This window comes from Anolis sagrei, chromosome 3 (genome assembly GCF_037176765.1).
Source record: "Anolis sagrei isolate rAnoSag1 chromosome 3, rAnoSag1.mat, whole genome shotgun sequence".
In the NCBI taxonomy this organism is placed as follows: Eukaryota; Metazoa; Chordata; class Lepidosauria; order Squamata; family Dactyloidae; genus Anolis; species Anolis sagrei.
In genome coordinates this window covers 139,734,380-139,806,468 of record NC_090023.1, presented here as the reverse complement: position 1 = coordinate 139,806,468, position 72,089 = coordinate 139,734,380, and positions in this window count along the sequence as shown.

Below are 72,089 nucleotides of genomic sequence, written 5' to 3'. Positions count from 1 at the left end.
TTGGCTATTAGTCTGGTATGTTTCATCAATAGTTGTCTGACATCCTGAATGAACAGTGGCTATTTCTTACATCCTTTCCTCCTCTCCAGCCATGCCTGTGCCTAGCTATTTTTACTGCTGCCACGTGTTATACCTGCACCAGTTTTCATAGAAACACAAAAGTTAAAATAAGAAATTTAGAATTATCTAACATATATTGCAAATTGTTGATGTTTTTAAGTAATTTTAGAGTTAGTGTTTGACTTAAGATAAACCACTGAGCAAAATGGTTGACAGTTTAAATCAAGTACAATCTTCATTGTATCTTCTTCTCTTTTCTGCACATTGCCAAAATGAAGTCCCACAGAGCCCATCACATGATGCAGGGCAACTTATGGAGGGACTCTGTGGGGGTCTGTTTCGACAAAGTGCAGAAATGAAGACCAGAATGACTTTGGAGGAGTTGGGTGTTACCCAACTTCTCATTGAAGAAAGTAAAGAGGAAGCGGGGAAAGGATGGGGAAAGGATGGGAAACAACGTGGGATGGGACGTTATCCCAGAAGACAGGGAAAGATTGCAGAGAACAAAGGATGATGGTTCCCTTCACTTTCCTCCTGCCCATCTGACGAGGTCCTAGGTCAACAATTACTTGTATATCAATTATATAACAACTCTATGTCCCTTGTTATAATATGCCCCCCTTTTAAAAGTTTTTTGTTTCTGTTCTGATATGCACCATCATTTTGATTATCCAGTTGTCCATCAAAACTAGACCTTGTAAAATCGGAACCTCTGCTGATTCCTGATTTACTTGGCAGGTATTTATTTACTAAATCACACAACTTTCTCTTAAAAACCAGAAGCAAGGTCCACTTTAATTAAGATTTTAAAGGCAGTCATCCAAGGATTGCAAATTCTGCTGAATATTTTAGGAGGGAATTAATTTGGATCTTTTGAAACATTAGACAAAATAACTCTCGGTAACAATGACAGTGGGACATTTTGAGGCTCTCTTTTTAAAGCAAGTTTTATATTACCACGGGTGCCTGAGGCTGCAAGGAAGTTCATGAATTCTTGAGAATAGGCAGAAATATAGTAGTGGCAGGTGATAAGCTGTGTTCTTCTTTTGCTCTAAAAATATTCCTTGGACTCAAGAGACCAAAGTTCAGTTCCCAGAAGAATTGAGAACATTGTAAAACTGGATTTTGTGTTTCTGTGAAACATCTGCATTAAGGAAGCCTTCGGGTATGTCTATACTAGAAACAGAAAAGTTTCAACTTTCTGGCACATCTTACTGACATTTTTTTTTAAAAAAATAGTTGCTGCATTAACTATTTGAATAAAAAATATGAAGGCCTATGGCACTTTGGAGACAGACTTTGTATTATGATGGGGGTGTTAAGCACAACTATGTTGCTGCCCGTTACTTGATAGATAAATACAGGAATCAAGATCCCAGATTTAATCTCATCCCTTATCCTCATACACAAATGTTTAAAGTGAAAAATATGCAAAAAAGGACTCCTCTCATGAAGTCATTATGCTGCAGCATTTCTGCAATCACAGATCCTGGTAACTTACTGGGATGGTCATCCTTGCAATTATAATGCTGCATCACTCTGTGGTCCTGCAGCTGTACTTCCTGTTGGGGAAGACACTCCACCCTTCTACAGTTCCAGAGATCATTTTTAAAAGAACATCATAGTTTCTGTGACATTTAGTTAAAAAACGTTTAACCTGTAATTATTGAAAGGGGGAGTGGAGCAGAGGAGGAGAACCAAGCAATGCTTCTACCTGACATTCCCTCTGACATGTTGGCACAGAAGATTGGAAATGTTGCACAGGTAAGTCCCAGGACCATGGCATGATCAATGGTTATGGATGTGTTTTGCTAGTCAATAACAGGGGGTGGGTTGTCTGGGGAGGTTTAAACCAGTAATGGGTTGTGCACAGCATACTGTTTCTATGTCAATTTGCCAGCTCTGTGCAATAAAATCCGCAAAGTTAACCCAAGTGACTACATACCACTGGGATACAACAGAAGAAGAGACAATATAGGATTTTCTAAAATATTGTTCCTTCTATGGTTTGATTTGCTGCCTTCTCTATTATTACATCATGCTTAATTGGACCAAATAAAGTGGGCTAACCTTTCCTTTTCTCCAAGAATTCTCAAAGATTAGTGCCAGTGGTTCTGAAATGACTTCTGCTAGTTCCTTCAATATTTTTGGATGTAGTTCATCTGGCCCTAGAGACTTGAATTCATTCAGAATACTCAGGGATTCATTGACTACTACTATTTTGGATTACACTTGCCCTATTGCCTCATCTATCCATATTACTCAGGTTGAACACTGATTTTCTTTTTTGGGAGAAGACTGGGGCAAATAAAGTGATGAGTAATTCTGCCTTTTCTCTATCCCCTGTTAGCATTTTTGTTGCTCTATGGACCTTTGGAAGCTGCTAAAATGGCTAGAATGCTTCTGTATTGTTAATAGTTATGCAAACCGAGACTGAAAATACTTTAAGAATAAGAGAATCTATTAAATTCCAATATTCCTACACATTATGTTGAACTTTCAAATAATTCTGAAAGGAGTCTGATTAACAAATATCTGCAATCATTGCAGTTCTTATCAAGAGCATCTAGAGGTTTCATACTTTTTCTTCTATGCACAATTCAGATTATTCTTAAGTTATTTATATAATATATTATTTAAATATAATATTACTTTTGTTTGAACCATTTATAATTTAAAGTATTAAAACAAATTATTTCCAATTAACCACTAAACAACAATTATTACTTTCTTTAATTAACAGCTCAGCAGTTACTCTAGACAGCAGTTAAACTATAGTAGGTACAAATTAGTGAGGCATTTAAAATGTGTTGAGAGAGGGTAGCTAAAGCAATATTTTGGAACAGATATTGGAAGTTAACTTCTGTGTGTCAAAAATGCTGCTTCTTCATTTAGCATTTAAGACCACAGTGAACAAGTCTACTTATGAAAGGTTCGTGTGAAAAACACTCACTGAAGAAATTTTTTGTACATCTATTGATTTAATTATTGTAACATACAACACTGATAACACACTAGTATATAAAAAGGAAAAACACAAAGCTGGCTCTGCTAGCTAGTATTACACTGAGGGTGGTTATATGCCAATGATATAATCCAGTTTAGTAGTGGATTAAAATTAACCAGTTTTGCTGTGCACCACTTACATAAATACCACGGAACCAGTACAAGGCTGCAATGTTAGCCACAATATTTGCTGATTGCGTATTGGAACTGAATCCAGGAATTGCATCTGCACTGGAAAAGAAATGCAACTGGGACCCATTATTATTATTATTATTATTATTATTATTATTATTACTATTATGCCATGTCTCTATGCTGTGCAGTCATCAGAGTCATAGTTTTCCAACTTCCATATCTTTCTCTTGGTGAATTTGGAATGAATGCCTTTGCACCCCACTTTAAATGAAAAGAAAATGGATTCCCACCTTAAATGCCATGGCTCCATGAAATTGAGTCCTCCTGGGAGTTATAGTTTCTCAAGGTCCATACCCTTCTCTGAGTGCATCTACACTGTGGAATGAATGCAGTTGGACCTTACTTTAAATACTATAGCAGTCATGGAAGCTATAGTTTTCCAAGATCCACACTTTTCTCTGTGAGGCAGGAAAGAGAGAGAGAGAGAGAGAGAGAGAGAGAGCATGTCGTTGCTTTCCCTCCCTCCCTGGCTTCCAGAATTGAAGACATGTAACAGCTGACATTTCAAAGAGAGGAGGTTTTTTCCCCACAAAGAACATGGGAGAAGGATGATGGGTGGTGCCTAGTGATTACAGTGTGATGGCAAATCTACTGAAAGAATGATGAGTACAACTGAGTAACACAGATACATTTAACAGTGTTATGAAGGTAGGGAAATCATCCATTTCATTTCAAAACTGAGTCAGACTGAGCTCTACTCTACCAAACACTTCCCTGCTTAAATGTGAAGTCCCTAGTCTGTTTATGAAAAATATACAGTACCAATAAATCTCATAAGTATACATGTGTTTTTAGATTTGTGTCCATGTGTGGATGTCTGTGTATATAAATATAAAATCCCTAGTTGATTATTTGTAAGTAAATATACACTTTTAAATCTTAGAAAGGTTTGGGTATTTTGATCTATCTCTAAACATAGCTGCTATTGAAAGGGTAACAGCATGTGAAAAAGAGTTAATGTGATTGGATGGTAGAGGTTTTTTTAATAAATAAAAAAAATAGTCTGAAAGCCTCAATTCAAGTTAAGTGTTGTATCCTCAAGAGGGAAGTGTTTTTTAAAAGCATGGAGAATGGGGAAGGGATCCATTCATCATGCAGAGAGGTGGTGTGCAACAGTTTGATAATAACAAGGTCATTTATGTACAGCATACCCACCCACTCATGCAGTCTCTACAGGTTGTCATTCGTATTAACTTGCCTTTCAAAGAATCCATTACTGAACTGAGGTTTAGACTGGGGCCTCCCTAGTTCAATGATAACAATTTCTAGCCTTTGTCATGTACTTTGTCTCTATAATTTTACCTGATTTCCCTCTGACATTCAGTTCTCAGTCCAGAATGTATGTACTGCCCCATCTCCTTTTTGTTAGTACTTTTTCCTTCCCCCACAATTGTGACACACGCTGAACAACTATTAATGGATTTCTTAAGTGGGAAAGCACTCGTCAACTGCAATGTTTGGTGATCTTTCCTGATAACTCACACCTTCTGTGCTGTTAGCATGTCAGATTGCTTGCAGGAAAATAATAACAATTTTCAAAAGTTTGAAAAGCTTAGATGGTGTGGCTCCCACCTTTATTCTTGAATATGAGGATTATGACTTTTTACCTTGCCTCTAACTAGGAAAATGGAGAGATGTTTTCTTTTCCATTTTCTCTCTCTCTTTCCATCTTTCAGATATATGAATTGCTTTTGGGTCAAAACAGAGCCTTGTGAGGTAGCTTATATTTACAACATGAAAAGGAATATCACAATTATCACAATGTGGCGGGGGGGGGGGAATAAAGCAGATTTGGGGAGGTAAAGTGTACATTTATGAGATTATTTTCTGGTTAGTTTTGTTAAGGGCTCAATTGAAACACTATATTTATCACTTCATCACACTAGAGAAAAATACACTTAAAATCCGATTTTTTGCCTCCTGCAGAATTCTGGGTTTGTAGTTTAGTGAGGCTGTTAAAGGCTCCTGTCTAATCTACAAACTCCAGAATTCTGCAGGAGACAGAAACCAGATTTTAAGTGGATTTTTCTCTCTAGTGTGATGAGGCAGACAAACAGAGAGAAATTTGCATATAGTAAGAACTGTGTGCAAAATATTTTTTTATTTCTGTGAAGTATGAGAGTGTCAATACAAACATATCCTGTAACATGTCGGTCTTGTGCCATAGATAAGTCCTCTCAGGATAATTAATGCATGATCACAAGATCTCATGGCAAAATAACAATATTCAAGAAAAATCTCGGGAAGTGTAAAATTCCCACACCACTAGATGTGGAGCTCCTGGTGGCACAGAGTGGGTTAAAGCCCTGTGCCGACAGGACTGAAGACCAACAGGTCGCAGGTTCGAACCCGAGCAGAGGTGGATGAGCTCCCTCTATCAGCTCCAGCTCCTCATGTGGGGACATGAGAGAAGCCTCCCATAAGGATGATAAAAAACATCAAAATCATCTGGACGTCCCCTGGGCAACGTTCTTGCAGACGGCCAATTCTCTCACAACAGGACACTCCTGACACACACACACACACACACACAAACCCAGTAGATGTAGCGGGTGGAGTAAATCCAAAATAGCTTTGAAATTGAATATTTCTCAAATATTATAGATGGAAACTGCTCAGGTAACTCCTGAGTCAAACTAATTTTATACACATTGTTGATATTCTTTGGTTTAATAATATTTAGCACTTCTCTGAGAACTACTTATCTCTGCAAGACTTTTGGATGTGAGGAATTTGTCTCACATTTTCTCAGATGCTTCATTTGAAAAGGAATATCAACACTGACTTAAAACTGAAATCTCAGTTCCATTCTAACTTCAGAGTTGGTTTAAAAAATTAAGCCACATACTTGGGATTTCAACTAATAGGCTTGATAACGCATTATTTTCGAAGCAGTATTTTCTGGAGTAGCTGCAGTACTTTCTGTGCAAAAATTACATGTCTAAATTTCATGCAGAATAGCTCTAGAACTGTTAAGATGTTCATAAACCAAGGATTCTACTTGTCAAGATTTCTCAACGATTGAGAACCTTTCATTTTAAAAACATAATTTTCCCAATATTTTTGAACTGTCCTTATGTCCCTAGTTCACAACAAGGTTTTCTTACATGCGAGCCATCTGTTGAAAATTTAAAATTCTTCAATGTTCAAGGCTCTAAATAAAAAAAACAGACATTACATCAAAATTCTGAAACTGAAAAAAATGAACACAAATAAATTTAATTATTCCCTTTGTCTGCAGCTATGAATGCAAAATTGTGTGTTTGTTTATTTATTTACTAATTCATATATTTATTAATTTTCCTATCTTTTTTGCAATGGGAAATCCCATGCAGCTTGCTTTATTTAGAATCAAGGAAGGATGAGCAGAAAAACTTGTGAACATAGCACAAGATGATAATATCAGAGATATAAGTACCCACAGATTCAAGTGAGTGACTTCCAGATGTGGTAAGATGGTGTGCATTGGGATTTAGCAAGCCTATATAAAGATGAGATATTCTGGAATTAAAAACCACAGCTTTTCCAAATCATCTAGTCAGTTTAGGTAGCAGAAGTCAATTTAATTTGTATAAAACAGACTTTTACTATTGGGATTCTCTGCCGCAAGACTTAATTTCCCAACAGAGTGTTAAGCTACTGATAATTTTTCTTTTATAATTAAGAATTATGTACCTAAAACCTGAAGATTTACCAGACAGATAGAGCTGCTGGTAATGCAACTACCTAGGAAGTGCCCTCCTTGGGTCACTATAACAGTGTGATTCATAAGCTTCAATAAAGTACAGTGCTGTTATAAGAATACATATTGGATTGTGTCTCTCATTATCTGTTGAAATGTTCTCACAAATAACCGTATGCCAGAAGTGACTTCCTTAATATTATCCAGAAGCAAAAGCAAATAAATTCTGGTTAGGTGCTAAATGTTAATACAACATTATCTAAACTAATATATAAGTGCCATGTGGACATATATGTCAAGAAGGGAAAGCATGGCCAGTCACTGACCCTGAACTTTGTGATTGTTTTCAGGTGATGATCACAGAGTCCATTTTGTGATTTTACATTAAGCATCTCTTTCTAATTACCCCCTCCATTTGGTTCATTACCAAGCTTTTCCATAGCAAACGTACTCAGAATAATAGACACCCAATGTTGGAACGGATTATAAGGCTATCCAGTCCAGCCCTCTGTCATCCAGGAACATCCAATCCAAGCCTGCTCCATCCTCAATATGGATTGATGTCTTCTATTCATGTACAAGTGTGCAGGCTTCTGTGAAAGAGCACTATGAAAATATGTATAGAAATAAGCAAGACTAATTATTCTGTACTTCCCATACACACATTCTCTTCTGTATGAAATCACATTTGTGACAAAGAGCTAGTTTCTAGTAAGATTTGCTCAACATGATTACCTTAGGACAGGGATTAACAACTGCCAATGGCGGAGACCCCGCTCTGTCCCATCATTCCATGACATCTCACATTCTCCATTATCATGCTCCTCTTTTATATTTTATTTAAATTCAGAAAGACTACATGTATCTTCTCTCAGCCAGGAAACATTTTCAGAAGGAGAAGCTTCTTACTGGAAGGTGTGGCAAATCTGCCTCTTGGAAATGTTTTCAGTTACAGTCATGTTACATTAAAATACAATTTAAAAAATCTTTATGGTACTACTGCATTCCTCTCTCCATTTTTTTCCTTTTACAAAAATCTAATTAGAAGTACTCACTACTCCCCACCCCTGGGGGGGGGGGGGGCAGGGGAAAACATAACAAAGAGTACCTCCATGTGGTATTGCATTTTTGGAAAACAAAATGAAATAAATGTTGATGGGTGTGACAATATATTTATTTCATAGCCTAAACTGGTGTTATGAAATCTATCCAACTGTTCTCTATTCTTTGTTGGAAGTAAGAAAGTTGAATAGGTGTGTGTTTATAAAACGTATAAACCCAAGGAGACTTAAAATGGCTTATGTTTAAAAAATAAATATGATAGAACACAATACTTTTTGCACACAGTGTACTTTTTCTGGGTTCTTCCCATTCACTAGAATCCTCAACCAGGTTTTCAGCTCTTCCTGAAACAGTACCTCAGTGTTCATTGTGTTGACAGTTGCTGGTATCTATCTGAAGTGAGCATATGAATCACATCCCCAATTCCACAATTGCACAAATTTTGCTGGAGAATGAAAAAAAATTACTATCCCATACATTTTTACGAGCTGGTCCCATTTGAAGTTATTTATAAAACAATTTATATTTAAGTATTTGGAGTATGCTATAGTTGGCAAAGCAGCGAAGTGCCTTCAAAATAAATATGCTTCTTTCTTCTTTATGCACAACCCAGTAAAAAATGATCAGATGTTCCACCTAAATCATGTTTTGAACCATAACACAATTTCTAATAAACAATATAAGGCTAGATGTACTGGAGAAAGAAATTCTACACCATTCCAGAGATAGCTTGTTAATCCTGTTCTCTTAGACTCTAGGGGCTCTTCCACACAGCCCTATATCCCAGAATATCAAGGCAGAAAACTGCACATTATCTGAGTGTGGACTTAGATAACCCAGTTCAAAGCAGATATTGTGGGATTTTTTGCCTTGATACTCTGGGATATAGGGTTGTGTGGAAGGGCTCGAGGTAAGTTGATGAGTTACTGTTGTATTTTTACATGTAATTTGAAGAATGTGGGACCACCATAATTTACTGACTAGCATGACCTGTGCTGGTCTATGACTGAAATAAATGATTTGATTTGATTACTGCCTAGCATGAAGCTTGCTGTGAAACCAATACAACTTGTCTTATTCCAAATAGTGATACAGATTTTAAGTTATTGTTGTTCAACTTTTGTAAACTATTGTAAACTGTGGGTAATTTTTCTGTTAGTTTTGGAGATAGATCATATTGTATCAGTTCATTTATATGAGACCATTGTTTTATCAGGGCACCCAATGCACCAAATATAATTTTGCCAAATGAAAGTAATTTCCTGGTGGGCATTTCCAGGAAATTTGAAACTCCAAAATATCAGAAATGCATTTTTTCTATTGCTCAATATTTTCAAATGACAACTGATAAAGCATCTTCTAAAAGTTTCCTTCACAAAGTAATCAACAAATGAGTTTCATCTCCAGCCTGAGTCACTTTCCTATGAGAACAGCCATAACAATTTTAGTTCTGTTTCTCTATTAATTTGCAGCAATCCATGTAAAATTCATATTTATCCTATTTTGAATGTGATTTTCTAAACAATTTCCCTTAAATATAAATGTCAAAATTGTTGTCTCTCAAAATATAAAGCTTCTTTGCTTTTTGTTTTAACCTGGAAGCATCCAGGAAGTATGAAGTTTCATTGTAGTTAGTCTCATGAGTTACAGATAGGAAAAAAAATAATTTTACCGATTATCCCTAGCTCTTAATATCCTAGGGCTGGCCTTCCCATATCTTTGGCCACAAACACACATATAAACATTTTAATAGAAAATCCGACGTAACACTATTTTAGCAGAAATTTCCAGAGAGTGCTGATTGGTTTCTGTTGTCTGCTACCCCTTACTGCACATACTTGTGTATAAAACCATTTAAATTGTAGTTGGTAGTCCTTTCCATTTATTTGAAGTAAATATCATACCGCACACATTTCTGCTTTTTAAAATCTCACATTAATTATCAATACTATAAAAACAAGGATCCTCTTCACAACAAGAGCAATGATGCAGTTATTCCTATGCACAGAAATATGTAATATTTACACACATCCCTGCAGTATAGATTGTATTGGTGCATTAAGAAATATGCTTATAATGTTGTCTATTGTGTTGATATTTTTTAAGGAAGTACATTTGCAAAAATGTGGGGGGAAATAAATGAAACACTGTAATCCAGAATTATCAGTGCAACCAAGATAAATCAATGGGTCCAGAGAAGATTAAAATTTACAGAATAGAATTATATGGCCAAAAACCAGAAATCAATGGTCTTATGGGAAAATAAGCACTTTTTTCCTTTTATATTTATTTATTTTATGATGAAAAACATTTTACATGATACAATTACACTATTACATTGATTATTCCCTGCTCTATGTTCCCTCACTCTCCCCCCATCATGTTGTTGTTGTTCATTTGTTCAGTCGTTCCCAACTCTTCGTGACCTCATGGATCAGCCCACGCCAGAGTTTCCCTGTCAGCCGTCACCACCCCCAGCTCCTTCAAGGTCAATCCAGTCACTTCAAGGATCCCATCCATCCATCTTGCCTTTGGACAGCCCCTCTTCCTTTTTCCTTCCTTTTCCTTTCCCCAGCTTTCCTTTCTTCTCATGATGTGGCCAAAGTACTTCACCTTTCCTCTACTATCCTTCCCTCCAATGAGCAGTCAGGCTTTATTTCCTGAAGTATGGACTGGTTGGATTTTCTGGCGGTCCAAGGCACTCTCAGAACTTTCCTCCAACACCACAATTCAAAAGCATCTATCTTCCTTCGCTCAGCCTTCCTTATGGCCCAGCTCTCACATCCGTAGGTGAATATGAGGAATACCATTGCTTTAACTATGAGGATCTTCGTTGCCAGTGTGATGTCTCTACTCTTCACTATTTTATCAAGATTGGACATTGCTCTCCTCCCAAGAAGTAAGCGTCTCCTGATTTTCTGGCTGCAGTCTGCGTTTGCAGTAATCTTTGCACCTAGAAATACAAAGTCTGTCACCGCCTCCATGTTTTTTCCTTTTATTTCTCAGTTGTCAATCATTCTTACTGTATACCGAATTTTACACAAATACACCTTTTGTCAATTCTCTTGCTTTTAGTTATTCTGATTTTTTTCAATTACATATAGTTCTTGTGATATGATTTTCTAATTGTTCATCCATATTTTTTCTTGCTTGTTTGGTGGTTTAAATTCACTACTACTTTTGCACATATATCTAGTTAATGACTTCCATGAATTTTCAAATAGTTCTTCTTTTATTTCTCCTTTTGTTAATCCTGAATTAGAGGTTACCTTTTCCGATAGCCTTATAGCCTATATCCTAAACAATTGTTTATAGGGAAAAAGTCTAGTTTTCCCCCCATTTCCTGACTATTTTGAGTCTTGCAGCACATAGCATGAGTGATATAAGATTTTTATTTACCAGATCCTTATTCTCATTTTTGAAAAGTAAAGTTCCCCTGAAGTGTATTGTTTCTCCACTATTTGTTTTATCAATGAAATATATTTATCCCAGAATCTTTATACATTTGGTCTTCTTCTTCTTCTTCTTCTTCTTCTTATTCTTATTATTATTATTATTATTATTATTATTATTACACAAAAACACAGTATGTCACAGCAAACGAGATCTATATGTTGGATTTTATATTACAAAATCACAAGTTGAACACTTCCCAAGCATCTAGGACTGTGTGATGTATTTTCGAATGATGCACACAGATATAAGCAAAGTGACCTTTTGCAGTTGACAGATCGTGATTTTGTCAATGTTTTTTTTTGTTTTTTTTGTTTTTTGCAAATGCCGGCTGAGATCTTTTGGCATGGCACCCAGAGTGCCAAGGACCAATGGGACCACCTGTCCTAGTTTATGCCAGGGCCTTTGCAGTTCGATTTTGAGGTCCTGATAATGGCTGAGTTTTTCCTGTTACTTTTCCTCAATGGGACTGTTACCTGGTATGGTGGCACCAATAATCCAAACTTTTTTCTTTCCCACAATTGTGATGTCTGGTGTATTGTTTTCAAAAACTTTGTCAATCTGGATTTGAAAGTTCCACAGTATTTTTGCATGTTCATTTTCCACTACCTTTGCAGGTTTATGATCCCACCAGTTCTTTACTACTGGCAGGTGGTACTTGTGACATAAGTTCCAATGAATCATTTAGGCCACAGAGTTGTGCCTCTGTTTGTAGTCCATTTGTGCAATTTTCTTGCAGCAGCTAAAGATATGATCAATGGTTTCATCAGCTTCCTTGCACAGTCTGCATTTTGGGTCATCTGCTGATTTTTCAATCCTGGCCTTAATTGCATTTCTTCTGATGGCTTGCTCCTGGGCTGCAAGAATCAGGCCTTCTGTCTCCTTCTTCAGTATCCCATTCATGAGCCATGAGAAGTTTCCGATTACTGACTTCAATTAAAGCAGGTTCCTGACTTTCCTTTATACTATTTTTAATTCCATGTAGTTTAAGTGGATAGTTTCATCTATGTATATTTTTCTAAGTATTTTCTCTCAGTTGTGCTGAAATTGATGTATACGTCTGAATTTTCCAGATTGAGTCCCATTATGCCTCCCCATTATAAATTCTAAATCTGATTCCCATATTAATCTTAATCTATTCAATTTTCCATTTTTTCTTCCTGAATTATCCAATACAATTTTGTCCTTCAGCTTGATTTATCATTACAGATTGATTCAAATAATTTTATTTCTCTCATATAACCTTATTTCTTGATTATATTTGTTTAAAATGCATTTATTACACAAATTGCCACCAAGATAGATTAATTGGCTTTATTTAGTTTTTAATTGTTCCATTTGAATAGTTTTTTCTAATAAAAACAATCATTAGTTATATAGATCCCTTTCCCTTCCCGCTCCTTAAATTGGATATCTTTGTGTTTAAAAAAGTTGTGTTTTAAAAATGGACAGAGGGGTGATGGATGTGGAGCAAATCAACCTATATTTGGACCATAAGCTATAATCAAGTCCTCAGAAAAAGGGTGTGCAACTTTGCTTTGTGTTGTTTTTTCTACAAACATACTTGCCATAATATAAAGAAGCACTTTTCATATTGTGGTACACACACACACAAATCAGAATTAAGTAGCATCTGCAATATGGACAGAAATATAGATAAGCACAGGTATTGTTATAAAATAAGTGTTGACCTACAAACTAGGTCAGGGTCTGAAATACATTAAATTTGTGAAAAAGAATATAAGGAAAGAACACTTGGATACTTTGTTAAAACCAAAAGCAAAGGGCTGATGTGGCAATCCAAGCAACCTTATAATCAACTTTATGTGGTCTTGGAAATAAATTGACTGCCCATTTTGTGACCTAATCTTCTTGTTTATCTTAGATGACAAAAAATTATCTTATGACCCTATCATAAATGCTCCTGTAAGTCATACAGTGTCATAAAGCTTGAGTCTTTTCTATTTTCCTTAATGAATTTTTTGCTTCCACTTAGAGGTAAAGAGAAAAAAAAATGATTGATTTGGCTCACAAGAACAATGTGCAGTCTAATGACTGGTGACATGATCATTATGAAGATTATGTATATTGAATCCTGTAACCATATAGAGATTTGAAAGACGAAGCATGTAGGCCACAATTTTATCTGATTGTGAGATAAAAACCATATACCTATCTGGGTGGATGGATGGAAATTGTAGCAGATTAGACTGAGCTAGAATGAGCCCCAATAACCCATGAACTACCTCCCCCTGGCTCTTTCCTTGACAAGACAGTATCATGAATGTTTGTAAGTAGAATCATAAGTATGAATTTTGCCAATCTCAATACAACTTCCTAATCACATCCAAAATTTGCACACCTTTGGTAGGGGGTGATCAGTTCCCAGGTTTACATTTAGACAGTGTACTGTGTAGAGGACTGGATGGGATTTGGTAGTTCTGACCCAGAGATCGCATTGAACAATGAAATTCACTGGATGACCTGGGGCAACTTTCACATGTTCAACCTGAATTACCACACATGGATGTTCCAATAATAAAGCAGGAAAGAGGAGAGGAGAGCCTTGAGCTTATAAGGACCTTTTCGTCAGCACCACAACTATGGAATGACATGCCAGAAGAGCTCCAACAGTTAAACGAGCTGTCAGAATTTAAAACAGAATTAAAGACATCCTTTCTGGCAGGCCTACCCAGTCAACTCTAAATCACAAGTTTTCAATTTGCATTCTATTATTACTATATGTTGATTTTGTACCTTGTATTTTGTGTATGTAACAATTATTATTATTATTATTATTATTATTATTATTATTATTATTATTATTATTTTACTGACACAAAAGCACAGTATGTCACAGCAAACAAGATCTATATGCTGGATTTCGTATCACAAAATCACAAGTCGAACACTTCACAAGCGTCTAGGACTGTATGGTGTATTTTCAAATAATGTGTGCAGATCCAAGTAAAGTGGCCTTTTGCAGTTGACAGATTGTGATTTTTATCAATGTTTATTGTTTCCAAATGTCGGCTGAGATCTTTAGGCACGGCACCCAGTGCGCCAATGACCACTGGGACCACCTGTACTGGTTTATGCCAGAGCCTTTGCAGTTCAATTTTGGGGTCTTAATAACGGCTGAGTTTTTCCTGTTGTTTTTCCTCAATGCAGCTGTCACCTGGAATGGTGACATCAATAATCCAAACTTTTTTCTTTTCCACAATTGTGATGTCTGATGTATTGTGTTCCAAAATTTTGTCAGTCTGGATTCGAAAGTCCCACAGTATTTTTGCATGTTCATTTTCCACTACCTTTGCGGGTTTATGATCCCACCAATTCTTTACTGCTGGCAGGTGGTACTTGTAACATAAGTTCCAGTGAATCATTTGGGCCACAGAGTTGTGTCTTTGTTTGTAGTCCGTCTGTAATTTTCTTGCAAAAACTGAGGATATGGTCCATGGTTTCATCAGCTTCCTTGCACAGTCTGCATTTTGGGTTATCCAATGATTTTTCAATCCTGGCCTTAATTGCACATGTTCTGATGGCTTGCTCCTGGGCTGCAAGAACCAGGCCTTTTGTCTCCTTCTTCAGTTTCCCATTCGTGAGCCATAACCAGGTATTCTCCCTGTCAATGTTTCTTTCAATTTTGTCAAGGAACTGCCCATGCAATGTTTTTTTGTGCCAGCTGTGAGCTCTGGTTTGTAGTGCAGTTTTCTTGTACTGAGAACTGTGCTGGTGGTAGTGTAACTACCAGTAGGTCCAACCAAGCCAGAGAGATCTCAGCTGAGGAGTGGAACCAAGAGCACTTAACCCATTAGCATTATGGAGAAACAAACCAAAACAAAGTGTATACTGGCTCGGTCGACACCCAGGATAAAAAGGACCGTGGTGGATGCTGCTGATTCTGGACATCCATTGACAAATGGGCTACAGAATCAAAATACAAATGAACAATCACAGAAGTAGCAGAAATATACAATGCCTGAAAACTGCATCATCATCATCATCATCATCATCATCATCATTATTATTATTATTATTATTGAACAATAGATTATAAATATAACATAAAAGAGGGAATGTTTCTGAAAGTTACGTATCCTATTTTTTTTAAAGCTGTCCTATTTTAAATATCACATACTTGGTGGATTTTTAAATTCCAGTTATTGCAGGTTGTTACAATAATTATAAGTAGAAATTCACCTACACATTTCTCCCATAAGATCGGTATACATTTTGCCTACCTTATTAATCCATCTCTTTTATTGACATTTCACTCTAGAGGTTTCTAATCTTACAAGGTTTTTATCATGTGCCTGTTATTGTACATATTTCATTCTATACCATATCCTGAACTTAATCTCTAAAGGAAGTTTGCTAGTTGGGGAGTTTCCAGATCGTTGTCTCAATAGTAATTTCATATTTTAGCATAATTTTGTGTTTTCTCCCACTGAGAAATGTTCCCTATGGAATGGCACAACACTTGGTTTAATTGTGCATTGTTGTCACTTTGAAAGTGAGTAGGTAATCATATCTGGCTTTTAAAATTAAACATTAGTCATTTCCTATGTATATATCCTATCTCTTCTTTATTTAACCTTTATTTAAAAACATGTGTCCACTATATCTTAAGCATTGCCCTGTGTATTTTAATATATGTATATTTTAGAAATACGTTTTAATATGTGTATTTTATATAATGATTATGTGTTTAGCTATGTTGTAATCCACCTTGAGCCACAGGGAGAGGCAGATGATGACGATGATGATGATAGAAAAGTTGATGACAGATTCCAAGTATAGACTCTGCAGGGAAGCAGATGAAATGATCCACCTTGAGCCACAGGGAGAGGCAGATGATGACGATGATGATGATAGAAAAGTTGATGACAGATTCCAAGTATAGACTCTGCAAGGAAGCAGATGAAATGATGGATCACATACTCAACTCCTGAAAGAAGATCATGCAGACAGACTATAAGAAGAGACATAATACTGTTGCTCAGATGATCCACTGTAACTTGTGCCAGAAATACCATCTGCCTGAGAAAGAAAATGATAAGATCGCAAGCCTGAAAAATGTTACACAAAATGAACACTTCAAACTACTTTGGGACTTATAATACAACCCTGTATAATGTAACAATGATTTTAGGTCAGGTTGTTGTGGTTACTTCTGTGTTTTCTCTTATTTTAAGTTACCGCTCCCAACTATAATTATGCTGATTCTATATTGCACATGTGTCGGTGAAAGTAAACTCTCATTCTTCAAAGTTGTAAATTAATGTTTCATTGGATCTAAATTTCATTTCAGCATCTTCAGTGAAAATCTGATTTCAATGTATTCAAATGCCATTTTATCTGGCTTGAAAGATAGGGTTTTTAAACTGTGCGAGAGTGATAATTTTTCCCAGTGAAGTTAAATACTATTTGTACTATGCCCCAAAAGTGATATTTGTGTACAAGTTAAAATAGTACTAATATATTAATTAATCAATCTGCCACTACAGGTGCAACCAATGGACATAAATTTTCAATATTTACCAAAAAAAACCACTTTTATTTAGACTTATGGTTAAAGTTCTTGGCTTCTACTGAATTTAAACTTAATGCAGTAGAAAAAAGCACACATTATCAATAATCATAAATTGTTACTGTAGTCCCATGCTTTGTATAACAACAATTCTTTCCTACACATGTCTATTCAGAAGTAAGTCCACTTCAGTTCAATTTGGCCTACAACAATATAAGCAATAATTACTTTTAACATTTGGGGCTAAATCACTTAGCACTGAATGGTAATCACTTCTGAGTATTCAAGGATGAAATTTTGCAATAAACCAATTGCACAGGATGTGAAACCATCATATTATATGAGCTTTTTGAGCCATAGTCCAGCATTTCATGAGTTAGTAATAGCCAAGAATCATTCATTTCTGCAGTATGACTGTGAATGATGCCTGCTAAGGTCTTATACTGACATAATAAGTCAGAGTACTTTACCCTTTGTGCAAATTGCAGATATTGATTTTATGGTTGTCTCAGATATGTGGTATTGCTGTCAATTAAAACATAAATAGCCATAATAATAATAATAATAATAATAATAATAATAATAATAATAATTGTATCCCTATGAGTATACCTTCCTGGAGAACAAGATTATTCCTATGAGGAGTGGCTTAAAGAGCTGGGCATGTTTAGCCTGAAGAAGAGAAGGCTGAGAGGAGACATAATGGCCATGTATAAATATGTGAGGGGAAGTCATAGGGAGGAGGGAGCAAGCTTGTTTCCTGCTGCCCTGCAGACATATTGTATATATAATTTGATGTTTTATACTTTATTGTTATGTTGTTGATTTTACTGCAATTTGTATTTTTGTACTGTAATTTGTTGTTCGGGCTTGGCCCCAATGTAAGCTGCTCCGAGTCCCCGTTGGGGGAGATGGTGGCGGGGTATAAATAAAGATGATGATGATGGTGATGATGATGATGATGATGATGATGATTATAGGACACGGAGCAATGGTTTCAAACTACAGGAAAGGAGATTCCATCTGAACATTAGGAAGAACTTCCTAACTGTGAGATCTGTTCAGCAGTGGTACTCTCTGCCCTAGAGTGTGGTGGAGACTCCTTCTTGGAGGTTTTTAAACAGGGGCTAGATGGCTATCTGTTGGTGATGCTTTGAATTTCGATTTTCCTGCTTCTTGGCAAGGGGTTGGACTGGATGGCCCACGAGGTCTCATCCAACTCTATGATTCTATGATTCTATGACTACCTGTTTGGCTGTACTGTTTTTGGATCAAGAGGGTTTAAAAAATCTCTAAAGAATTAGCTGTTCCTTATATCAATACAAATAAAAGTACCAGAAACAATGTGTATCTAAACATAAAATCATTGCAGGCAGGGATAGGAGCAAAAGTCCTTTCACTTTTAGGATTGCTAAGAGAAGCAGGAAATAAATAAATTATTAGTATTAGTATTCATATTATTTTGGAATTGCACCAAATAGTTTTCTAGTGTGGTGAAAGTTGGCTGTTTTCACTATATTTGGGTAGACACACAGTGTGTTTTTGTTTTGTTGGGAACAACAGTATTTTCAAGCATTTCATCTTTTATTTCTGAGTTTCTAAACCATTATAAACAAAGCTAATCTGATGCTTAAAATCTCTGAATCCATCTTGAGTCTATCTCACTGTTACAACTGCATTTCCAGGGCAATGCCAATTAAATTAGTTGTTCTAGCCCAACAACATCTGCTAGTTTACAGAAAGGATTACACTAGAAGGGTCATAGAGATCCTGTTCTCTAGATCTTGCAACTTATGTTAAACAATACTTAAGTATATTCTCTTTGTTCATGTAAAGCTGAAAGTTTTACTTATTGTTGATATTGCTAAATAAAGTTTGTCAGTATGAATTGATCTTGCTCACTGAGTATGGGTTGAGAAGGGTGGTCCTTTTGACCAATGCACTTATGTGTATTCGTCTCTTTTTATAATTTGATTCAGGAGTGGAATCCAGCTCTGTATCTTGGAAAGTTTGGTAGGGCTGTTATCTAAGGACTGTTCTACACTGACCATTGAAATGCGACAGATCCAGGGTCCCAGACCCAAATTGTGCCACTTGACACCCCACTTCATAGTCCCTGAGCTGCCTCAGAAGTGGCAGGGAGTTCCAATTCACAGAAGCTGTCTCAATTGCCATCCCTTGTCCCTTAGGTGTTCTGGTGACGTGATATGACAGTCCCTCTTGACATCCTGCTTTGGACTCCTTGAGCTCCTGCTTTGGATGTCAGAGGTGGAACAAAATCCCAACAGCCCAGCTGTGCTGAATACAGTTCAATGCCACTGGAGAGGCATCCTTGTGGACCCTTCCCCCCCCCCCCTTTGCCAAGGCTCTTGCCAGTAGTGACCCCACCTACCCTCACACCACTTCTGGTGTGAGAGAATTGGCCATCTGCAAGGACGTTGCCCAGGGGATACCTGGATGTTTTTTTAAATGTTTTTACCATCCTTGTGGGAGGCTTCTCTCATGTCCCTGCATGGAGCTGGAGCTGATAGAGGGAGCTCATGCGCACTCTCCTTGGGTTGGATTCGAATCGGCAACCTTCAGGTCAGCAACCCAACCTTCAAGTCATCAGTCCTGCTGGCACAAGGTTTTATCCCCCTGCACCACCAGGGGCTCCTTGTGAGTGCTCTGACATAAATTGAAGGAAAGCTCCACTCTTTCCTCTCCCATCTCACACAGTGAGTGTGTAGTCTGACTGATGTCAGCTCAACCATCGACAGAGAAGGTAGATTGAGGTGCCATGGCTAGTGACAGCTGTAACAAAAGCATGAGAAGATGACAGGGGAGTGTCATCTTACATCGCCAGGCCACCCGAGCCTAGGGAGCAAGGAATGGCAATCGAGATTGCTGCTGTAGGGCTGATCTGTCTGCATACCAACCTAACTAAGTGGTCAATATAAAGTGGCCCAGTTCCACCTAATGGTTGAGGGGATGGGAGGCATAGCCAATCACACAAATGTGCAGCTCAGCATAGCAACACACATATGTAAGATATTCAGAGCAGCCCTTGTCCCACAATCAGCCTCTGCATTAAAGTGGAGTGATGTGCAGCGTGATTTCCAGAAATCAACTCATCAAAAATATTCCTCCCAGCTTATATATGTCAGTTCTTATCTTGGTAACTCTGGGTAACTTCTATCTACTCATTTGCATGTCCTCCTGGTTTGCTCTATTTTGCTATGGAGAGATTTAACTAACTTCATAACACATGGACATTTTGACCTAACAGTACTTGTATATGTGGAAATGCAATTACTGTTAGTAGTGCTTTACTGCTGGAAAGTGGAATGGTGGAAAAGCTCCTCCTCCTAGCTCTCAGGAATTATAGTCATGTAGGATTTTAGCGGATCTTTGTAATATATTATCTCTAGCCTTGCTTTGAAACTTTCTAGATAAATTAACACTGAAATTTGCACCAAGCTGAACAGTACAGCTATTGTTTCATTCTACTGCTTTTCTGTATTTCTGTGGACTTGCACTATGCGTATTATGCCAAGCCTTTTCTAATAATTTCAGAGGGTAGCTTAGCAACCCACAAAATGGGGAAAAATATTTTGTACATTGGACACTTGGGGGAAACCTAGAGGTGCTTTTCTTTTTCCAGTGCACACATTTTTATCCATTCTAATTAAGTCTTCAGTTGAAAGTAGCTGTTCAGCCACCCAGGATTTCATGTACCTTAGAATGACATGTACTCTCTTGGGTCTGATCAGATGTGGCTTTCATGTCATTAATTCCTTGCTTTGCTACCTGTAACTTTTATTTACTATGCCATGTATTGCACCACTGAGCAATGAAACATTTTTGTGGTCCTATCTATTCTTCATTCCTTATTTGATAGGGCATAGTCTTTCATAAACATGTCATATAGCACAGATGATGCATCAAAATAGTATTCCTCAGAGTTTTATCAAAATTAGGGAGTGGGAACATCAAGAAACTTAGATTGTTTCTTGTTAGATTGTCGCAGTTGAAATGAGTTTTCATTCATTTTATTTTATTTTAATTCTTTTCTTCATGACTGTATGGAAATAAAAGCTAGAAATAAAAAGGGAAAGCCAGGAAAACAGTGTAAAGCAGTTATTTGGGAACCTAGTGTTTGTGGCTTCTTTGAAACTGTAAGAATATTTATATAAATAAAGCATTTTTATTTTCTGCCTGAATACATGAGAATTGAAACTACACATCATGGAGGTGGTGGTGGTGGGGAATCCAGTTAAACCAGTCTTTATCAGTATAACTGGGCCATTTAAGACTATTATATCTCTCAGACAAAACAGATTTGCTTATGTATACCCATTGAGAGAATATCTGAGTCTTTACATATCCCAGTGTAGAAATTAAAATGTATCAGGTAACTGCTTTCCAAAATTCACTGTTACAGATACAATTTTGGCAGACAGGGTAAATGCAACAGTAGTTTCTACTCTAGTTCTTTATTTATTTTCTCATTTATTTATTTCTTTCCTCCTTTCAGTAACCCAATTTTAGTAATGCTTACACTTATTTATGCATGCATTAAACATGAATTGGCATTTCATCACTGTTCCACATGATTTTCAGTGGATATCATTACTCATGGGACTTTATTTGTTTTGTTTGATAGCGTTTAGCATGTTAAATGTTAAGTGTACTGTACTGTGAATCATTAAAACTGAATACTCGGGATTCTAGCATTTCTTCCATTTACATCTATACAGCTCAGGCAGGGGAACAAAAACGGGCAAACTTTGTAGGAAGCAATTTCCTGGTTTAGATTGTTTTCCATCCCCTTACCAATTCCCACACTGAACTAGTAACATAGATGCATTGTAGTTACAACTTCCTCCTGACCACAAGCATATTTTTGGCAGAAGACCTCACAGCCAATTGGTGACTAAATGTCAGCCAAAATTTTGCCAATAAAAGATTGTTATTGGAATGGGGAACGGTGCAAGAGTGGATATAGAACAGGAGCATTTTTAACATCTTACATCTTTGTCTTCTTCCATTAACAGATTGTTATATTGAACAACACTGAGGACCACCAATAAAAATTAAGATGAATAACTTCCGAATTACTATGAAGCACTGAGAATATTGAAAGAGAAATGGTCCTACATATACAACTTTTTCTACCACTCAGAATATTATTCCAAATACCTTTGATAGATCAGATAATTTTCATAGGTTGTTCCTTGATTCTATAAGGAATGAGAGGATTAGAAGATGCTTTTATCAATGACTATGTGGGTAGAAAATGAGTTGTTATGTCCTAGAAGTGTTTAGAAAATCTACTGCCAATAATAACCTCCATCATCCCAAACCTTGACTTTTCAATATTTTTCAATTGTGACTTTCATTCAATTACACTCAAGAGAGTTTCATGTTACAGCAATTCTTTAGAAAAGTGTTCTCCTTATTGGGTCATATTATTTTAACTTTTAAGGTTTTCAGAGGATGAAATCGAACTGAAATTCTGTGATACCATGAAAGAGGTCTCATGCGTCATTAAATGAGCCATGCAATATTCAGTTAAGTCTGAATAGTAAAGTGATACATCTTAGGAAACCAAGATTTGCTCTTGGGATTCAAGAATTCTAGAAGAGCTTTCTCACTGTTTATTTTTCATGTGTGTATGTGTTGTATATTGTATTTCAAATGGTTGGTTGACAGCACAAACCAAATTTACTTTCAAATTTTTATTTGTTTTTTCTCTCCTTTCACAACATTCCTAGAGAAACAGCTTGATTTTTTCAAAAAAAAAAAAATAAGGGTGATAAACTGGCATTTGTCTAAGATGACATGTGTTTAAATATGAAGAAAATTATGAAATATAAAAGTGATTGGTTCACTATTTGTTTTCCAGTGACTTTGTGGATTGCTACATTGCAGGTTGTTTCTTCAGAAAAAAAATAAGTTGTGATGCTTTTCTTTCTTTGCACTGTTTATTTACAAAGTTAATCTGTCATGGTTCAAAAATGTCTACTTTACTAGTCTGAGCTCAAATAATGTTCAACAGTAAGATACAACTATGCAGAAATGAATGAAAATTAGAAAATCAAATAAGGGACCAGTTTCAGGGATGGTTGAATTGGACTCATTTTCAGGGTCAAGCAGCATCTGGTTGTTTCCTTTTCTTAATTTTTGGTTGCTTGTTTTTCAGCTTTTGAGAATGTAATCTAGTGAAGTGGGCCTTAAGTCAACACAATGCAAGCAGAAGCTGTGCTGAACCTAACACCTTTCTATCTTAGATATGTTGGAATATCCTTGCCTGGCTAATATGGTGCTGGCAGTGTGACTGTTCCTAAAATCGAGGCAGTTTGGATCTGATACAACTCAAGGACTCTCCCTTTCTAACCGTTCTCTACTTCTCCTTTCCTTTTTGGCTCTTTTGTGACAGGACTTAGCCAAACATTTGTTCTGCTGGTGGGTACTGGTGTCATTAAATTTCTGAGATTAGCCAGCAAAGAAAAGTACTGCTAGCAGAAAAATTCTGCCAGAATAAGAAGTTTGTGCTATTCCTAATCTCATTGAGCCAGTGCATTTTTTGAGTTTGGACTGTAGTATTATCATCAGCAGCAAAACCAATAAGAGATTTTGAGCTTTTCAGTTGTTACCAGTTTCCTCCCTCCTGAGATGTAAAGTTGGTTAGGAAGTTTCTAGGGCAGAATGATACTTCTCCTCAGCTGTCATGCCTTATCTGTGATTCCACATCTTTTAATGGTCATTCAAGTTGCCATGTTTCTAATCCTAATGCTAGGACCATGGTTTTCATTTCTGAAGTTAGCTTTACTTGTCCTTGTCACTGTGCTCAGTGAATACCATCTCTGGGCAGTTCTAAACTTGCTGCCTGTTCATATCCTGTATCAACATTTTAGGTAGAGCATTTAAACTACTTTAAATAAATTTGGAAATTCAGTAAAGCAGAAGTGATTAACCCCCTGGTGCCCATACATATTCCAAAAATTCAAAAAGGATAGAAAAGAAGATAACAAATGGTTTTGAAAAATTGGCATTTTGCATATCAAACAATGCAGAGGGATCCTGAAACCTATTCCAAATGAGAATAGATGTTCCTAAGAGACAATCCACAGACAGATGTTTGGCCAGCATCCAAATGGTTCAAAGGATTCTGGAGGAATCTTATAGACTTGATTGCTGCTGCACAAGGCAAAGACCAGCTTAGAGGAAAGTCTTCAGATGTGAGTTATAGACTTGAGTGATCAAAAAAAAAAAAAGGTTCAAAACTCGTTTCGGATGTAGGGGGCACTAGCAATTCAATTTTGAAATGATTTCCTATAATTTTCTTGAAAAAAAGATCGGAAATATTAGGAAATCCAAATTGCTTTGTTTGCTTCATTAATGGAAGGTGCCCCTCCCTCCCTCCAGAACCATTAAAATCTCGCAGTTTCCCTTCCTTCCCTTGCGGGGAGCTGTGATGCAGAGGGACAAGGCGGGCGTGACTAAGCACAGATTTTAAAACTAACCTCGCAGTTTCCCTTCCTTGGGTGGCAACGAACGGCGATGGATTGCAGAGGGACGAGGCAGGCATGGGTAAGAACAGCTCTTCCTAAAGGCCACTGGGGGCGTGGCCTTCAGGAAGAGCTGTTCTTAGTCATGCCCACCTCATCCCTCTTTGCATTGCCGGGCGTGCAAAGCCACGTCCAAAAATAATTCCGAACAATGGGGAAGTTGTTTCAGTTCGGAATTGCTCCTCCCGCCATTCCTGCATGGCTCGAAATTGGATCAAAAAGTAATTAAATCTGAATTAATTACAATTTTAGAACCTTACGAACAAACTTACCCAAGCCTAGTGAGTTAAAGAAAAATTATCATCAGATCTCAGTTGTAATAATATTACTCTTCCAGAAGACCTATCTTAATAATCATACCAAATATTTAGCCCCTAATTTTATTAATTTATTTATTTACAGTATTTATATACCACCTTTCTCACCCCTGGGGGGACTCAAAGTGGCTTTACCCCCAGTAGTTTAATTTGGAAGCCTGGATCATTCCGCGAATATTCCATATAGCATTTCAACATATCAGGGGAGGAGAAAAAAGTACCCCATATAGCATGGAGGGAAGAAGGGATAGGGTTGTATGAACTATTTTGTTCCTCTCTCCCCTGAGTGGAAATGTAACAAAGCTCTTCAAGCACTCAGGTTTGAGCAAGCTATAATATTCTATAAGAATATTGGTTATTTATGCCAGGAGAACAGAACAGGCTACTGCTGTGAGCTTATGGCTGCAAATTACAAACAAGGACTAGCTGCCTGAAGTTCAAAACAAGGAAAATATATTTATTGTTCATGTGTCAGAAATTGAATCAAACATAGATGAAGAAAATAAACAAAATATATTTTTAAGATATGGTTACAGGAAACTTTAAAGCTAGCTTTTACAGAATGTGTGCAAGTCTGTTTAGGTAGTTATGGAGATTGTATGTGAATCATCTTCTTTGTATTTCAAAACAAGAAAACATTGATCTTGGAGAAGAAAAAAGTAAAGCCTAACTGTAGGAAATCTACACATGCATCTAACAAGACAAAGAGGAAGCACCTGGTTTTATCTCCTGATTGCCCTCAGTTTACATGATACAGGTTAGCCTTTAGTATCCAACACATTTTTGAATGCTGCATTGCTTCTATTTAGGGCTCCAATGAGAACTGAACTGGTGTCTGGAAGTATTCATATTATACAAAATCAAACTTCACTATGAGTAGCAAGTCTGATAGACATGACAGCATTATTCTGCTACTTTTAGAACTCTAGTATTCCTTTTGGAATTTCATAAGCCCTGTAGAGTAGGCTTGTGAACAGATTCGTTATGAATGTTTGCCTTTGGCTTGTTCAGTTGGTTCAGACACCCATAACGGCATGGACTCCACCACCATTTTTTAACCAGCTGCAACAGAACAATGGCTGTCAAAACCGGTTGCTTTTAGTTACTCATAGAGTGCAGGGTGGGAAGCAACCACTATAAGGAAAGGATCCCAGGAAGTGAGGTTTCTTAAGCCCTCCCTTCTCTCTCAATTCGGAGCAGAAAGTGTGAGGGGTAAGGTGACAGTTCTCCTTTCCAGCACCTCCAAATCAAGAGAGCAGGAAGGACTTTTTAAAGGAAGGACAGGGTAGAATGCCTCCAGGTCGATCCCTGTTCCTTCTCTGGGAAGTGGGAGCCTCTTTAAAATGCCTTGGAAAACTGCCTCATGTGCAAGTGCCTGCAGTCCTGTCTCCTCTAGAGTAGAAACAGCTTTAACAAAGCACTAAAACTGGTCTTCTCTACATACGGAAGGGAAAGGATTACAGAAAGAGTGAAATCTTAACTTTGATGCTTTTAATCCAGGTCATAATGAAGGATATAAGGGCAAACAATGCCTAAAATGATGGAGGAAGAGGAACCTATGGGAAGTCCCCCCCCCCCCCACATTGCCACCAATGGGCCAGACCAAAAACAAATATTTCAGTTTCCTAGATCAAAACTGGATTTATATCCTCCCAAAAATGGTTCAATATCCCCACTGAAATCCAGGTCACTGAAACAGATCACAATGTACCTGGATTGCACAACCCTGCTATATAGCATTCGGTTCAGTTTTGAAAAGTGTCTATACAATCACACTAGGCCATACTACCATTGTTTCTGCAGAACCTTTGTTTTGAGCCTGTCAGAGAAAGCCAAAATGTAGAATAAGACATGGTAGTATATAACGGAAACACAACATATTTTTAAAATGCAGGTTTTCTTTTCCTAACAGTGGGCACATTTGCAGGAGATATCTGTTTCTGCCAAGCATGATCTCCACATACTGTGAATCCTTCAGAAAAATAAGAAATAAATATATGCATATGTTAAGATAGATACTATTTGTACATGATAATTGCCCTTATTATAACAAGCTACTTTGAAATTCACATAGGTGAGACCCATATTCAACTGCTGCTGATATTCAGCTGCCCAGTGGCTTCCACACAACAGGAATTTGCTGCAGACCAAGAAGAGAAAAGAAAAAGGATAAAGAGGAGAAGCAAAGGGAAAAGCAATTTAAATTAAAAAGGAAAGAGTGCTGGGGAGTTTGAGAATTAAGTTTCGAACATGATATCTTGCACTATTCACCTCTGCATCATTTCACCTTGGATGCCAAAAAATATTATAAAATGTGTTGCTGTAGCAATGTTAATTAATTATATTGGGATTTCATTAAAAGACCAAACACCAGCTCATGCTGCTCTTATATCATTACTACAGAAACCCATGTGAAGTGAATCTGAACAATACACTACTTCTTGAAAGCGATACAAATGTATTATGGAGCCAGTGTCCCTTTCTGCCCCCAAATTCTATCATTATAAATTCTGACAATTCTATTTGGTATAAAATCAAGATACTTTGCTCTGTCAGAATAAAATTGGGCATCTAATTGGAAAGGTGTATCACCTGGCAAAATTCCAGAGAAATAATGGCCTAGACAATAACACACTTCAACCATTAAAATGCCTTCCATTTCTTTTCTTAATGATTTAGTTTATCTAAAATAAATCAGTGATATTTAAAGGGGTCTTTATTTTGCAGATTTGATAGAAGTCTACTGTGTATGTCTGAAGTCATGCTTATTGACTATTCTCCTTAAAATGAACAGGAAATTTGAGACATATGCTTGATCACCAGTGTGAAGTCCATGTAAAGTCTATTTCTGAAAATTCAAGTGAATAGGGATTGGAGGGCAAAACAGGGGTACATTATACATTCTTATTGGTTATGAACATACCTTGAAGTATACTGCTATTGTTTATATGGCCCATAAGGTCAACTTTCCATTTGGAGGTCCATGCAAGAATTCACAACAACCAATCTTATCCCATAACCTAAAGGTTAGTCTATAAAATTAGGGTTCATATGTAAAAATATAGCATAATCTAATTCAGTTGAGCTTACTCCTAAGTATACTTTTACAGAATTGGTGTTTTAATATCTTAACCTTTGGAGAATCCTAAAAATATCTCACTCTCATCATCCTATACATCATCAGATTGTTGAGCTGCTGCTGCTAGTATTCCAGCTTCTTGTCACTACTGAACCATGGCTATTTCAGTAACTAACTTGTTGTTCTCCAGTAATATGTATGGCCAATTTTTCTCTTCTTCTTCCAGCAGTATTCAGTGGAATTAGGGGTCTCAAATTATGCAAACCTTAAGTGACATACATGTTAGATTACTGTAATGTATTGTAAGTAAGGGAGCTTTTGAAAATTTCAGTAGATCTAAATAAGTTGGTCAGATCATTATGTTCTTTTCTGATTAAATACATGTATTTAATGCATTTTGGGTTTTTTAGTTGCTTCATAGTTGGGTCTATCTGTTTTCATTTTTAAAGTTCTCCTTAATAGCATTACTTACTCATAATCATAACTCATTGAACTTCTAATCAATGCCTAATTTTAAAACAAATCTTGTAAAATGTTCTATGACAAGTTATTTTTGAAAGAATATCATTTTTGAAAGGTAAATTTCCCCATATATTCCAAAAATATCATTAATTTGGAACCGGGGGGAGGGATCATTATGTGATAGCTGCTCAGTTATGTACAAGTGAGTAAACATAAAACTGATGCATGGGAAAATCATCACAAGAATAGTGTGCTGATCTACTCTAGTTATTGCAGAATTTTTTTAATGTATGTTCCAAATAAAAATAAAAGGGTGGCAGAGGGTGCAATAGTCTAGTCTCAGTGAGTGAGTGAGTGAGTGAGTGAATGACATAGAAGAAATAATGGAGTAAATGCAACTAAAATGACCCAAGGAACTGGACAGCTCAATACTTTTTATTGGTGTGCAGAAAGTGGATGAGAAGAAGCATCTCACCTCTCATAATATTAGAAGCATGAGTCATCTATGGATAGATTTATTTAAAAGGGGATTAGATAAATTCATGGAGAATGTGGACTGCTGGATTCTACTAAAGATGACTTTGTGCCCCCTTCAACATCAGAGCCTGTATGCTTTGTCAGTTACTAGGTAGCATGAAATGAAGGGTGCAGCTGAATACACATTCTGCTGTTGAGCTTTCCAAAGATAACTCACTGGTTACTGTGTAAATAATCCTAAATCCAACATTCTCTTAGAATAACAGAAATACCTGCATGTGGACATATGCCATGGTAGTACTATTCCACTGATATGCAGTACAGCTAAGTATGGCAGAGCAGGTAGGCAACCAATAGTGTTGTACAGTGACAAAAACACAGTTCACAATGTATGACAGTCACAGAAATAAAGGAGTAAAGAGTGGGAGAAAAAAATGCAATGTGGTTATACATTGATGAAGAAAAGGAAAGTTTTGTTCAGACCTCAGGAAGAGCAGAACAGCAAAACCAAATGCTCACCCCAAAACAGCAAAACATATCCCAAATCCCCCTGCATCACCTTCAAGGCCTAAAACTCCCAAAACCCTGAAAGCACTGCCTCCATGCCCAAGGGACACCCTACAATGACCACACACCATCCCACCACTAGCACGAAAGAGGGACAATCCTTCCAAGTAAGCAGTCACTGGTTGTCATTTTGGCAGAAAAACAGGTGAGTAAAGAGTGTCAATGGCAACTACATCACAGGGGATCTAGAACCTAAAGACAGTCTGCCCGCTCTAAAACAAATGTCATGGAACTCAGCCATAGTGTGTGGCACAGACAAGTCATCTCCTTCTGCAGGTACATCTGCATTCATTGAGCTGAAGTTGAGAGCCCAGTGTGGCATACAATTGCAGGACAGAACCACAGCATCCCCAGCAATATGATGAACACAACCCTGAGGATACTAGACACAATGGAAATTTTTAAAACACACTTATTAAGAGCATGCAGGTGGTGCACAGGCTCCTGCATATTTATCAGAATTGGCAGGGGGATTATACAGGCCCCACTGTGAATGCTGGACACCTCCATACTCTGATCCCTAGTCTACTTCAAGAGCTCCACAGTAGTGACTGAAGCTGCTGCTGCTTCTATTGCTCCTAACTGTTGGAGTAGGCCACAATATGTGGGTGCTCTGAGAGTGTGCATCGTTGTGTGCTCCTGTCTATAACTGTGCCTCTGATCCTTGCAACTGGTAACATTACAATTCTCTTTCTGTTCCAGGTTACATGGGTAGCCTGTGGCCACCTTATGCTATTACACAGCAGAGATGAGCAAGGATGTCTGTAGAGTTGGCATGCCACCTCTGCAATGCAGCTCACAGGGCTTCCTGCTCACTGACTGAGCATAGATTTGGACAGCTAAAGATAATATTCCGGGCCCTACACTTGTGTGGCAGCCAGATGTGGCACCTCATATATCTGCCTGGATGATCATGGCACATGCTGTGGAACATAATATGGCAACATAAATGTCTTCAATGACCTTAACTGGCTAATTGATCTGACTCCCAATGTCCCTGAGCCAATGTTCCCAACCAGGTCGCTATATGGTTACTGGGCTTCTAATTCTGTGGTCATGGCACTTTGTGATAATGAAGTGAGGATGTATATTGCAATGTGAGCTTCCATTTATCACTGCTTTTGTTCCTGTGCCCTTCATCCTCTCTTTAAATGGCTGTTGCTCCTGGGTTTTTTGGGTTTTTTTGCACATATGTCCTGTGCATCTATCCCATGTTTCTTAGATTTGTGTTTTTGAAATACCAGCTTTACCCATTCTTGCTCCTTGCTATGATGAGGGTTCGATAGGTCCATGGTCCCTGATGGCTGGCTGGCTGGCTAGCTGCCATCATGCATATGGTTCAGCTCATTGTTCTTTTGGCCGTGGTCAGCATCTGCTTTTCATAATATGTATGGTACAATTCACATTGCACATTGGCTTCTATGTGCCTATTTTGTCCATTGTGCAATGTTTCACTTTGGGCAACTAAATTTTCATGGATATCTGTTGACAGTGTCAATTGCACAACACTATTGTCAGCTGCAGATGGTACTTTCATAATGATAAAAATTTTACACCACTTGTGAAGTGCTGCTTCTATTTACATAGGTTACTTATTGAATTCTGGGTACTGTTGGATTAGAAGCACCTTTAGTGAGCTGATATGGTGTGTATTGTCAAACATCTTACTAGACTTTTCCTGTTTTTTTTTCATTCCTTCTTTCATTCACAGATTGGTTCTCTGCACTCTGACCCCCCAAAAAAGAAGGCAGCATTTCATGATCGTTATTCATTATTTGAATTGTGTGAACTCAGATGGTGCTCCCTGCTGTCAGAATCACAATATACCTTTTAACATCACTAGGGCAATGAATTGGCCAAAGCCTTTCCCCCCCTTTCTCCCCTCTCCAAATGATTGGATCCTTAATTTGTTCTCATTCTTCCAGTTTAAATAACTTGCTTGATTTTAGGCAGGTGCATATGTTGGCATGGATTGATGAGATCTGCTACAGTCTAGCAAGCATCCCCAGGTAACCAGTTTACCCTTTCAAGGTAGGGAGCCAGCTGCCAACTGCCCCTGTTCTGTGATGACTTGTCCTTCTTTTCACCTTGTCAGTGAGCCAAACGTATGCACAGTTGGAGCACAGGTAAGCATCTGCTTCTCTAAATGCTGCCAACATCTCTCCATTACCAACTGCCTGAAATACTTCAAAGAAAGAAACACATCTTCCTCCAATACACATGTGAGAAGCTTTATGTCTGCAATAAACTGGGAGGCTGCCAGCTGGGACAAGCTTCATATTGGTTTCCCAAGTTGTGCCCAAATTATAACGCAGATTGGCACATCACAATTCTTTGGAAGACCTAAATACATCTCATTTGAATAATGGAAAAATCTCCTTTGATGAGATGATTTACAACACAATATTAAAAAGAAACTGTCAAAATCAATGGTTGGCTGGTTTGAAGAATTTGGCTGGGTTTGTCTTGAACAAATGCATCAAGCGACTTTTGAGTTTACTCGTACATTAGGAAATATGTGAAATTGGTTACTCATATGTTCTGTCCAGATTTGATCTTTGATCCTGCAAAGATACGTTGTAATTCAAATTTTGGAATACAACCATTTGGCACAGTTTGTGAAAGTACACATTTACTTGCTACCTGAGGCCAAAATATGCACAGCTTCGGTGAGAATACCTCACTTGCTCTTTGTGTCATGTTGGCTTTACCTCAGTTAACAGCAGTTATAATGATTGTGTACAGTTTTTGGGAAACTTCTCACACAAGATGGAAACTAGGTCCAAAGGCTGCAAAGAGGAGTGTAGATCCACACTCTAATAAGTTTTTTTCTCTTTCACCAACACTAGGGAATGGAGTTTAAACAGTTACTTATTTGAAGCAGGTGATGCTGCTGCAGCTTGTTCTTTCACTCCAACATGGAGACTCAAAATAGGCTTAAATTAAAAGCCTTTCAGTACAATTTAAAATCTACAAATATACAAACATTAGAATAGGATTAAATATAAATGGAATTTTAAAAAATTCACAGTTAAAATCCATAAAAACATAAGGAAAGCTAAAAACCAGGTGCGGGTCAAAAATAACTTCTGAATCAAAGAAGAAGTTCCAAATTTTCTCTTTGAATGAAAGGAAGCTAGAAAGCAGACTGACAATCTGCCTCTGAATTTCATCCTAATTAATTTTCAAAATTAATGTATTTTGAAAATGAATGTCTAAGGAATTTGAAGTGAAATTTTAAAAGTTTTGAAAAGATAAGGGTAATTTCTCAAGGTGTTCTAGCAGCAATAACATGTAATGTACTGGTCTAATGCTATGACTCTTACATTACAAACCCATGAATAATGTTATGCTTGGAAGGATATGGAAGTACAATATATCAGTTTATCTCATCATGTTAGCATGCTGAATATTCTAAGGTCAGTACCTGGCATCCCCTATTAAAATGATTAGGTAAATAGTGACCACTAATGGGAAGACTTCTTTCCTAGACCCTGAGGAGCTTCTAACCAATTAAGTAGTATTGGGCTGGATAGAGAAGAGTCTGGGATAAGCCATTTGCTATATTCCTATAAGCTGAGCTATAATAACACTCAAGTGTTGGGAAACTCATTTTCTGTAATCTTGAGTTTATTTCTTTTTCTTTCTTTTTTAGTTTCTTATTTAGAGCCAGTTATTTAGATACATTTGATCTGCCATTGGTAGCATATTTAGCATGATGCCACCTTCCCAGATAAATCTGTTCTATTTGGCTACATAGTGGATGTTTTCCCAAGGAAAAGCTTCACTAAGCTCTTATATGTACTGGATAATGAGATTTTTTTTCTTATTAGACTCTCCCTGAGCCCTTATCTCAAATTGTGTTTATTTCCTGTAAGAATTCATTTGTAAGGATTGGAAGCCAGGTATAAAGACACAGCTGCAGCTATTGATAGACGGGTATATTACTCCCAACTAGACCTCTCTCTTTTTCCCCAGAGAAAAGAGTGGCATTTTGAAACAGCTGGCCTGTCTCTGTTATTCCTCTCTTCTCTAGATCAATTGTTAGTCTTTGTACCACTTCATTTTCTTCGAGCTCGGCAAAAGCAAGAGAGATGGAAGAAGATCATGTTTGCATTATACTTGCCTTCTTCAAAATCTTCTACCTATACTAATAATACTATATGCAAATAGATGGAAGATGAATTGATGTACATTGTTCTGTTTCCTATAAGGTGGCAATACATGTAGCATAGAAAACTTTCTTCTCTGAATGCATTGTGTCTGCAGATTCATGTCCAGCAAAGCTGTTCAGAGTAGTGAGAGGCTTAGCCCAAGTACCCTCCCCTCCAAACCCATTGTTAGAACCTTCAGTAGCTCATTGTGATGCTTTTAACAACCATTTTGCAGATAAAATCTCTCACATAATAGCTGACTTAGATTATGTCATTGGAGCATAGACTAGCAACTCTGTGAGTGGGGTTACACTGGATCACTTTCAGTTGGTGAGTACTGTGGATGTGGACAAGCTGCTGCAGATAGTAAGGAGGACACCCTGCTTTCTTGATCCCTGACCCTCTTGATTGGTCATCCAGGAAGGAGATGCAATTTGATCTCAAATACAAGAAATTATTAATGCATCTCTCCGCGAGGGAAACTTTCCATCCTGTTTAAAAGAAGCAGTAGTTTGACTGCTGCTGAAAAAGCCCTCCTTGGATCCCCTGGACCTTAATAATTACAGACCAGTGTCTAACTTTCCTTTTTGGGGCAAGGTGATTGAGAAGGTAGTTGCCATCCAACTCCAGGCCATTTTGGTTGACACACACTTCCTTGACCCATTTCAAACTGATAACAGAGAAGGATATGGAGTTGAGACTGCTATGGTGGCCTTAATGGATGATCTCCATCTCAACACCAACAGAGGAGTGTGTCTCTGTTGTTGCTTCTAGATCACTCAGTGTGAAGAAATATAATGTGCAGATCTGAGAAATGTTGGAGTAATATATGTGGGTATAAATGAATTGAAAAAAAGGAAGGAATGAATGAGACCTAATAATTTTGGAGACATCATTCTGAAGATTAAGGCCTGCATTGACTAAACCATTAACTACCTGCTTGCTGAATTGTAATTAAAACCTGCTAATGAGAACTGAAATGGTTGGCCTGCCATAGTAAACTGTGATAAGAACTGTGACAGTGATAAGACAAATGTTTACATCTGTCAACATTTGCTGATCAGAAACCAGATTAACTTTAAAGGAAATTATCTCTGTCTTAGTCAAAGACAATGCTTTTTCAAATCAAACCCAGAACACAATGCTTTGTTACCTGAAGACCATGTCAGGAGGTGAAGACTCAAGATAATTTCAACTGGACAATAATCTACAATTTTGGAACATCAGCAGAATATTCCTATAAAAGACTCAATCTAATAATTCTCAAGTGTGACAGACAGCTGTGCTTTTCACTTGCCATGCTCTGCTCCATGGGAAGGAGAGAGGTGTTGTACCTTTTGGAGTGACATATCTACAATGGAATGTAGTCTGGTCACTTGTTCCTTTTCTCATGGAAAGAGAAATCAGTGTGATTTTGGAGTCAGTTTCTGCTGGAAGGGAAAACGGATCTGATCCTTGGTAAGTTTTGTTTTGTTTTGTGCTCAGTCTATCTTCATTGAGGATCTCATAACCTCCCTCTGATATTAGGTGCATTTTCCAGTGGTGTGTTGCTATTAATTCAATTGGAAAGATCACTAAGGAGAGAAAGTTCTTTCTTGACTCCTCTCCTTATTTTGGGAAAAGACACACTGAACTTGCTCAATCAAACAAATAACCAAGAAACATGGAGTTAGTTCTTCCAGAAGGCATTTTCCTTTTTATCATCTTAGGAATCCAGTTTTGCTTCACATAAATTATCTATCCCAGTAAGTATCTTCCTGTTCTCTTGTCTATCCATAATTTTTGTCTCTCTGAAACTCTTGAGGGCCGTTCCATCATGTATTACTTCAGTAGTTGAATTTCTCCCCCCTCCCCCCCCCATTCCTTCACCTCTGGTATTTGTTTGTCACTCATAGTCCATCTGAAGTAATGAGCAACAGATAAACAAACAGTAGATGCACAATAAAAACTACAGATGATTCCCACCAATTATCTCTCACTCTCACTATGTTGCTCTCTTGCTCTTCCTTTTCCTTCACCTTTCTTATCTCGTTTTTAGCTCCTGTGGTTTCCTCACTTCCTTGATCCTTGTGCCCCACCACTGCACCTGATTCCTCATCACATTGTTTTATAAGTAGAATAGGTGTGCAAATTCTCAGCCTCTACAATCTTGCAATCACAGGACTGGGCTTTTTGAACTTAAGCTGGTAAATATGCAAAACATATGCAGAGGAGCTCATTGAATATGATGATTTCATTCTGACTTCATAATATATTGAAGAACTTTGCCTCTTACTGTATTTTACTGAACAATACAGTCAGAAAATGAACTATAACACTACAACTCTCATCCATACAGAGGTGTTGAACCTACAATAGACACTGCTCACATGCTGGTTTTGAAGAAAGGAAGGAGAATTATATGAAGATAAGGTTCGTAGACAACTTTGTATCGGCTCAAATAAGAAGTAGAATGTTTGGTTATGATTCTCTGCAGGATGCAAGCCACTGAGTTGCAAGAAGAACAAATTTATACCAAAAGGACAAGTAGACAGAGAAGCAGTGTTCTGACATGCTTGGCAAACAAAATTGTCACAGTGGGTAATAAAAGACTCACTGAGTAAGTGAAATGAAGCATAAGGTAGTGATTTTGGCTTATGTTCAAGTCTCCTAATACCTTTACTTCAGAGAGCTACAATGAAATCTATGCTGCCATTTTTTTAAAAAAATATCTAAAGCAATATACTTACTAGCAAATCCTCTCACTATCAGTGCAACTTCTCTGTAATTTGTAATTGTCCAGTGCAGTGTTTGAAAAAAAAGAAACTATGAATTGAATTGATTTAGCCTGAAATAATAAAGATTTCCATAACAAGTATGTGAGTAAAAACTGGCCATTCTAGAGATTAGAAAACAAAGCAGTGGGTTCAAGAAAAGGAAGAAAATCTTCAACAGTGAAACAGAAGTGCTATGGAGTGTGGTAAACTCTCCTTTAGATGTCTGTTTGAGCTAGGATGGGCATCTTTCAGCAGTGTTTAATGATGTATTCTTGCACGTCAGGGAATTGGGATGGCATTGTTATTGTGGTCCCTTCCATCATTATGATTCTATAAGTTACTCCAGATTTATATTTACATTTACAAACTATCTGAAGCAATGTCTCCTCCCAAATTCTTCCTTATATGTTTTAAGACAGTTGAAGATGCTGGATTCTGGATACTTCTTTATTTTCTACAGTGGCAGAAAAACACCAGCATAAGGATGTTCTAGTGATACCATCGCAAAAAACCTGAATCTCTTAGAGATGGTAGAACAATGTGGCAAAATGTGCAATTAAGTATTGTGCTCAATCACTTTGTAAGAACTAAGTTGATTGTCATCTTCCATTATTGGATCTCAGTATAATATATATATATATATATATATATATATATATATATATATATATACTGTGTTTATTGGAAGATGAACATTTTTTTTTATTCGTAAGCATTCAATGGGGCAAAAGTAAGCTTTTCCTTACATTTCATCTGTCTTTCCTGAAAATTTCTTCAGATGTTTCATTTGAAATGGCTCTTATAAATTCATCATGGGAACTCAAGGAATTCATGAAAAAAGATTAAACATTGTGTTTGGAAAGAGTTAGTAAACTGCTGATTCCATGGCAGCCATCTCTACATTGGCTTTCTCCCAAACTAGAGACTTGATTCTACTCCTATTTTGCATCTTGGTTGTTTACAAGAGGTTAAAGAAATATGTCTATCCTAATCTTCCTTATCTTTCTTTTCTTGTCTGTTTTGTTCATGAATTTAAGATATTCACTAGGCCACAGTGACATTGTACTAGCAAGAGTTATCAGATCTATCATATGCTTCATGTTTAGCAAACCTCAGAAGAGATACGTATTGCCTTTCTGATTGAACAATATAAACAAGAGCATATATAATATTTCTGTTATATTCTCCACATGTCTATACACCAAACAATGTGTGATCAAGCAAAACCTAACACAAACAGTATCTAAATAAAGTTAATGGAAGTTTTGAATAAAATTCTACTTTTCAACTATTATTTTAAAGTATTTGGGGAAATATATGCTACTTGGTGAAATAATTGTTTGGACAGTTATCGATTTGATGGATTTATTGACAGATATGAAGGCCTTCCCTATCTTATTTTTTTGCTAATTTTGAAAGGGATAGTCAAGAGGCAGAAGGCAGTTGAATATTAAACTGGTGGCAGCTTAAGGAAAGAGAATAGCTCATTATACCTCTTTCTGACTTGAAATGTGTAGGGATAAAATGTCCACTAGGATTGTGCAAAGTTCCATTTTTGAAAATGGGCTCTGGATGATTCAGAGGATTTGGCTACCTAATCCATGAAAATGAGTCGGGCAGGGAGCAGCCAAAGCTTTAGACAAAGCAGATTGCAGCAGCTTTTCATCTAATAGGGACCAATGGGGCTGAGTGAGTGGCACTCTACCTGAGGCAGACGTGGTGGCAGCATGTGGGCAGAGCAGCCTCGCTAATCAGGAAAGCTGTTGCTCTTCCTTTACTTTCTTCCTCAGAAAGCTCCCCCATCCCTTCCCAAAGGCCCTCCCCCATTGCTCGCTTGAGGTAAATGGGAACTTGCTTTCCCAGCAGCACTTTGTCCAACATAAACATTGAAGGAGCCTTGTGCTTCCTCCCAAGTTCAATTCCCAGAACCCCCTCTTATGGGTTTTTAAAAAATGTTATGGGAAAAACTTTTTAAAATTCCAAAGTATTTGTGGATTGGTGAAATGTTCTGAAAGTTGACAGGCTTGCAGAAGTAAATGGGCCTACCAATCCATTAGAGGCAATGGATCAAATCTTTTTGGCATAAGAACAGAAATCTCTCCTGAATTCAGGAAACTACCTAAAAATGAAATGGGGCAGCCAAAAACTGGACACTGAAAATGGCATGAGTTTTTGCCAAATTGCACACCTCTAGTATTCTTCCACTCATTTGTGTCAATTGAAGATTTCTCAATTTTTGCGATTTTGTTTGAAATTATACCATGGAAAAGAAGTGTCATCTCAAGGGAAATTTTATCACACATTAAAATGAAAAGTTTCAGACTATCAATGTAAAGTACTTCCTCCTAAATTCAAACAGACATCTAACCTTTCACTCACACCAGGGATAGAACATAGTTGTAAGGCTAAAGTGCATTCACTTAGCAGTTGGCATAGGTGAACGGTAAGCCAGTTGGCTTAGCTGCAAAATGTTTGGTTGCACACTGGGCTATGAGAGTTGCATTGACATTGTGAATGCAATATTACTAAAATCAAACCATGGAAAGAGAAAAGGTGGACATTGTTGAATCAGACTTTCTCTTGCTGAGTGTGCCTTCACAAATTCCACAACACCACCCTAACACTTCATTGGCAATTCTTCACTGGCCACTATTCTTAGTTTATTTCCAATGCAACAGATGTCTTTGAGTATCTCTTGTTTTTCTAGTTATGCTGAAAAAATGCCTGACAGTAATAATTATCTGACAGTTCCAAATACACTTCAAAGCTTGTGGGAAATGGCATCAGATGGCATCTTTGTCTTTTTTTCTGCATTTACCTATGGGTGGATTAGATATAGATAGTATACATGAAGATTCACTCCCCATCTATCAAAGATTAATGATTTAAACTCTGTTGACCAAAGGATCTGTAGAAAGGTACAACAAGGACAAAACTATGGACAGGAAATGGCACTAGAAAATAAAGACTATTCCTGCAATACAAGGAAAAATTATCAGTGTATGTTTACCATTTATTGTTTGTAGATTTGGGTATATTTGCAAGTAGTTCTGACAACTGATATATTCCTCTCTAGAAGCATATTTTATCTTATTTTAAACATTCAGTCATTATGTATTGATATTGCTTTCAGTGTTCCACCCGAGAGGGACTACAAATTTACCTATCAGGTCTATTTAAGGGGCCCAAGTGTTTTCAGAACCAATTTTACACTGACTACTTATCACAGGACTGATCTGATTTGCTGAATACTGGATCTATCCTGGATTGGTTGACAATATAATCACCACTGGTGTGAATGGTTATAATGTAACTCATTCTAGGGGTGCTGTAGAGGTGGAAGGAAGGCAGCCGTTAGACAGCCACCCATACTGTTTCCTGTTGTTGTGGTGGTGGCAGCCTCTGGGAACTTGTCACATAGAGTAATGTCTGCTCAGGTGTCAGAGTGATGAGCAAGGAGAGGGGGAAGCAAACAGAGCAACCCATGTCACACCCGCTGGCCACCGCAACAAAAGAAATGGGAGGAGATGATGAGTGCCACCCTGTGTCCCGAGCCCAGTGTATGACCAAAGGTTATGGGTTGCTCTAGGTTCTGGGGTAGAATTCAGAGCAACTTACAACTTTGGTTATCATGGATTGAGGCCACATTAAGCAGCTTTGACCTGCATTAATCAGGATCAGCTCCATATGCAGCTTAGCTGCTATGGAACTGATTTGGGGGCCTTCGTGTTAAGTGGTCAGTGTAAGGGTTCCCCAGCTCATCACTTTCTTTCTTTCATACTTTCAAAATCCTACTACTAAGCATTTTCCTATCTGTAGGCTTCCATATTCCCATTGCCTTTCTTAAGTTAATCAATAAAGCAGTAACAGAGACTAGAGCAACTTTACACTTAAAAAGACAAATAGTAATGGCAGGACCAATGTGTGAGTCATAGATCTTGACAGAAGTGTTTTACTATAGAGCAGGGGTCCTCAAACCTTTTAAGCAGTGGGCCAGTTCACAGTCACTCACATATCTTATATGTATTGCAAAAAGCCCCGAAAGAACAATACAATATTTAAAATGAAGAACAATTTTAGCTAACATAAACTTACTAATATTTCAATTGAAGTGTGGGACTGCTTTTAAGATAGCTTATAAGATAGTCAGCCTAGTTAGGATTGTTGTTGTTGTGTGTCTTCAAGTTGTTTCCGACTTAGGGTGACCCAAAGTCTAAAAGATAGGGTGGGAACTGGATATACTGGAGAGCCACATCTAACCCACAGCCCTTATTATGCTCCTGGATATGAATATTGGCCAATATAGTTTAAAGAGCTGCTTAAGATGCGGAAGGAGGAAAGAGAATCTCTGTTTAATTTTCTTCCACATTCATTTTTTCCATTCCAAATATGAAGTAATTTGCAGATTTTAATAAATTATTCAGAAATGAAGTACCCTTTCATTCCTATAATAAACATTTCTGGACTGGCATGTTGATGTTGCAGTGCCCATGCAAAAATGTCCAAACCATATGTTTTCTTCTATTTTGGCTGCAATTTAATATTGTTTGTGAACCCAGGGGTTCTCTTTTGTTTAGATAGCTGAAGCTCTTACATTATCATTCACTACTCTGGAAACTGCTTTCATCTTAGCCTAATAAGAACTCCAACACTGTGTTTTTCCCATTGCTGTGTTTTGATGAGCTTCCCCCCCCCCCTTTCCTCGGTTTCTTTCTTTCTTTTTTAACCTTAAAACAAGTTCTGTTGTGGCAATTTAATTTTTTTCAAAAGGAAAATAGACATGAAGCAGCCTTTTAAAAATGTCCTCCTTACGTTATACACATAATCAAAACAGAAATTTTCTTCATTTAAACAATCATTTCCTTTTTTGAAAGGTAATACTTCAGTGTTGTTATTTTTCTGATGGGTACACCTGAATTCTTTCTCCTCATTATCTGACATTTGCCAGGTCATTACACCTCAGCTTCCAATCCTCACCTGGAAAGTGTGAAACAAACTATCTCATCTGAACTGTAGGAATAGGCAGGCTGACTGGGAATCTAATATACACAATGAAGAAAAATATTTGTGTTTATGCTTAAAACATTTCTCTGCCTATTATTAATATATCTTTATTTAAACACCTGTGTCTCATCTCATATCCATTTTTGTATCTCATCAATGTGAAATGAAAAAGATGACTACAATTGCCTCCAAACAAAATATTTAAAGAATAAAATCCATAGACTGCGGAACAAAGATTCTTAACTCCTGAGGATAAAAAAAATCAGTAGTGACCTTTGAGTTAGTGGAAAGTTTTTAAGAAATGTATGTAGTGAGGATTATTACTTTCCTTATTGGGGAAAAACATTTTAGAAGTTGGTGGATGATTTCTACATTTAATGTGAGATATACTTTTGCAGAATATTGTTCAGAACACTAGGAACACAGAATTTTACAGAACATGAACTGGTCAAGGTTCCTTAATGTCCACATTCAGACTCATCATAACTGTTTGCTTGTTTCTCATTTTAAAAGTATGTTTTTGGTGACATTTTAAAATACACTCATTTTTTCTAAGTACTAATGCACATTTTTATGCAGTTTTAAAATATCTATATTTTAATGCAAACATTTAAAGTGCAAGCATTATTCAGACGGAGCTTTTGTCATGCAAACACATTGAACTCATGGACACTGAACCTCTAATAGTCTCTGTGTTTGGTTCTGCTAAGAGTGAATTTGATACAATTCTGGAAAACTGAATGAAAAAAACTTGCTCCCATCTTTCTTGAATGCACAATACATTTAATAATAAACATTGATCTGGGACAAACTGTGTACACAACGTGTATGTCCTGCTAATGATACCCATTAAATGAGTGACACTGTTTCAATATCCCCATTTTTAAAGGGAATAAAATTATAATCTATTAAACCATCAATTTAAAATTGCATCAAGTCAGGCTTCATCCAGCAGGCTAAATATCTGATTGTGGGAAAATATGAATTTGCACCATACATTATATTCTACTTTAACTGCCATGGGAACAGTTTATAGCAGATTGGGGAGACACTAGACTTCTTTGTGCTTGAGAATTCTAAGTGCCCCTTCCTAAATTGTAAATCTGTGAATGCAATAGGATGGAACAAGGCAATTTAAATGTAATAGGATGTAACAAGGTAATTAAAATGGAATCATAATACTAGAATTTCAAAGTGTCAATGGGCTTCATAAGATAATTCCCCATTTTGTGTTAATGGAAATATTGGTCGCTGATATAGCCACCACTCTGTTTGCCAATGAAACAATCACAGGAGTGCAGTTGATGGCAGTTGTTATGATGGCCAGAAAAGAAAATAGGGCTAGGAAAGCCCTGCTATTCTTGTAGAAATTCAGAGGTCCAGATTGGCTTGGCAGGGCTAAATGTTGCCAAAGCCAACATTTCATCAGAACCCATTTGAGTGCTTATGAAGAAGCCCAGACTTCATAGATTTCTCTGTGGTCAATTCCTTCCAGCACCTGCTTAGCCTTTGGCAGCACAAGGAAGCCAAATGGCAGCAGTGAATCTCAACTAAAGAGAAAACCAACAGCAAGCCTTCTGTTTATTTGCTTTGTTGTTGTTTTGTTTGGTTTTGGATAATATTGTAAATCTTTGTGCTAACCTTATGTGGCAGAATGACTCAGCTAGGCCCTATTTGTTAGAGACATTACTGCCTTTGACAACAGTGACCTGAAACACTATGAAAATAATTTCTGAAAGAATGATGAGAGTAAACAATATATGTTATGGCAATGGGGAACTGAGATATTAAAAATCATCTGTCCAAACCTCCAACAACTTCCAAATGTATTTTTTCAAATAATTTCGCCTTACGAATAATTGGGCTGTAGATACATAAAAATGAGATGGGCTCAAAGTATTGCATAGTGAAGAGGGGTCTCTGCAATGTTTTCCAAAGCAATGGAGATGAATCTATTAGAGTACAGAATAGCTGATGGCATTTACTTGCTCTGAAAAAGAATAAACTAATAACTTGGCTTTCAAGATTTTTATTGTGTGATAGATTACACCATGTAACAAAATTAGGGGGGGGGGAGCTGTTTCTGGTTTTAAAGTGTTATTTCCTGTTTAGTTGTGCAGTACTTACTTTGAAAATAGTTGCTATACTCCAGAAAATTCATTTTTTGTGGCTACAATTTTTAACCTTTTTAACATTTTGTGTAGACCACAAAAGCAACGTTTTTGCCATTTAGCAATACTTTTTGATGTTTTTATGATAGAATCAATTAGGAAATTCCATGTATCATCCAGGTACAAAAATGTGTTACACAGTGTTATAGGGGAACATAGGGTTTTTTTTTTCATGTCAGGAGCAACTTGAGAAATTGTGTCACTTCTGGTGTGAGAGAATTGCTGTCTGTAAGGATTGCCCAGGGGATGCCCAGATGTTTGATGTCTTATCATCCTTGTGGGAGGCTTCTGTCATGTCCCCGCATGGGGAGCTGGAGCTGCTCTGCCTGCATTTGAACTGCTGGCCTGATGGTCAGCAGTCCTGCCGGCTCAAAGTTTTAATCCATAGTGCTACCAGGGGCTCATAGATAATAGGGGTAAATTAAGCAGAGGGTGCAACTTTGTTTTCTTTCTTAGTTTCATTGTTTCCGAGATTTTATTTTTTAATTGAGCTTTTAACAAGGATGTTAAGTCCTTTAGGTGTCAACAATATCATGCTGAGTCCTAGAGTGCAAGTAGAAATTCTTTTAATTTGCTTATCATATGTGCCTCAAATATGCTAGTTATTCATACCCTCCAGCATGAAAACCAAGACACAGATGACACAGTTAACTGCATAGTGTGGTCAAGATGGCAAATAATTATGAATGAGAAAGTACACACAACCCAAAAGAGGCTGCAGCAGTTTGTTTCTTCTGACTCTACTAGGATGGACAAGATTCCAACTCACTTCAACATCTTTCCACTGAGTTAATGGAGTGCAAGTTACTTTTGCACTTTGAATTAAGTTTGTAGCAGTGGAAACAAAAATGGGAGCAAAGGAGGAAATTGGGAGGAAGGAAGAGAAATTTGAAAAAGAGCAGTTGAAAAAGTGAACAAATGGACACTTTTCCTGCCAAATTGAGGTGATCACATGGCATGGGTACTTGGCTGACTGACTGTGTGTGTGTGTGGGGGGGGGGGGGGGGTTCTCTCAACCTCTTGTTTTAGTCAGAAAAATATTTAAGATTGCTTAACACTCATACATTCACCAGTTTGTAGACTATTTCCGCTCATTCCGGAACCTTTGCTGTAATTATTTCATATAGACAACATAGGAATATTTGGCATTTATGTCAAGCAGATTGCAGCACAACTAATGCAATATGGACTTGTGGTAGAAAACAGGAGAAAATATTAAGGATGCTCTTGCAAGTTCCAAAAAGGAAAAGTTAAATTTATTGTTATACAAAATCCTTCTTGGAGTAGGAATAGAGACCAACAAAAGACAGTTACCTAGATTTCAGTAGCGGAGCTCCTAAGGCTTGAACCATGTGTGGATGTTTGCCATCCTGGGGAGGGAGCCTCCTAAATGATCTCTCCCCACTCAAAAGGAGACAAAGGACAAACTAACTTTTGGAAGAAGAGAGAAGTGATTTCTGCTGGTAGACAGGTACAAAGAAAAAAATTGAGTACATGGTTCAAAGAAAGAAAGAAAGAAAGAGAAAGGTGAAAGAAAAGAACACACTTTGTTCTTCTTCTTTATTTATACCCCACTTTTTCTTTCCATAAAGCAGACTAACAAGCTCTCCAAAACACCCTCTCACTAATCACTTTCTACAAGCTTTCATGCCAACATGTGAGGGAGACACTAATATTAATGATTGCAAACATTTAGAAATATGTATTCCATTAGACTTAATTTTTTTTCATAAATTCAAATAATCTCATTCAGGGCATTTCTCCAGTGTATATTATTTATGAGAAATGCCCTGAATGGGATTATTTGAATTTATGAAACTGCTATAAATAAATAAACTGCTATTTTCATTGTTAATTTATTGCTAGTTTGTAAGCTTCTGGTTTGTTTTCACAAGCCTGAAGACATTTTCTCTTCTCACTTTCACCTCCATTAAATAATGTGTTTTACTACACACAACTAATTTGGATGTGACAGTGTGTTACAGTGATTTGAATGTTGGGCTGTGCCTCTGAAGAGGGGTGTTTGTATCCCACTCATTCATGGAATTCAGTTGACTTTTATTCAATAGGACACACTCACTCATCCTCAAAGACAATTTTGCCATAAAAATCTTGTGACAGGTTTGCCTCAGCATCAACACAAGACAGAACTGATACTGTAAATTCAAAGGAGAACAACAAGAAAATGTCTACTCTTTGCTTTTCCCCTATGACAGAAACCTCCATGCTTGACTTTGAAAACATGATGGGCTTGTATGAAAATGTAACAATAGTTTTCATACAAGCAGCTTAATGATAGGAGTGGTCGTAAAACATATTTCCCTTCGTTTTACTTTCAGTGTATCATAGGCATTCTGAGCTCTTAAAAGAATTTGCTTAAGATGAAGAATCATTGGCTTTAATTGGCCTCTCTAGCAAATAGCTCTCTGCTCACTGATAACATATGCATGCAAATGGATTGTTTCAAAGGCTGAGGCACAGTTGGTGTCAGCTGCTATTCTTTCTTGGTCAGGTAACTGTTCATTTTATTTCTAATGCAAAACACTACTTCTCCAGAAATCCAATAGAAGTGAGTGAGCTCCATTAAAATTCCATCAGAGATACATTTTCTAGTCCTCTTGTATCATAGATAATCTGTTTGTTCTCTAACCATACCATCTCTTTCATTTCTGTCCTTCTTCCTTTAGCTATAATGGCCACAAATAACTGATTTAGATGCATAGAAAATATAACCTTAAGCTTTAGCCTCTTTTACCCATCATCAAATTGATACTGCTGTATTTGTTCCCAAGGCTGTTTTTTCATAATCTACCAGAGTTCCTGGTTGAAGAACATAATGTTTTGCCTTTACTGAAATCTTTCACTAGGTCACAGTGACTGAACATTACTTTCAGCTTCTACTTTCACAGTCAATAGATGCCCTTCTAAAATTCTACTAGTAAACTAACTTTGCCTCTTCAGTAGTTATATGAAAAAAAATGTGAAACACTGTTGAGGTTATTTGTAAGATATAAAGCTTGGATAATTACTTTTCAAAAACAATGAATTACACATCCAGTAAATTGATTCCATAGCTATATGTTTTCCCCAAAGTAGTTTAAATATTCATCAAAGGTTGCTTGGGATGGGGCACATAAGTGTGTGGCACAGAAGACACTATCTCCCATCTATCTGGTTGTCACCTCACTTGAACATCCACAACAGAGTATAGCATAGAAATGTAAGGTAAGTAAAAGTTAAAATTGGGGCTAGAACATGAGGCATAAGGGAGGTGGTAGGCCAGTCAGATCTACTGTACTTCTTCATGAAGTCTCATCACCAGCTCAACCACCACCATGAGGCCATGGGATCACTCCATCCCTGTCCTATGAGATCTCCTCATAGACATGACTGACCTGAGCAAAGCTAGTCCTTCTCTAAGAAGCCTTTTTTACCACCCCAGTCTCTGCCATCACCTTCCTTCTAGGTGGCCATTAACTGTCATCTTGATGGTCACATGCCCCTGGTCCTTCCACAGAATTGTTGTTTTGTATGCATGCCAGCATTCAACCACAGTCTAGTCCAGGTTCTGCCACTCCTAGCCCATTCAGTCATTAACTAGCTCAGCCACTGCAATTGTATCAACATAGCCTCTCACCCAGTCCTCTTGGTATCTGGCCAACAGCCAGCTTGGACAATATTATCTCCACTCAATCAGCCATCAAGTGACTCACCTGCCACCATGCTAGTCATGTCCCCCTTCATACACCTCTTCTGCAGTGTCATCCTCCCAAGTGCATACTTATTTTATTTTTCAGTTGCCATCTTCCAGCCAGTTGGCCACCATTATTGCCTGCATAATGTGGCTAATGGCTTGCAAGGTGGATAAATACCATTTTCTTCTTTGTTGTTTTTCTATATATATATATATATATATATATAATTATCCTTTATCCTCCATTTGCAAACAAGCAATTTGTAATTATTCTCATACTGTCATGGATATCTCTGACATCAGGGCTAAGGAGATTCTGCTTGAAGAGACAGTGTTTAAACTGGAGCCCAGCAGTGCTCAGCAACTTCCTTAGCTGAGCTTGGAAGAAGAGCTTATGGAAGAAGCTACTATTTATCAGCCTGCAGAGCAAGTACAAGAATACTCTTCTGAGCAGGCAGAAAAGGGAGAAGGTTCAATTTTTCAGGTCCTATAGGTTAGCAAAGAAATGAGCTCTCAATAAGAAATGTCTGAGAAACAAGCATATAAGGTGATCAGGTGTGGTACCTTGTTGCTGGCAGCAACTTCAGCCTATTATGCCATAACCTTGTGTTGTTGGACTGTGGGCTATCTCTTGGAATTGGCTTTGGAACTTGGCCTATCTCTGTTGTTATTCCCTGTTGTCTTTGTTTCTCAGCTGGATACTGTGGCTTGGAATCAGACCTTTCAGCAGACCACCTACAAAGGCAGCAAGAAGCTCTTGGAAGAGCCATTGAAAATCTGCACACCTCCTCCCAAAACCCATGGTTTCTGGGGTGTGTGCATGTCTAGATGCACTGTCAGACCTTCTGACAGGGCATCCAGACACTAAAAAAAACCTCCCAGAAAAGGGCTAAAAATAAAAAAAATCTCACCCAACCGCCATTAGATTGCTGTCGAAGTAATCCTGGTGTGTAGAAATGATATGCTAGGAGGAGGGAGGAGCAATTTTCTCTTCTTTCTATGTGCCAGGAGGACTCTGGCAGCGTGTTAATGGTGGCCGGGTGAGTAATTCTATTTTTAAGGATTTTTAAAGGGTTTTGGGGAAATGGTTTACAACCCTCTGGGTTTTCCGGGCAGATTCAGCTTGGAAAACTTGAGAGGGCTGTGCGGACTACCTCCTCGGTAGGGTCTAATCCAGTACCTAATTAATTCAGGACAAAGCAGAGTTTTCATCCTTTGTCGCAAATTAATTTAGTTTTACCAGAAACATCGTTAGGGCAGCTCTGGTAAAATTGTGTGAGTAGACACATTTTAGGCCCTGTCTGGATGAACCCTTTGACTCCACAAGTCTACAACTAACAAAGAAGTGGTCTGTCCATGACAACAGAACAATAAAAAGTTCCTCCATTCTCAGATTATGGCATTACCTTCTGTACAGAACCCAAGGTCTAGAGAGTACCCAGCAGCAGGAGTAGAGTCAGATACCACTTGGGGCAGATCAAAGGTTGTCATGCTTCTCATGTCCTGAGCCACTCAGAATAGGGTAATCTCAGCTTGTATGTTGAAGTCTCCCAGCATCACAAGCTACAAACAACTACAACATGATCCCTGAGACCACTATTCAAGCTATCCTGAGACAAACAGAATCCCTAATCTTTCCCAGATTTTAATTAAAAACACACAAACCCTTTAGTCTGAGGGATAGGATGACTGATCAGGGGAATATTATTCCAGTTGACCACTGGAACTTCTCCTTCCCACCCACCATATCCCATCTTCTGCTCCACAGAGAATTCACGTGGGCAAAGCTAGAAGTGTTTATACCACCCACACCCAGCCTTATTCAGTTGATTTGAAAACTTTCTACTTTGGGTGAGTTTGTAACCATAGGGACCATATTCATTATAAGTCCTGAATGGCAGCTCTTTTGCCATTCACCAACCTGACATTAAACAGTAACTTCTACAGCTCTTCTGATAATATCAGAAGAAATAAAATCAAGAGCAGTGCAACTTGAATGGTTCTTACCATGAACTCCCTCTGTTTTTTGACAGCACACCTCCCCCCCACTCCGCAAACAAATGGTATCTTATTTATCCTGCCAAAGTAGGTGCAGTTTTATGTTGTTTTATCTGTGTCTGTGTGTGTGTTGTCATGGGGTGACTATATGTGATTTTAATCTCAGTCTTCTTGTTTCACGTTAATTACTGAGAATCACAGAGTTGGAAGAGACCACAAGGGCCATATTTATTACATGTATTTATCACATTTCTTACTGTAAATATGTGCCCTACAGGGTTTTGTACCTTGGCTGCACTATATAAATGTAACTAAAAGAAAACAAATGGAAGGTTTTAGAGAATCTGGAGTGACAGATGGCATTAAAGAATGCTAGTTAGATAGAAAACCTGCCATGTAGTAAATTAAGGTCACTGTTTATATTGAGCAAAACTCTTATGGAAATAATAGTTGAAACAGACCTCTTGAGCTACAGTTAAAATAATAAGAAACTCCTTTGTTAATATAGTGAGTTTTGTTTAAACTGGAAAGTGCCTTGTGCCAGCATGGTTCAAGAAGGTCTATTCTAAAACATTTACCCTTGTGATAGCAAATTATATTATTCTGATTCTAGTTTGTCGGAGCCTAGTTTTGAGTCATTCATGCTTTTACCCAAGGCTTACCCAAGGCTTATGCATTTTCCTCCAATTTTAATAGTTCAATAAATACTTTATGTCTCCCTTGCTGTGTATAAGGAATTGCCAGCATTTTCTCTCTCTTAAGGATGAGTAATCCACTAAAATTCCGGTCATTTTTACTCTGGATATTTCAGGGTTTTACAACTATAATGTGGTGATTGAGTGATCCAAAAAGTTTTCCTAGCTAGAAAGAGTATAAAGTTACATTGGCAGCTTGCTCAACTGCTCCAGGTCTCTCATTGACTTGAGATCTGGAGTTGAAGGAAAAAGGTAGCCCTTGCTTCTGTTTTCCTCCCCAATAACTTCATGAATTTCACAGTAGATACACGGTTCCGGCCCAGTGTATCTATCCGAACGGATCTCCCTCTACGTCCCACCTCGGAACCTAAGATCCTCTGGGGAGGCCCTGCTCGCGACCCCGCCTCTTTCACAAGTGAGATTGGCGGGGACGGGGAGCAGGGCCTTCTCGGTGGTGGCCCCCCGCCTATGGAACTCGCTCCCCGGGGAGATTAGATCGGCAACGTCCCTTCTCTCATTTAGGAAGAGGCTGAAGACCTGGATGTGGGACCAGGCGTTTGGACACTCAGGCAGTTAAGAAAGATTTGATGACGAGCTGGAACTGGACAAGAGGATTTACGGAACCCCGAACTCTGAGCTCAGGATTAGCCTACTATTGTGTTTATGGTGTTACTATGTATTGATGATTTAATTTAATTTGTAATTGCTTAATTGTTTTTATATATGTATGTATATGTGATAAGGCATCGAATTGTGCCTTTCTCTGTAAGCCGCCCTGAGTCCCCCCTAGGGGGTGAGAAGGGCGGGGTAAAAGTGACAGAAATAAATAAAGTAGTTCTAATACCATCATTAATTTGTTTAAAAATGTAACCTCACTGAAGTTGCCAGGCTGAAAATTACATGAAGATTTCATGCTGCTGTAAGTTGGTGGATACAAAATATTAATCTCCAGAAGTCCTTTCATTCAACACAGCTGCACTGCTCCCATGGTTCAATCTGGTGGGATCCTAGGATTTTTGGTTTGGGGGGCCATATTTAGAATTCTCATACAACGAACTCTAGTGTCTCACCAAACTACAACTCCAAGAATTCATAGAATTGTAGAATTGGAAGACGTATTGAGTCAAACTCAACCATGGCAAAGCATTTATTTATTTACATTATTTATACCCCCACCTTTCTTTTCCCCGAGGGGGACTCAAAGCAGCTCAAGTAGAATAAGAGTAGTAGTGGTGTGGTATGAATGGACACCAGGTAGCAACAAACGAATATTTCTGAGCTGAATAATGATAGAAGGCTGAGCATGAAAAATGTTGCAATCGTTTGAGGAAAAGTACAACAGTACATGACTCCCTCTGTAAAGCTGTTAGTGAATCCCACTATTTTTATTCATATCAGACTTTTGTGTAGTCTGAGTAGTCGGCATCTTCGAGACTCAGTGGGAGCTTAGACAAGAAGAATCCTCTGTCCTTAAAATTTACATAGTTATTTACATATGTGCTTGCTAGAGATGTCGGACAGAATTCTGTTGGTGCACCATTCCTATGTAACTATGTGACAACAGGAAGGAAAAGTTCATGACAGGATGCAAGACATGGGACAATTAAGCTGCTCAGAACAGCTTAATTCATTATTGTTTTATAAACCTAGAAAAGGGGCAACTGTGGGCATAGTACACCAGCAGGATTATGGCCACAGTGTTACTTTGAAAAGTGATGGATGGTAATGAATAGAAATATAAGTAGTCAAAAGAAAGACAGATAGATAGATAGTAGGCTTGGGCATTTTCGTTCGTTAATTTCGTAATTCATTATTAATTCGTATTTAAATTAGCTTACGATCCAATATTGAGCCATGCACGACTTTTTCCAATTTATTTCGTATTGTTTCGTAATTGGTTCAAAATTGTTTCATAATTGTTTCGTAATTGTTTCGTAATTATTTCCGTATGTCTGGTGCAAGTTTTATAGTTGCTGTTTGTTTTATTAGTGATAAAAAATAAATTATCACACCAACAGTCAACAACAGAGGGAGAGGGAAGCTTCAGAAGTTCCCCCTGTCCCATTTGGAGGGTTTTTTAGCATATTGCACAATCGCGTCCGCCATTAACGAATCGATTTGTAATTTTACGAAATTTCGTATATTTCGAACTTTTTTAAAGGAAAATTTCAGAATTCTTTAAAAAAAACTAAACGCAAGGGCCCCCCTAAAAACGAAACGAGTTTAGAACCAAATTTTTCCGTAGTTACCCAAGCCTAATAGATAGACAGACAGACAGACAGACAGACACAGAGAGAAAGAAAGAGAGATGCCATAGACTACTTTGTACAAAAGTGTGTAATATTTTGCATCTTATTTTCTGTCCAAACATATTAGAGTGCAAAAAGAGCACTCTGTGGACAACAGAGTGGGCAAGAGGACCTGACCTATTGAAAACCACATGCCATGGTTTGTGCTTTCATTTGTATAGGCGTGGCTCAATTAACAAAGCCTCTGACAAAGAAATGCCTTTTGTTATTTAGGGCTGCCCAACCTCCAGCACCTTCATCCTTGTTTATGTCTTTCTAGAAGTTTTTTTTAAAGAATCAGCAGTGGGAGAACGACAAAGGAAGATTTGAAAAGCACAGAATAATGCCCGGTCACAGTGCCACTTTGTTCTTGTGGAACTTTAGAGATGAGGGGTTCACAGGAGGGGCATGTCTCTCCTGCTATTCTAACATTTATTATCACTACCAAGAAGGTAGTATTCCAGGTGACTAAACATAAACACAAACACAAGAAGACATTGGTTAAAAATTTGTGGTGAACCCATCAGGCCCAGGAGATGAATTGGATTTCTAAATTTTAATTATCTTTTCTATTTTGTTAATAATTGTATTTTTGTTCACTCATGATTGCAACTTAGGTCCTAATTTTTTATTATTTTCTCCAATTTTCCAGTGTTTTTGTGTAAAGTTTTTTTTTAATATAATAATCCTCCTGCTTTGTTTTTAATTGTCCTATTTCATCTCTTAATCTGGTTATCTTGCTACTACCTTTCTTTCTTTATTTTAGGTAACTCGCCAGTCTCTGTGTTGTTTATAGAATTGATCTGAAAGTCATTCTTAACAAACATATTTTTGTTACTTTGATTTTCGCTAAGTCATTTAGTTGTTTTCTCCTCTTCTTGCCATCTTTCTTTCTTTACTTCTGTTGGGACTTTTTGAAAGGCTAGGAATACCTGATGCAACTGGATATGCATCATCTGAAAAAGATCCACTTGCATTAAGATTTTGGAAAGCTTTTGGATAGAACATCAATGTGTGGCAAGAAAGAAATTAAGTCTATATTTAGTATTCAATGACTAGACAAATAAAAAGTTCCATGAATGCTAGGTCTGTAGTTGGGAGAATGTACATGCTATGGCAGCTATTGAAGAAATGTCTCCAATTACATGCTAAGTGTATCTCTTAGTCTGGTCCTAAGGTATATTAGACTTGAAATGTAAGAAGGATACTACATTTGTATCTTTTAGTTGTCTTGTGTAATCTCATTACATAGGTATGTTTGTACCACAGGCTAGCAGTTTGTCTGATTCACCACTCTTTTAGAAAGTAGCAACATTTTTTAAAAAAAAAAACCCTAAAGAATTACATTTTTTGCATTGCAGCAATAATAGCAACTAAATACTTCCTGAGAGGGGCTTGGTGTTGTTGTTGTTAACTGCCATAAAGTTCAACTTAGGCAACCCTATGAATGAAAGGCCTCTACGACTTCCTATCATCAACAGCTTTACTCAGGTATTTCAGATTCATGGTCCTCATATTCCATAATCCTATATTATATGCTGGCTCATTCTGGTACAATTGAAATTGAAGACTTTATATTTTAAGAAGTAATGAAATAAAGCTGTAAAATAAAGACATTTCAGATTGAATATTATTTTGCAGTAGCATCTTTTTTAATTCTGGCTTTTAGCAGTATATCTATACTTTGTGATCTTTATTTAATTAAATACGGATGAAAATGTTATTTGTTAATGCTGACTGTTCACATTATTGATTTTATACATCTGGTTTCATTATCCTTCATCACACTGCAGATGCTCTGTATGGTTCAACTGCATACATAGCAAAGGAAAGACCTAGGTAAGTAGCATTTTAATGAACTTTTTCCACTTCACCAACTCAGATTCTATAATTTTACAAAATAATTATTTCAGAGTAAGTCATTCATTGAAAATGCACTGGCTGGTTTTTCTTATTTGCACAGCTATTGTTTGAAAAAAGAAATCAGGATCTCGGCTTCTTATAGTTGTGCTGTATTAAATACATGTATACACATGCTACTTACCTATCTGAATAACTCTACATATTTATCTAGTGTATTCCTTTCTTCATTAATAAACCATACTGCAAGATCAAATGATTACTATCATTTTTTTCTTCGAGAAAATTTAGCAACATTTTCGCTTTTAAACTGAAGAATGAGATCATTGTAAAATTACTCATTAATAATAATGAATGGATGTTAATAATTGATGAAGAAATGTAGTAAACAATGTTGAATATAAAATGTGTGGTGTGACAATGCTTTCAACGAATTTTTCCAATAGATTTTTAAGAAGACTCACTATTAACACTGTTAATAGAGTTTCTTTATCTGGACATGTTTACCATGTGGATTCATGGAAAGTAATTGCTTAAAACGTTCTATCAGAATATGAACAACATTTATCCTAATATCAATCCAAAACTATAACAATGCAAAAAAGGAATTCATTTCTCAACATCACCCATTCCCAGACTGAACAAGGAGTGGGTCTCCAGAAGTTTATTGGAATGGTAGTGTGATTATATTTCCTTTGTCCATGTTTTTGTCTGGCTGATGTCTTGAGTCCCACCAAAGGGGGATCCCAGACGACTGTCAAAAGGCCATTATAAAGAAAATTAAAACGCCACAGCTCGGGCAGGGTGGTCAGACAATCCCACCCCTGCCACCAGTATAATATAATTTAGACTATATGTGACGTAACTCGCCGCTGGACACCACTGTAAAATAATTAGCGGCTGACCATAGGTTGAATATAGTAATGACCGATGATATTGGTAGGTATGGCTGCCACCACCTCAGCTTTATTGGTCTGAGGAACCAAAGGTATGAATGTGTTGTAGGTAAGGTGTGTTTGCCCTTGGTTCTTCTAATGCTTCTTCACTGGATGACTGGACTTTAAATGGGTTTGACCGACTGAAGCTGACACCAGTTAAAAGTGAACTAGAAAAGGTTTATTGAATTTTAAAAGTATTTCGACTCATAGAATGAGTGGTACAGAGACTTGATTCAGTTGTAGAGACTTAGATATTTAAACAAGTAGTTCTACTGACAATAAAGCTTTTAAAACTGTGAGTTCCTTAAACACACTGTTCTATTCTTAGAAACAGTATCCACTGGAGAACAGACCCCTATCTGCCTCACACACAGGGCAATAAGCTCTCTTATACTTTCCCTAAGTATAAGAAGACAAGTCTTTCTGTTACTGATCCTCTCAATACAGTAACCCTCGCCCTTGTCTGCAACTTATTCCCTATCCTTAAGGCTCACTTAAAAACTCTTCTTCCCTGTCAGAACTCTATTCTAGCTTCCTCTCCTAAAATCCCATCCTTCTGTGTCTGATGTCAAGACACTTCTCTCTCTGTCAAAAGCTGACAGCCTCTTTCCCTCTCTCAACCGACTCCTCCCCTAATTGCTCTGACCAATCAGGAGTCGGCTTGACTCCTCCTCCTGCTTCTGCCTGTCTTTCAAGATGAAAGCCATTGTCCTTCAGGCTTCGGCCTGGTCGCCTTAAAGGTAGATTTCACTACAGCCATCAACTTGGTTGTAGGAAAAATAATGTCCAAGTGATAATAGTCTCAGCTGCCCTTTCCTCCTGGGGAATTGGGGAAAATTTTGAGGATTATTGGTTCTGCCCAGGGGTCTCGCAGAAGTTAAGATAGTTCACTGTGGTTTGCCTTTTATTTAATATATTTAGAGCAATGGAGTGAAATAAGATGAAATAGAATAGAATAAAATATAGTTTAAATACGGGAGATGGAGAGAGAAGGAAGGGTCTGGGGGTACAGAGAAGGAGGTGAGGTGGCATGTATAAAGGCGTTGGAAAGATTATTTCCTTTTTAATTATCTGGCTCCAGCACATGCGTACATATTATCTATTTGTTTATTTATTTGCCATATTTGTATACCGCCTTTCTCAGAGGCGACTCAAGGTGGTTCACAGTTGGCAACAATTCGATGCCACAATAATTAAAAACAATCAAAACAGTCATAAATACTATTAAAACGTTTAGTATATAGTATAAAAACAGTACAAAGCAAAAAAAAATCCATCCTTACCAAAGTCATTATCCAATTGCATTGTCAAGTCATTTTAGTATTAGTGAAAAGAAATGGAGATATAGTATAGAGCAGAATCAGGGATAGAGGGTGTCATGAAGTCCATGAAAGAAGTTACATTGTAGTACCATAAGGATACAGTTCTTTTTGGTTAACTGGATATTTTATTGTTCCTAGAAAAACTGCCCTCAGTGTGTCTGGGTCCATTAGACAAGCACTGGTTTGAACTAGCATCAATTAAAGAGCCTGGCCTGGCTCCATGCGATTGGGGCAGAGTTGGGGCCTGGCGCTTGTTAGGGATTCCTGGATCCAACAAGAGAGGCTTTCGGTTGGACCCAAGCCTATGTGATCCATGCTCGGTCTTGGCCAGCAAATGCTTAAGGAGATTGTGCCCCTATTTAGCATGTCCTATTCAAAATCAGCACAGATTAAAGAGATGGGCCAAAAAAGGTAAAAATAGGAAAGATGAACTTCTGGAGAGGATGACCTGCTGTTGGTCCATGTCAGAGTGTGGGAGACTTTACGTAAGAGGAAGGGTGCCACTGTAATTCTTTCTGGTTTATTTATTTATTTATTTATTTATTTATTTCATGCCACACTCTTCTCACCCCAAAGGTGTCTCAGAGAAGTTTATTGTCCTTGGAAAGCTATAAAACTTTTGGGTGGGTGGGTGCTGTATTCAAAAACATGAATTGGCGAAGTAACACATTCTGGACCATAATACTGTAATCTCACAGGCACTGGGAGGCAGACTTAGACTTGCTTATAGAAAGCCCCACATCTGAACATTAAACAAGAACCTTCTGATAACAGGCCACACAATATGGATAGAAATATAGAAGCAAGACCTTCCAAAAAAACAAGATGCCTCACATCTTCACAGCAACAACATTACATAGGCTAATAATTCTAGGCACAACATTGGGGATCCTTCACCTGTTCATGTTCCATTGTTCTATAGGATTCTTTTTGCCAACAATGCCCTTCTGCATTATACACAGAACAAAGAAGGCAGGTTCTATGAAAAAGGACATAAATCTGACATTAGAAATGTCAATACACAAAAACCAGTGTCAGTCAAACACCTCCATCTTTCATGACAGTCTGTCACTCATCTCAAGGTGGCTGCTGTGGAAAAAAGCAATTTCAAGGGGAAACTGGAAAGGAAGAGAGCTAGGTTGGGATATATTCACACATTACAGTTTATCAGCAGCTATTTAAACACTGGCTTAATACACTAGACACACTAATATGCTTGGTTTTTTTTCTTTGTAAAGCTGCCTGTAAATAAGACTTTTATCCAAGAAAGACCCCTGTCTGTTTTATAACCATGTTTGCACTACTTTTGCATCCACTACCAACTAAACATATCTACAAGATACACACTTTTCTTTAGCACACATGTGCTTGCCTGCTTATCTATGCTTGAATGTAAAATGTGTCATCCCCTTTTGTTCTTTTGACTAGTCTTTTGTGACCCCTATTAAGTCTGTACTTGTCACTACATAAGTATGCCAGCATGTTCTTTGGTTTCTATTAAATTCTACACATTTTACCAGTTTTCATTTTGCTTTTTAAATAAAAATAGCAAACCATATCTACTGAGAGGGGCAGAATAGAGGGGAACTATTATCTCCCTTGATCTAGACCAGTGGTTTTCTACCTCTGGATCCCCAGATGTTTTAGCTTCCATCTCCTAGAAATCCTAATAGCTGGTAAACTGGCTGTTAGGCCAAAACACCAGGGGACCCACAGGTTGAGAACCACTGATCTAGACACTATACTCATTTTGATGCAGCCCCAACTTTCATTGGCTTTTTTAGCTGCTTCATCATATTGTTGGCTCATATTCAACATATGGTCTACTAAGTTGAATCTTAGTAGATTTTTTCATGTAGTGTTGTCAAGCCAGACATCAACCATCCTTTATCTAGAAATTTCAATTTTTTTCTGCCCAAATGTAGTATTCTACATTTCTCTTTGTTGAAATTCATTGTGTTAGTTTTGGCCCAGCTCTCTAATCCGTTAAAGTCATTTTGAATTATGATATCTTCTGCAACAAAGATCCGCATAGTCAAAGCCATGGTATTCCCTGTAGTAACCTACGGATGTGAGAGCTGGACCTTAGGGAAGGCTGAGCGAAGGAAGATAGATGCTTTTGAACTGTAGTGTTGGAGGAAAGTTCTGAGAGTGCCTTGTACTGCGAGAAAATCCAACCAGTCCATCCTCCAGGAAATAAAGCCCAACTGCTCATTAGAGGGAAGGATACTAGAGACAAAGTTGAAGTACTTTGGCCACATCATGAGGAGACAGCAAAGCCTAGAGAAGACAATGATGCTGGGGAAAGTGGAAGGCAAAAGAAAGAGGGGCCGACCAAGGGCAAGATGGATGGATGGCATACTTGAAGTGACTGGACTGACCTTGAAGGAGCTGGGGGTGGTGACGGCCGACAGGGAACTCTGGCGTGGGCTGGTACATGAGGTCGCGAAGAGTCGGAGACAACTGAACGAGTGAACAACAACACTATCTTCTGGGGCATTAGCTATTCTGGGGTATTTTTAATTGTTCTTCTCCTGTATTTTGGATTTCAAAAATATTCAACTTTTGTGCCAGTTACTTTTGAGTTCTTTTATGTGCTCTGTAATTTTTAAAATCTTCTTCTGAGATTTGATTTGTATGAAAATTGTTAAAGTTACCAAATACAAGTTAGTATTTGGATAGTATTTGGGTGTGAGACCAAGGACCAGACAATTGATAGTAGAAAGCTCTGGAATTGACTTACCCCACCCATATTCTAAAATATTGTTTTCAGAATTGGCATGAAATTGTTGAACAAAGACATACTAAACAAAGAACTAATTTCTACCCACTCTAAATGTCCATCCACTTACCTGCTTTTGTTGCCAATAGGTTTTGGATTTTCATGCCTTCCTTGAACCTTTCTTCACTGAATTAGCAGAGCATATGCAATACCGTAAAGGCAATAGTTCTGAAGCTACAACTAGCCCTCCACATTTGAAAGTTGGACTTTTGTAGCTTTGAATATTCACAGATTTGAATAAGTGTTGTCTCTAGAAATCTCTAGGTCTTCAAGGGATATTCTATGGTCAACTTTCATCAGAAAGAGAGCCTCGAGATTTCTAGAGATATTCTCGCAAGTCAAAAAATGGATTTATTTCTATTTGGAGATTTTCACTTTCACTCACACCTGCCTAGGATATGGAAAATATTTCACTTCATTTGGAAATATTCACTTTCACTCACACCTGCCTAGGATATGGCAAGGATTTGCCACATCTCTCCCTCCCCCCCCCCCGCCCCACATAAAACTGCTCACAGTGAACCATGGTCAGAAATGAGATTATGTAAAGTTTACCGTACACTTGAATTATTAAAAACCAATATATCCCAAGCATTCACATTATTTTTGAAGTGAATTTGATGGTTCTTCATCAAACAAAACATCTGAGAAATTTTAATGGAAGCTACCACCACCCAACACACACACACACACACAACCAAATCTGGTGAAATTTTTCAGATGGTTCCTTTCATGTGTCTTTACCACTGGAATATCTTAATAATCTGCTTCATTTGTATTATATGGCTTGAATTTGATATGACATGTAAATTATCTTGTCTGTTTATTTAATTTTACACTCTGGGGAAGCTACTTCAGCTAGCCAGAACCCGACTGGCAACTGTCACCTAAAGGATCTTAACATTGCCTGCCCTAAGACTGTGTAATGACCTACTGGAAGAAACTCAACAACTAAATCAGTCATCAGAATTTAAGACATAACTGAAGACCCAACTCTTTCAGCAGCCTGGCCAGTCAATTATAAGTTGTGAATTTTAATCTGCCTCCATCAGTTAATTCTAACCTACATTTTAAGTCTGTGTATCTTGTTATATGTATTTTAATAGAGTTTTAGCTATTTGTTGGTTTTGTATGCCTTCTCAAGCTGCAAGGAGAGGTGAGTAATACATTTATCATTATCATTAATATAATTTTAATGTGAGGTACATGAAGTCATGGTATAACTTTTTAAAGAACTTGACAATAAACACATTTAACAATTATTAGATTAAATACCTAAGTACTTCCTGTTGCTTTGCCTCCTCAAGCTGAATTTTGTGTGACAGTGGCACTGAAAATGGTGATTTCTATTACTTGTATTGTAAGATGAAGGGTAGAAATGCTCTGCAACATAATGGAGGCCAGAGTTCCATAGAGCTACAGTTTTCCAGTCCAAATTAACTAAGCCTTGTTATTTCTTACTTTTCCAGAACTGGGTGCGGGACATTTAGGGCTACAAGTTACCATCCCCAGGTAGGTTCTGGAGAAACCTACCAAAGAAGCAGCAGCAGGAGGATATTGATGGTGGAGTTGTTGAAGTTTCATCACTTTCCTGATGCCAAGACAAACTCAGAAAATTCAAGAGATGAAATAAATTTGATCTTTAGCCACTTAGGGTACAAATTAGCTCTTTTCCAACTATCTAGTTTCAAATCAATAAAATTCTACCTCTGTAACTACAAAATTCTGCACACACACCAAGCATCTAAGTTCTTGGGAGGAAAAAAACCAGACAGGCATCTTGGTTTCCTGGTTGATTACCTATGCTTTTCATAGACATCAGTAATTGTATTTGCATAAACATTCAGAGTGTTATTTGCAAAGGCAGCTGCTGCATTCTTTTCTGGCTTGTTTAATCGCCCAAGTGTCAAACCTCCAGACAGGAAGCCAGCTCTAGCAACTCTTTGAGTTGCACAATTCTGGCAAGTGCATGGATTGAAATCTACCAATTTTCCATTTATCATGCTGTAATTTGCTAATGGTTCACCTTGATAATTAATCAGGTGTAGATGCATGGTGCAATTTATAAAGAGGTCTATCACATTCCTGCTTTCATTATGTCAAATTAAATAGAACTGATCCAGATCAGTATTGTTATCTTTGCTGTAACCATGTTTTATTCCTCATTTTTTGTAAATGACTAGTGAAAGAAATAATAACTTGCTATCTCTATTTATTTAGCACCAATATTTGCTTTTGGCAAATGATTTTATTTGAGCCCTGATTTCATGAACTTGTAAACTCATGATCACACCGCTGTGCCTATTTCCTGACCTTGTGCTTATACCTTTAACACTATCTCAGGCTAGATCTTCACTGCCATAAAATCCAGGTACAGAATGCAGATTAACGACATTGAACTGGATTAGATGGCAGTAGAGATTCAGGGCCCTTCCAGACAGGCCCAAAATGTGGGGCCTGTTGCACTTTTACTGCAGGTGTCAAAACTGCACCTCAGGTAAAAGTGAATTAATTTGGAACAAAGCAGGGTTTACCTGCTTCGTCCCAACCCCATTATATCCGGACCTTCCTGAAAGTCCCTGGTCTATGGGGTATTGGGCCTGTGGGGACTCACTAGGTGTAGTCCTGGGCCTACACAGAGATGAGTCCCCATTGTCATCTCATGCCTTTGGGGCTCCTGGAGCCCAAAAGTGCAAGATGTCACCCGCCTCTTCTCCCCAAGTCCCAAAATAAGCCCTAACAAGCCACCATTGAGGTCCTGGATTCCTCCTGGTGTGTAGAAATGATGCACCAGGAGATGGCAAGGAGTGATTTTCCTCCTCTCCTCCTCCCCTCGCCCCAGTCTCCTGTTGTATCATTTCTATGTGCCAGAAGAACTCCAGGACCACCTTAATGGTGGCCTGATAAGTTTTTAAAAGTTTTTAGGACTTCTTTTGGGGCTTGGGGGGCAGCGATGACAAAGTCTAGTCAACTTGTTCAATGGTCAGGAATTCTGGGAGTTGGAAGCCCAAAAGGTGAGAGATAATTATTATTATTATTTATTTATTTATTTGTTTATTTATTTATATCCCACCATCATCTCCCAAAAAAGGGACTAAGGAGGAGATGACAGAAGGCCTAGCCAACTTGTTCAATGGTCAGGAATTCTGGGAGTTGGAAGCCCAAAAGGTGAGAGATTATTATTATTATTATTATTATTATTATTATTATTATTATTTATATCCCACCACCATCTCCCAAAAAAGGGACACAGGCGGCGATGACAGAAGGCCTAACTAACTTGTTCAATGGTCAGGAATTCTGGGAATTGGAAGCCCAAACAGCTGGAAGACCGGAATTTGAGGGTGCCTGGGCTAGACAGGCATGCTCCTTCCCAAGCAAGGTAGGTTTATGATGTCAGAACCTTCTTTGGGAGCCTCATGTGATAATGTCTCATGCAATTCAACAGACTGTTGTCATTGAAGTAACATGCTTTTGCTATGGACTCAATAGATCCAGAAGCTATCCACTTGTCTTAAGAGGATTATAATATACTACATCATACTCTCATAGAAATTACTGGGACAATGTGCATTAAACAGTCTTGTGTAATTTTAAGTTATTATGGCATAAGCGTTTTTATATGGACTGAAGCCTTTAAACCTTATGTTGTGATAAATGTGTTACTGTTTAAGGTGTCACATAACACTGTATTTCCTTTGTGGGAGATTGATACTCAGAACGGTTTAAGACAATAAAGTACTGTGTTATACAATTATTAATTGAAGACCTAACATAGAAATAATATGGTATTTTAACTTCTTCACTGTCTTGCCTAATACTAAAAACTTTCTTTCCTGACTAGAAGCCTCAAGCTATTCCTTTTAAGCCTTTGAGTCCCAATGCTATCCTTATGATTCCATTCTACAATGCAGTTTTCTTAATTTATTTCATTCATTTTTCTATTTTACATTTAGACTTTCACCCCAGAACCCGGGTTAGCTGACAGTTTAAAACATGTAGCTGTAAGCATACAAAAGATTGTCATTGATATGTAATTGAACTATCAGAAACATTAAAAGAGCTTAAATCATGAATTAACCAGCCAATATAAAAAGTAGTTAAGAACCAGAGCTGGGATTCAATAAAATAGTAGTTACGGATGTATAACGTAAAGTTACACATCTGTGATGGGTTCATAGTTATGATCTTTGCATATTCCCTGTTTTGGAATTTACCTAGGAACCATGAAAACCCACCAATCTCCATTTACAGAGGGGTAATTGTGACTGGCACTTTGCAACCTACTGAATCTTCCAATGTTCTCATGAGCTGGCCCAGAAAGAAACCATGGCTATTGATACTGTTTTCTACTTATATTTTCCAGGTTTGTGAAGACTCTCATTGTCTTCTCTTGACACTTGAGAGACATAGGCTTCAAATATATTCAATATTTTGAAATATTCTTTCCATCCCTCACATATATTAAATTTAATGGATTAGTCTGCTTTCTTGTTCTTTATTGCTCATTTTGTGAGAAAAACTAAACATCTCTCTCTGTTGGAGATTTCCAGAGGCGCAACTGGCCTAATTTTTCCTTTCTTATAAAGCCCTCTCACACACGATGGTTATGGCCTGATGGGAATGGATAGAAAGTGTCTACTAGTTTTCAATTTTATGTCTAACTTCCTTGGTTGTTGAATTATTAAGATGACATATGTCCCTAGGAGCTTCTTGCCTGTGTGTTGAGCATAATGAACTCTGCCCTAACAGCCCACATATACATAGCTGATTAAAGCATCCTTTTACTACCATCAACCCAATCCTCTGTTTCAGAACATAAAGTGCTTTCCCCTTGAGATATTGTTTATCTAGTCATTGTTTACTCCTAACAAATAAAACAGATTTTTTTTATAATGCCATCCATAACGTTGATCTTCATAATTTGAAACCGCAGCTTTGACTATATACTTTTAAAAACACAGAGGTCTTTGTCCTCCTTCCAGATCACCATTTCAATCAAGTTAAATTAATTGAACTTTATCAGTGGGAACTAGGAGTTCCCATGACCAAAAATTCTGATAAGGCTTGTTCCTATATCATAAGAGCTCTGTAAACATGTCCAACTGAACAAGGTTAGAGAGCCCAAGTACAGACCTTTATACTTAATGTGCAGAGATCTGTTATGGCATTGGGTGTACAATGTAATTTGGAATGAGGACGTAGGCACATGACACATCCCTGTTCCCAGTTTTAGCTTTTATGTGCAAGAGGTAAATGTGTCTATAGGGCCGAACACACAAATGAACATCCAGAAAGAGATATTCTGAGCCGTTGTTATCTTAGTTTATGCAAAGTCTCTTGTCAGAAGAACCCAGGAAGAAAGCTAAATTGTAACATATTGAATCAAATTAGATTATACTTAATCACCATAAGTGGCAGCCACATCCTTACTTCTTAAAAGGAATTTACTTGGATCCCATCAAAGTAACAATCCAAAATGAAGATTGATCTGTGTAACTCTGATCTCTGTGCTTTGCCGCTTGTCATGCTTTAATCCTATAAGCTAAGACGGTCCAAGAACAGATCCGCTCGTCTGTGCATTTTACCTGGTCCTATTTACTCATACAACCATCATCACAGCTTGACAGCCAGAAGCCTTACAGTTTGTAAAGTAACTGAATATTTATGTTTTAAAGCCCTTCAGTGTGGGGTATTTTTTAAAAAATGAATGCATTTCTTTATTTCAGATCAGACACATTCTACCTTATTCTGTTTAAATAGCTTACACAACGCAGTGTAAAAAAAGAATTAAGTACTCAGCAGATGAATCATGCTGCTTCCACACTTGAGAAGAAAGATGAAAAGAAAGAAAGAGTGGTAAATTAGATAACAGTCTATAAGAAAAGGGGATATATTCTCTACCCTCCCATTGATCCAAATTCCACATTTAAAATACATTATTCAAATCTATAAAGCATTTGTCAGTTATCATAATTTGCATGCACTTCTTCACTTTTCAGTAGAGCTTTGTTTTATTTATTTATTTCATCAATATCTTGCCTTTCTCCCCAAAGTGGGACTCAATGCATTATCAACAGTATTTTAAAAAATAAAAATGAGAAATATTCCCTTCTAACATACACACACATAAATTAAACAATATGAAGATCATTAAATCAATTATAACAGCAGAGCACAACTGATTTATAAGAAAATTTTAAACTAACCAATAAAAAGTATAACTGCCATTCATGAAAAATGCTTTCCTCAGCAGGCATTGGCAATCAATTGCTAAATGTCTGGCTGGAGGAAATAAGATTTGCTTTCCAATGATGGAAGGGTACAGGGGACAATCTAGTGCAGGATGCTCCAGCAGAAACCAAACCCTCCTGTTTGGCTTCAGGATGTTCATATAAGATAAAATAAAGAAACTCTTATCCCTGGATGGCTCTGAGTCAAATGTTTGAACTAAGGATGTGGAGAATTCTCTCTGAGAATCCACATTGGTCTTCCCAACTTTTAATGATTGTAGCTATTTCTTGACTGGTTTGACCAAATAGAGATGTGAAATTTTGTTTCAGGGAAACAGTTACTGGAAGTTACTGGAAAGCTGGTTGCAACAAACAGAAGAGTCCCTTGGTTGGCTGTTTCATTCACTCAGTTTTAATGTCAACATAGCATCTATTGCAAAACTATAGAAACTCAATTTACCACCCCTGATTTTCCATCTCCTCATGCCCTCTCTCTGACATATGGCCAAACAGCACTTATTGCTCCTTGACCACTTGGTCATTCAGCTGGGGGAGTGGTGCAAGACTGGGATCAGTGCCATTAGTTTTGGTTGGAGCCCCTGAGTTGATGGTGAGCCATTGTCACTTGCCATGGATAGTGAAGGATCAGCTAGGCTATATGGAATAAGCCATAGAAACAAAGATGAGGAGCGAGACAGTGACTTAGTCCTTAGCAAGCTAGTTCTTTATCAGATGAAGGAAGTGATAGTGGTGAAGATGAAGATGAAGATGAAGATGAAGATGAGGAGGGCAGTGAGTTGGCCTTTAGCAATTGGTTGTTACTGGTAAATAGCTGTGACAGTGATAATGGAGGCCACTACTACTACCCCTTCCTCCTCTTCCTCTTTTGGGATGAAGGTGAGAAGTGAGCAGACTGATCTACTCCTGCTTGCTTTTGTTGCAGGTGGGCTTTTGTACCAGGATGGCCCTTACCATTACGGGCTCCTGAAGGCGAAGGTACCGAAGCAAACGGAGGAAATGAAAGAAACTAATTCCGCGCACATGTCTATTGGTAACACAGTCTGGCTCTTCTAAAAAGCTTCATGGCTAGATTTCAAAAATATTTTCAAAAGTGATTAGTAACTTTTATTCTAGGGACTATACATACTTGGTTGTAACAAGCAGACAGATCTGCTGTCCACCTCCTCTTCTTTGTCCTGCTTTTCTAACCAGTTTCACTCTGCCTTCACTGGCCATACCAAGCAGAACAGCCTCACCTTCAATTCAGTAGGAACCATCTAATTTGGTAGTGCTATAGACAGTTTGCTGCATAACTGCACACTTTGGCTATCCCTATCTCTATCTATCTATCTATCTATCTATCTATCTATCTATCTATCTATCTATCTATCTATCTATCATCTTGGAATTGAGTGGAGAAAATTGATAGATTTCTAAATTGAGTGAACAAGTGGGAAGGCAGATAGGTAAATATGGCTATCCCACTGATATCATGATGTGGAGTGTGTAACTCTAAACATTATGGGGTTTACTCCCAGATTCTGTGTAATTCTTGCTTTATATGGCACACAGGGATAACAAAAAAATTTCTATGATGGGAGTAAACACCTATTGAATTTAGCTGGCATAGATAGGTACAAATTCTATTTCACTTTGATTTATGAAAATTAACAAATGTTGACTTTTTGGGGACAAAAGGAAATCAAAATTGGAACAAGTAAAATTTACTATCCCAACTCTAAAAGCTCATTAACACAAGGCAGAAGCTTTGAATAAGAAATCAAAAGCTATCATTTTGTGCTATGAAAGGCATATACAGTAGATAACATAGCTGCTGCTACTACATCCAAATTTTTGGCCCATACTGCACAAGTATATTTTGATAGGAAATGCTGCTGCAGAACTAAAATGAAGGTATGATATGAGGAATGGTTCCATATACAGAATGTGTAACAGGGCAAATCAGAGTATGGCCTAGGAAATCCAAATTCAATCTGGGTTCAAATTGCACTCCTGCCATTTAGAAATAGGTTACATTCCTTGTGCTTACTTACTTTAGGATATGGAAAATCATATAAAATATGTTTATATAAAACTTTTCTTGTTTCTGTCAACATTTCTTAGATATTTTGCATAAGCTAGAAGCATCAGATACTGTTATTCATCTGCAAATTATGTTGGAGACAAACCTACCCTCCTCTTCTTTGATAGAGTCTGAGATAATGTTTAACAAGCCTTTTTATCTTCTGCATAAATGACTCAGTTTATTTTGTGCACTGGGGCATCCTAAGTCATTTAACAATGACCTAATATGAGGAACATAGGACTCTTTCTCCTTACTTACTTTTTGTCCTATCTATTTGTCCCAACTGTAGAGAAGGAAGTAGGAGACTCAAAGATCACAATGAACATTTCTCTTAGTTGTTCAATACAGTGCTTGAAAGTAAATAGTTATTAAAAATGGTTACTTGCAATTAATGTCTTTTCCCTACATGGACTATATGAACACAGCACATTTTAAGTGACTACAAGGTAACTTCTTTTTTAAAAAGCAAAAAAAGTTGTTACAACCAAGTATGTTTAGTCCCTAGAATAAAAGTTACTAATTACTTTTGAAAATACTTTCTGAAGTCTAGCTATGAGGTTTTTTAAAAGAGCCAGACTGTGTTACCAATAGACATGCATGCAGAATTAGTTTCTTTCATTTCCTCCGTTTGCTTCGGTACCTTTGCTTCAGGAGGCTGTAATGGTAAGGGCTGTCCTGGTACAAAAGCCCACCTGCAACAAAAGCAAGCAGGAGCTGATCTTGGCTCCTCCTCTGCTTTTTGGCATCACAGTTTAATCTTTTTTTATTAATCCCTCAGCAAACAAGAAGAAAACTCTAATTCCCTGAAAACTACTACCAGTTATCTCTCATCTTCCAGGAGATCATCACTCTTCCCTACACAGAAGTGGAAGGCCTCCTTAAAATACCTTGGAAAGAGTGTGTGGCTGCAGTTGTGGTGCAGTCCTGGGAGAGAAAGTGTGTGCTTTAAGACAGCTTTACAGAGTAGACAGCTTTAAGAACAAGAAGATTCCTTAAAGTGTGCACCTGCATGCAGTCAAGCACCTCTCCTCTAGAGTAGAAACAAGTAAGAAACCTCCTTAAAGTGTGCATGCCTGCATGCAGCCAAGCACCTCTCCTCTAGAGTAGGAAAAAACAGTTTTAAGAACAAGAAGTCTCCTTAGAGCACACTCACCTGCCTGCAAGAAATGGGGCCACAAAGTGAATTCCACGACATGCGAGTGTGGAGAAGAGCAAACCACTGACCACCTACTCCAATGCACCCTGAGCCCTGCCACAGGCACAATGGAGGACCTTCTTGCAGCAACACCAGAAGCACTCCAAGTGGCCAGATACTGGTCAAAGGACATTTAATCAACTACCAAACTTGCAAATTTTGTGTTTTGTCTATTTGTTTGTTTTGTTCTGTTAGAAATGTAATACAATTGATTGGTTGCCCTGACATGACAAATAAATACCTGCCTGCAGCCAAGCTCTTCTCTAGAGTAAGCAACAGCTTTAAGAACTTGCCTCCTTTAAACGCCTTGGAAAGAATGTGTGTGGCATGCAGGCCCGGTAGAGAAAGCATACACGCCTGCCTGCAATGCCTTTCCTCTAGAGTAAACGCCTAAAATGATGTGAAGGGGAGCATGGGAAGTCCACCCTTCATAATGGGCCAATAGAAAATGGATCTTTCATCACCTCAGATCTTTCATCACCTCAGTTATGTGCCCTCCCGAATTCAGAAAGCTCCCAAAAAATGGACTGGGACACCAAAACAGATCAAGGATTACCTGATTGCACAAGCCTAACTTGCTCTAGCCCAGTGGTTCCCAACCTTTTTTTGGACCAGGGACCACTCTCCAAATCAGTGTTACAAAATCAATGTTTGGTTAACTTTAGATTGGGTTTGTTGTGCTGATTCAGAAAATTGCATCAGATAGACCACATCAGCTCTAGTTTCCAATACAGAACATATGCTGTGGTCAGTGACAGGGAAAGAGTGGCAAGTGATATGAAAGGAGCAGAAATAAAATAAATAAAATAAATAAATAAAGAGGAAGGAGGCTTGCGGACCAAATTTTCATCTTTGCAGCCCACTGGTGGTCTGTGGCCGACAGGTTAAGAACCACTGCTCTAGCCTATTGGTGGAATAATGTAACATTTGCTGTTCAGCAACCTTTTGAAAAAATAATAAAAACATTGCACAGGGGCCCATTTCATGTTCTCATGTGGGTTTACTCACCATCTTTTATCTCAATAAATGTCCATAGTCTCCAGCCAAAATATGGGCATGCAGAGGATTTCTTTCGTACATCTACCAGCATTTGTGGCACTCCATATCCATTACCATGTCACCATGTCAGGTGTGTCCTTGTGGTTTTATGCTTCAATGAGACTGACTGGTTTGAGGCATGAGGGAGAGAATCATATTGGTTTGAGCCATGTGGTTTTTGGCTCATTTGTCTTGTAGCTACAAGGTTCCTATATTTGGAGTGTAACTAAGTCAGTGCTAAAAATAGTCCTCTGAGATTTATTAGTCTCATTGGGTACCATGTCTCAATCTTATAATTTATTTGGCTTGATATAATGTGTCTAATGTGTCTAGACTTATACCAATTGTTCTAGAAATACATGTTTGTCTGTCCTTTAACTCCTCCCCTCCCCCCTCCAATGCCCTCTCAGAAAATTGACTGCCCAACTATACGCAGATCTCAGTTAGAGGCTGTCTTGAAAGTTTAGCTCCAATTGATGTGTAGTGTTTTCAAACTCTCAGCAAGTTCTCTGACTGTCTGCAATATAAATGACTGAGCATGCCCTGTAAAGGATGGAATATTCTCTGTTGCTGGAATTGCGTAAGTAATCTTTAGTGATATGGAGAAGGGCTTGGAGACCTTGTATGTCAGCACCATGGAAGATGAATGTATAGGTGGAACAATCTCTCTTCTATAACTGACATCTAAGGTCTCAGAAGCTCTCTTATGTAGCACTATGGATTTTCCCCCTCTTGCATTTCTAAAATGCAATATATTGTGCATGCACTATTTTTGAGAATATTTTCATTCTTAAAAGTCACAACAGCCATTTTCCAATCTATTCCTGACTCAAATTGAGTCATCCCTTTGTTTTTCCCCAGTCATAAATTGCAAGTATCAGTTCCCAAAAGTTGGAGAAAGAAATTAGATACCTTTGTTTTATTATGTTACTTTTCACTAAGTGAATCTGAGGGAAGTTCTGACTCATGGCCTGGACACAACCCATTGGGATTTCCAAGTCCTTCCCCCTCCCAGAAAAATCTCTTCAAACTTATTTTGAGTGGAGAGGTAGCTTAAGAGGTACTGTCAGTCTTTGAAGATTGCATGAAATGATCTCTCCTTCCCACACATTTCTTCATTAAATGGTATAAAATCAGCTGACAAAGGAGCCATATTGGGAAATATGAAAGACTGTAACCTCAAGCAGTGTAACTAATTCTCTGTGCAGAGGTTGAACGCTTCTGATACCATGATCTGTCACATGAACTCATAGACACAATGTCTTGCAGTGAAAGAAATTTAACTTAATCTTCTTTGTAAGTTACATAAAAGTGCATAGTCGTGAATATTTGTACATACTCAATAAAAGTTCATCTTCTTGAACAAATGTGATAAAGTGTACCACAAGGTATCAGAAGAATTGGAGCATTCCAGAGAAATGTGATCCCAGAGAAAAGGAAGGATACATTGTGAACAAATACACACACACACACACACACACACACGATGTTAACATGAACTTGCTTACTCTGAACTCTTAGAAAGTGACATGCAATCTAACTACCAGTGGATATAAGTATGCAAAGGATGTTAACACCTATCTGAGCTGTGGATATACACCTGAAGTTTCATCTTAAATTGCAGCTCCTCTTGGTAAAGTCCTGGTTAATATATCAGTTGTCATATTATTTGTTGGACAATATGTCATTTTCATTCCCCTTTTCTCCATCAGCTCACATACCCTTTAATATCTTGTTCCAGTCTGATTGCTGTGTGGCATCATCTTCTCTATCTGAGAAAGCCCAATAAAGCTCTAGTTATCTTCCATAACTTGAATCCTTTTTGTTTACTCATCCCAACATCAATTGCTATTAATCAAGCTGTAACAGTTCTCTATATGATTTGGCTGCATCTTTGTATTCTGGCAGTGTGGGAGACAATGTCAGAACATTACTACTTATTTGTGGCTGGCCCAAGAAATAGGCTGATCACCTTACCAAAATAGGAAACCACACAAATATTGATGAGTCTGCATTACCTCTAGTCCAGTCTGCATCAATATAGCATACAAGTTTTGGATTAGGGGTAGCTGATAACTTACATTTAAAATCCATGTTCTGCTTTAAGTATGTTTCACTCTAGTCTAAAACTTAATTGTTGTTCCATTAATTTTACTGCACAAAATTCTACAACAGAAATAGTATCAGGTTTTCTGTTAGTAGATAAATATAGAGGTTTTCCTTTTGCATTTTAGCAGATAATCCCTTTTTCGTTATTTTAAATAAAATCTGTTACCATGAATATTGCTACAGAATAGGCATTTTGGAATCCTAGAGTTCCTTTAAAAATTCATTTTTTTTTTGGTTTAGGGAGAAATGTCCATCTTCTTTGAATCAATATGCCTAGGGAGTTTCTTGCAAACTCTTAACAGCCAGCAGGCATCTTGACA